This window comes from Monodelphis domestica, chromosome 2, assembly GCF_027887165.1.
Source record: "Monodelphis domestica isolate mMonDom1 chromosome 2, mMonDom1.pri, whole genome shotgun sequence".
Classification (NCBI taxonomy): Eukaryota; Metazoa; Chordata; class Mammalia; order Didelphimorphia; family Didelphidae; genus Monodelphis; species Monodelphis domestica.
Window position 1 is genome coordinate 453,290,732 of NC_077228.1, and position 72,089 is coordinate 453,362,820.

The 72,089-nt window shown below is 36.6% G+C and overlaps 1 protein-coding gene and 2 long non-coding RNA genes across 3 annotated transcripts; 1 reads left to right on the forward strand and 2 right to left on the reverse strand.

Annotated features, from left to right (window-relative positions):
- Positions 1–423: 423 nt before the first annotated feature.
- LOC130457488 (uncharacterized) lies at positions 424–26,512 on the forward strand. Its single transcript, XR_008916723.1, has 2 exons — positions 424–566; positions 26,222–26,512. It is a non-coding gene; the product is annotated as an uncharacterized LOC130457488 (long non-coding RNA).
- On the reverse strand, positions 1,872–2,887 carry LOC103095689 (uncharacterized). Its single transcript, XR_463193.2, has 2 exons — positions 2,649–2,887; positions 1,872–2,184 (listed from the first exon to the last, which is right to left on the reverse strand). It is a non-coding gene; the product is annotated as an uncharacterized LOC103095689 (long non-coding RNA).
- A 5,654-nt stretch (positions 26,513–32,166) lies between the features above and the next one.
- Positions 32,167–55,402, reverse strand: DACT2 (dishevelled binding antagonist of beta catenin 2). The gene is made up of 4 exons (XM_007484913.3): positions 54,325–55,402; positions 44,839–44,971; positions 41,753–42,043; positions 32,167–40,705 (listed from the first exon to the last, which is right to left on the reverse strand). The coding sequence occupies exons 1-4, from the start codon at positions 54,652–54,654 to the stop codon at positions 38,895–38,897; spliced, it is 2,565 nt and encodes an 854-aa protein (XP_007484975.2). The 5' UTR covers positions 54,655–55,402; the 3' UTR covers positions 32,167–38,894.
- Positions 55,403–72,089: the final 16,687 nt, after the last annotated feature.

Sequence of the window (72,089 nt, forward strand, 5' to 3'; positions counted from 1 at the left end):
CTTCATGAATTCTGCCCAGCTGTGGAAAGAGATCACAACTGGGAAAACTTTAAAGGGAAAGAAGATGAAAGATGCAATAATTGGATGAGTGGGAAAGTAGCATTAAAACGTGTACTTCATTCAGAAAGAACAGAAGCTTAATTTCTTTTCTTTTTGTAAATGAACATCTGTGTTGCCTTGTTCGTTAGCGCAGTATAAACTTTACACATCCTGTCTAGTATGAGGCTGTGTGCTCTCTGTATTTTGCCTCTGTGATTTACATAAGTTAAATACTGCACCTGAGCTTAGAAAGGGTAGGCAATCTGAAACAGAATGAGAGCAGAGAGTGTTTTCTGTGGTAAGTCACAATCGGTGACCTTTTGACCATGTTCAGTGGCTTTTAACATTGTTCTGGAATCTCAGCTGAATAAAGGGAGCTGGCTCTCTGGGAAAACAGGTGCATTTTGAACTGGGGGCAACCAAATACAGACCTGAACAAAACAGAGCCTGGAGAAGATGCCTTCCAGACCCCCTGAGGGAGACAGAATCTTTAATGAAGGACCAGAGGAAGTTATCCATTGCAGAAGGTAAAGCTCTTGGCTTTCTAGGCTCCCCATGGAGGAATGACCTGCCATCAAACATTGCCCTGGCCTTTTGTCATGTAGAGAAGTCAGTACCTCAAAAGTAGAGGCCTCACCCTATTCTTATGTACTGTAAATGCTAAGGAATCCTTTAGCATTTAGGGAAAAAAAATTTTCCCTTTTCTTTACCCAGATAAAATCCTCTTGGCCCTATATTAAAGACAAGTCTTCATACATTATTCTACAACTACCCTAAGAATGCCAGGAAAGTCTTGGCCCTTGGGTATACGATAGTATAGAAGATCTCTAACTCATTGTATCCAGCCCAGTGCAGAAGAACTGAATATTAATTTCAATCCTCCTCTCTCTCTCTCCTTGGTGTTAGAGTAGTGCTGGTGGTTATATTGAATCAGCAACTTTGGCCTAAAAAGACATTTGACTATAGACATTTATCCTGTAGGGTGTTTCCCTATGAAATACCATTCCATTTCTACCTCCCCATAAGCAGTACCAGATAAAAACAATTAGGTCTGTGATGCTAGAAAATCACAGACCTGAAAAGGACCTTGACAGGTCATCTAGGTCATCCTTTGTGTCATGCTTTTAGGATAACACAAAGCTCAAAAGAATCCAACATTTTCATTATTTTGAAAGCATGTTGGCCAAAAAGAACTTTGGAAAGTCTGTCTCTTAAGACAAACTTCTTACTTAGTGTTCCCAGTGCCTTGAATGAATTCTTTCCCTGCCCATACTCATAGAACCCTTCCTTCAAGACTCAAGTGTTATGTTCCACAAGGTACCTTTCCTAATCCCCCAAATACCACTTTTCTCTCTCCCCAAATTATATGCTTGTTGCACTTATTCAGTCATTTTTCAGTCATGTCCAACTTTTCATGACCCATTTTCATAAGATTTTCTTGGCAAATATACTGAATTGGTTTGCCATTTCCTTCTCTAGCTCATTTGACAGATAAGGAAATTGAGGGAAAAGGGTTAAGTGACTTGCCCAAGGTTACATAGCTAATAAGTTTCTGATGCCAAATTTGAACTCAAGAAAATGAATCTTCCTGACCCCAGACTCAGTGCTCTAGTCAACACTCTATTCACTATGTGACCTTACTGCCCTTAATTTGCATGTATTTCCCATGCATTCTGTATATAACTGTATATGCATATATATGTGATGCTTTCCTTGATAGATTATAAAATGAAAGAAGACAGAACTACTCCCTTTTTTGTCTTTGTATCTCCATGCCCAGCACAATGTCTAGCACCTAGCAGAAACTTAATAAATACTTACAGACTGATTGATTCATTGCTAAATTGATTTAATTCCACATTTGTAAGAGGGACAGAGTAGCTCTGTTGGCTCAGACAGTGATTCACTGGCAACTGTAGGAGAGACAAATCACGAAGAGGGACTTCTGCACGTCAGTGTCCAGAAATGCCTTGGATGTAGCTTTCAGCCAGTCATATATTCTTGCACAGTCTTCTGTATTTACTTCCATACTTCAAAGACTTGTGATTTCATTTCATGCTTCCACCCAGACAGATCTGGCTATATCTTAGTAGAAGTTTTCATTAATTCTTGGGGCTATCCTTCTGGCAATGAGACTCTCTGTACCTGGAAAGCCCAATGCAAATCCATCAGAGAACCTTAACTTTATTCTGTTTGGACATATTTTCCCCAATAGTTAGCATACTCCCAACTTTCTCCTTCTCTCGCCATTGATAGATATTGTTCTGGCTGCTAGAACATTAACATGCTTTGGCAACATTTTATTCTCTTCTCAATTGTCATCTTTTGGTAAAATAATTTAATTCTACATTATCAACTATTTTTAAAAAATCTTTATTTCTTTGTCCTATCAATGACCATGTCTCACCAAACCCAAACCCTGGATTGTTCCCACCATTCTCCTCCTTCAGTTCTACTCATGAACTGATGAATAAAATTGAAGCAAATAATGAGGTCATGGTTCTACTACCAATTTATGATAGCTAATCTCAATTGGAGCCTCACTGAAGCAAAACAATCCTACTACTTTCATGCTTCAATCAATCAACAGACATTTATTAAATACTTACTACTGACAATTATTGTGTTAAGTAAGCACTAAGAATAAGAAGAAAGATGAAATCATGTTGTTCCATGTATCCCCTGCCCTTAAGGAGCTCATCTTATAATCGTTGACCTGCTCCACTCATACTAGAGAAAGTCATTTACAAAGAGTTTACTCTTCTCTCTTTCTCTTCCTTCTGGTTCATCCTCAATTTTTATTTCCTTCACTATGTACTGTCCCTATTAATGAGTTGGCCCTTTTGGTTGCCATGGTGAACACCTACACTGATACATTTCATTCCATTCCCTCTCTTCTCTGTTAGATTGCCCCTAACCACTATCCTCAAACCTCTCTCTAATCTTAAATTCTTTAACTACTAGTTCCATCCCTCTTGCCTACAAACACACCCAAGTCTATCTCAGCCTTTAAAAACAAACAAAAATCAGTCACTAGATACTGACATTTTTGTCAGATGTTATATCTTACTTTTCCTTTTCAAAAGAACTTCTTGACAAAGCTGTTTATAATCATTACCTCCATTTCCTTTCCCCTTTTAAAGCCTCTTGCTGTCTAGCTTATGACCTTGTCATCTGGCAGAAGCTGCCCTCTCCTAAGTTATCATTGATCTCTTAACTGGCCAATCTAATAGCCTCTTTTTCATCTTCTTATTTCACCTCTCCATAGCATCTGACACTGTAGATCACCTCCTAGAGACTTTCTCTTCTCCAAGGTATCATTATACTGCTCTCTTGGTTCTTCTCTCCTCTGTTTGATCACTCCTCAAATTGCTGTTTTGTCAGTCACTATCATGTCATGACCACTCTCTCTGAGTAAGTTCCAAATTTCAATCCTGGGCTCTCTTCTCTTTTATTCACTCTTACTTGGTGATCTCATCAATTCCTATAGGTTCAATTGCTCTCTCTAGGTAGATGATCCCAGGTCTATACATCCAGTCCTGATCCTCTCTAGAATCCCAGTCCCACATCACCAACATCCTATCAGACTCTTGATTTGGATATCCTGTAAGCATCTCAAATTCAACATGTCCAAAACAGAGCTCATTCTCCTTCCTCCAGTCCAGTTCCTCTTCCAAACACCTTTATTACTATTGAGATTATCATGAATCTCCTAGTCACTTAGCTTTCTAATCTCAGTGTCATCCTTAACTCCTCACTCTCATACTCTCACTAATTTCACATATTTAATCAGTTGCCAAAACTTTTCATTTCTTTCTGAGTAAGATCTCTCCCATATTTCTCCTACTGACCATTTATATCACCATCAACCAAGTTCATGCCCTTCTCATCTCTCACTTTGTATGCAATGAAAATTAGTGTATTATTCTCAATGTATTTTTGGCTAGAAGTAGTAACAATATTAGATCAATATCCATAAAACTCAAAGAAGAGGTTAAATTTAAGTCATTAGCTGAATTTAGATACAGCTTCATTCTCCCTTTATCCTTCCCTCTCCCACTTTCTCACATAAACCTTTAATTGATACTCTTTTGCACAGTGGAGGGCATTGTATTAGTTTCCAACAAATTGGAAGTTCATCTGTAAATCTTTGGATCTCTGACTTAAGCAAAATGTCCCCATCTTTTGCATGATAAGCAATAAGGCCTCACTGGTCTGCATCTTATCCTGGCCTCTCTGATTATTTGAGTGATTAAAGAGGGAATGTATTTTGCTATATCAAGATCCCCCACAAAATAACACTCCAGACAACCTGGACTATTAGAATAGTCTTCTAATTGGACTTTCTGCCTCAAGTCTTTCCTCGTTCCATTCTGTCCTCAATAGTACTGACAAAATGATTTTCCTATAACATAGGACTATGACATTTATTTACTCAATGAACTCTTGCAGTTCCTTACTACCCTTAGAATCAAACATAAACTCCTCTGTTTGACATTCAAAACTCTGACTCCCTTCATATCACTATAGTGTTTCAATACTTTACTCTCTTCCACGAATTCTTCCATTAGACATCATTGGCTTACTGGTTATTGATCAAAATGATGGTGATTCCCCCAGGATCACACAAATAGTCAGTAAAAGAATTAAGATTTGAATCCAGGTCTTCAGACTCCAAATCGACTATATCTGCCATTATACTACATTTGCTTTCTAAGGAAAAAGTCATGATTCTGTGCTGTGTTTGGAGAATGGGTATTAATAGAGTTTGACCAGAATAGAGTTTGTATAGGGAGAATACATGAAATATGGCAGAAAATACAAGAGTAGTCTGATAGATCAGAGGAGAACCATGAGAGAACTGTGTCCCCTAAATTTAGAGAGTATCAAACAGAAGAGAATGATCAACAGTGTCAACATCTACAGAGGGGTTAAAGAGAATGAGAATTGAGACAAGGTCACTGGATTTGGCAACTAAGAAGAGCTCATTGTCAAACAGGAATTATAAAGGGTAAAGAAGCAAGTGAAAGCAGAGAAAGTTAAGGCATCTATTGTACTTAGCCTTCTCAAGGAGTTTGGCCACAAAGGAGAGAAGAATTCTAAGATGATAGTTAGGGAAGAACGATCAAGTGAGGGGGTTGGGGTTTTGTTTTGGTTTGGTTTCTTTGGATGAGTATGAGGTCTATACCTCAAAGAGTTCAAGGATTAAAATAAAGGTTTCATGTATAGCAAAATATTTATAGTAGCATAGCAACAAAGATGTTCTCTGAATAGCTAAGCAAATTGTCATATCTGAATATTGTGGAATATTACTAAGAAATGATAAATATGATGGATGCATACAAGTATAGGAAAATCAATTCACAGATATTATCTCAAATAATTATTATTCAGTGACAATAACCTATCCAAAGCTTTAGTTTCAAATCCTGAGGATTCCTGATCTGATTCAAATGTCTGTGAAGTATTTGTTTTCCAAAATCACTAACATATCATAAAAAAAAAAAACTCCATTCAAGATTTTAGAGCTTTGAGGTCAGAGAGCAGGTGTTTTCAATTTTTTTTTAATCTGGGTACACATCACAGCAATACCCTTGCAATACAGTGTGTGCTTAATAAATCTCTGTTAAATAGAATAGCTGGGATGGTGGCAGATTGGCTTTGAAGTAAACAAAATTTTAACCAAATTCTGGAGGCATTGCAGACTCTATCTGCCTCACCATCAGATTTCTGGTGCTCAATTTCCAGAGTTATTAATTCTTTGGTGATATATCCATCAATTTAATGTAACTGTTAATCCAGATAATGGTGATGATTTGATTTACACTTTTAAATTCTCTATTTTGCTCTTAAAAAAAATCAAAACCACGATCCTCTTTCATTTTCATCACTACTCCCCCCTCCACCTCTTCATCATTCTATTGTGCTCAGTTTTTTTTTTCTGTTTGTTTCAAGCTGTAACAAGCCCATGCCAAGGCACCAGAACCACTCTATAATTTGCAGGCTTGTAACTCACTACCAGTGTGTATGAGAACTACTGAATATTCATAGACTATCCTGACACAAGAAAGACCCTGAATTCTCTAGGGATATGTATGTGCTGAATCCAATCTCTGAGATAAATACCTGCAAGAGACAATCATTTATTCACTCAAGACAAATCACTATTTATGCCAGAAAACTGGAGGAAAAAAAAAGCCAAGTCTACCTCTTACCCTTCTCTTCCACACAGCAGACCCATGAGAATATGCCCTGGAATTATTAGCACTTGTTTATAAAAAGGTAGAGAAAGGGTACCTCTCCTGGCCTCCTTCTATGCTCTCTCTAGTCTCCCACTCATTCATCCCACATCTTCTACTATCTTGATGCTACAGGTATATTGGACTTTATGTGTGAGAAGAACAGACCATTGGCTTTTTAATGCAATTTGAAGGACACTGGGAAGACTTCTTTGTTGCAAAATTTCTCTGCTGAAATGATATCACGCTAGGTAGTGTGGGGTTCAATAACACACTAGTCCGGGAGTCTGATAACCATAGTTCATCCTGCCTCCTCCACTTCCCAGCTGAATGAATCAGGGCTATTCACTTGACCTCTCTGCTCCCCAATTTCTTCATCTGTTATATGAGGAAGTTATATGAAATGACATAGTTCTCAGGTCCCACCCAGCTCTTAATCCTGTATCTGGCACCCATATCTAGATATGTTTCTTTGTGTTGAGGAGACAATGCTGGGGAGAGGGTTAACTATTCAACCCATAATTCCTGAGTTATCTCTACTAAAGCTCGGCTAGGCTAAGCTAACACATTAAGGCAGAAAGGACTAGCATCTTCTTGTGAATTAGCTTCATTTGAGGTTTTCTTCTTTAACTGAATAGTATGTAATCACCTTTCAGGCAGGTTGGTTAAGGGCTTTTTCTTTGTATTTTTCAGACTTAGCATGGCATCTTACATCACAGTAATAAATTCTGAAATGAAATCAAATAAAAGGTAATGAGTCTGACAGGATAAGGATAAGAGAGATGGGAGATTACTTTATTTTGGAACATGTAGACCTAGATGGGGTGTCATGTCGTCGTGAGCACCCAGAGGGCATAATTATATTGAGTTTCTAAGGATGAGGAAAGAGAGTAGAAAGAGCTGAGAGAGAGGAGCAGAGGGTTTAGATGAGAAGATAGGGGGGAAATATTTCAACCATTTCTAAGTTTTGTTTAGGGTTGGGTTAGTTTTAGAGTCGGTCTATTAGTAAACATTAAATAAGCACCTACTATATGCTAAGTACTAAGGAAAGCACTGCAGATATGAAGAAAGGTAAAAGATAGTCCCAGTTCTTAAGGAATCCACAGTCTAATGGGGAAGACAATATGTAAATAGCTATGTAAAACCATATTATGCATAGGATAAACTGGAAATAATCACAGATGGATGGTGATGGAATTAAAGGTGATAAGGAAAGCCTTCCTATAGAAGGAAGAATGTTAGCTGGAACTTGGAGGTAGCCAGGAAAGGAGATAAGGAGGGAGGACATTCCAAACATAGGAGATAGCCAGTGAAAATATCTGGAAACAAGAAGAGTATTTTGTTAGAGGAACAGCAAGGAGGCCAATGTCCCTGGATCTTAGAATTCATTTGGAGGGGTAGAATGCAGAGGGCTGTGTTGGAGTAGGGTATAAGAAGACTAGAAAAGCTGAACAGGGTAGGTTATGAAAAATATCAATGTCTGAGAATTTTATATTTGATCTTGGGATCAAATATATATGATAGGGAGCCACTGCCATTTACTGAGTAGGGCACAGAAGGATGGGAGTTGGGTTAGACCTACACTTTAGGAATAGTACTTTGGCACCTGAGTATAGGATGAACTAGAGTAAGGAGAGATTTGAAGCTGGAAGACCAACTAGCAGACTATTGCAATGTTCTAGGTGTGAGGCAATGAGATCCTGTACCAAGATGATGTCTGTGTCAGAAGTGAATGTTGAGTCTTTGAGAAATAGCAAACTACTCTTGTGGGTTGGCAATTGTAGTATTGGGATAAGAGCACTGAATGCTGAGGGAGAAGAGTTGGGTGTGGATCCTAATGCCTATGTGCCAATGGAAAACTTTCCTCACCTCCTTGGGACTAAGCTTCATCATTTGTGGAATAAAGTGGGGGACTTGATTTTCTCTGTGGTATTTTCCAACTTTTAAAGAAAAAGAATGCTGTTATTGTTCATCCTTCTCTTTCCTTCTTTTTTCTTTTTTTTAAACCTTACCTCTATCTCAGAATCAATTCTGTATTTTGATTCCAAGGCAGAAGAGAGGTAACAACTAGTGATTGGGGACTAAGTGATCTTCCCAGGTTTATACAGTTAGGAAGTATCTGAGGCCAAATTTGAACCCAGGACCTCCTGACTCTAGCCCTGACTCTCAATTCACTGAGCCACCCAAATGCTCCCCCTTCCGTCATATTTGAAAAGGACCATTAACATCAAAGGGTGATGTCATGATTTGCACCATAAATTGGACTTAAGTGAGACAAATTTGCACAGTCTCCAGCCTCACTCTCTCTTCTAGTCACCAAAGTCCAGCGACAAGACAAGACAACAGGATGCAGGGAATGAATGACCTTTTAGTGTCTTTGGTGTCTAACCAAGCTCAGTGCTGTTTCCTCCAACAGAAGTTGCCCAGAGCAAAGGATAGGAACATTGCTAAGGAATGATGTCTGGCACGTCTTGGTTGAGTTTCAAATGATGAGTTTCAACATAGCTATGTGCTCTACAATGCCTTTTTCCTCAGGGTAGGAGAGGAACCAGGTACAAAGGGAAATTTTAGTAAAACTATTGATACGGCAAAAGTCCTGAGCAAATCAAGAGTCTTAATTTTGAATGCCAGGTCTCATTGGTCCATTATCCTAGCTATGAGGAGACAGAATCTGGTGAACCTCTTGAGCTGCGGTAGGCTATGAATACTGCCTGCTTACACTAAATTTAGCACCCATATTTTGAGCCTCTAGGCACAGGTGGGCTGCCATGTTACTTAAAGAGGGGCAAACTGACCTGGATTTGAAATGGAGCTGGACAATGTTCCCATATAGATCATATGAGCAGGCTCAGGAATAGCCCTGCATTTCTAGCCTGGGCAAGAAGGGAAGGAAGTCTTTAAAAATATCAAAACAAACCAAAACAAGAATAATGTTGAATGATGGTCATAATGGATTAGCAGCATTATTCAATGGCTCTAGTAGTTAATTCCCCTAAAGCACATAGACAAAAATTCTACTTAGCATGCTCCATTCAAGCATTTTAGAATATTAAATTTAGTCAAACTGTGTTACACATATATATCTATATAGACATAGCCTAAGTGTACTCAGCTGAGTCCTATCCAAGCTATTGTGTAGCTAGAAGCATGAAAACGTGTACATTAGTATAATGGAAATGATAATATTTGACCTTCTTCACAGGGTTATGGCTGAGTATAATCAATAAAAAGGATTGTAAAACATCTTTTATAGATGGAAGTACTAAAGAAATGCTAAATAACTATAAATTAAATTGCAGGGCTATGGGGTTTTCATATCCCCCTAATAACTTTCCAATTTCTAAATTAAATTAAATTCCTTCAGCCCTATCAAGGGAAATGGCTTTCTGCTTTTCTTCAGCAGAGTTAAAATGATAGGCGTAAAAGCCAGTCACGTTTGTATGAGTCATCCCAGCCTTGTGATTTGCTGAGGATTCTAGAGGGATTCCTTTTCTCTCATTTTGTGTATGGCTGCAATAATGCCTGCTTGTTATCTTGCTAAAAATGAGCTTCCTTTTAGACACAAATTTCATGATGATTTTAAAGCGTGTTTTTCTTTATATTTTACTGTAACTTCCCAAAAGATGCTTGCTCTATATTTTTTTTCATTTTACAGAATATTTTAGATTTAAGAGAACTGGGGCTTAGTCGAATGAAACTTTCCTACCACCAGAACTTGGAGAATGAACAAATGAACATTAGTAACAGAACATTAGTAAACAGAAACACATGAATGAAACAGCTTTGTGGTGTGTTTGTATATATATATATATATATATATGTATATATATATGTATATATATGCATATATATGCTTTCATGTATGTATACATACAAATGCAATATATATTGTACATATAGCCACATATAATTTTGCATATATATGCATAAGACAAGAATTCTGTACTATCTTTTAAGAAAATATTTTTATGAGTGTATACTGCAATGCAGTAATTTTTTTTTCAAAGCAGCCTTAAGAGGTTTGGGTTGGGGGCAACTGGGTAGTTCAGTGGATTGAGAGCAGGAAGTCCTAGGCTCAAATCTAGCCTCAGACACTTCTAGCTGTGTGACCCAGGGCAAGTCACTTAACCCCTACTGCCTAGCCCTTACCACTCTTCTGCCTTGAAACCCATACCCAGTATGGATTACAAGGTGGAAAGTAAGAGTTATTTTTAAAAAAGTTTTCATTGCTGTCTCTTGTTTTTACACAAATTTCCCAATGTATCTCTCCTCATTCATCTAACTAGTAAGTCATTCTTTATAAGAATAATAAGCCATAAGAATGGCTTTGTATTTTATAATATATAAATATGTAATATAAAAATCTATAAAATATGACTTATTAATGACATAAAAAAAGAAGGAAAAAATTCAATTCAGGAAAATTAGTCAATCTATTAATCGAGTGTGATAGTGAATGTGATTTTTTTCCACTATAGACTCCCACTGGAAAAAATAAAGGGAAATTCATTTTCTCATGTTTTATCTAGATCCAAGTTTGGTCATTATCATTACAGTCATTGTCCAATTTTTGTGTGTTTGTTTTCCATTTACATCATTGGAACTATTGTATATACATAATCATATCCCTGCTTAGTTCACTTGACATTGATTCATATAAATTCTCCATGCCTCTTTGAGTGCTTCATATTCATTTTTTCTTTTTCTATTGTTTCCTAATAATTATAATTGATATTCCATTATATTTCTAAATGCCAATCTGGGAAATAGTTTCCCAATCAGTGAGAAAATGTTTTGATTCTAGTTCTTTACTGTCCCCAAAAGTGCTACTAAAAATATTTTGATATAAAGAAGACTTTCTTTTTATTCTTTTATCTCCCTGTGGAATATGCCTAGTAATAAGATTTCTGAATTCAAAAGTGTATGATCAAATGGTAGTCACTATTTTTTTTTGCATAATTCCAAATCATTTTTTAGAATGGTTGAACTAGGCCACAGCTCTACCAACAATGTATTAGTTTACCTATCACTGCATTGTCATCTTTTGACTATTTACTCTCTGTGAAGTGAAACTTCAGAGCTGATTTTTAACCTCTATAGTCCTTAAGCCTAGTTGGCTACTTAAATGCAGAGACCTACTATATTAGCTCCCCAAAATTCTTCTAATGCTTCAATCATCACCATATAACTGACTTTTGATACCTACTTCCTTTTGTAAAACTTCTGGGACACTAGGTATAAGATTGGAATCCTCTATTTAACAATGAATTTATAATGTATCTCAGCTGATTTGCTCACAGAGGGCTTCAGATAGGCATTTGATGTAACATCATCTGATTTGTCTGGTTTTCAATTCCATGGAATATGGCACCCTTCTCTGGACAAGCACATCCCTTTTAATTTCATCACCATATTGCTAACAAATACCATGATGTGTCACTGTGTTCCAAATTTTAGCTTCTCCCTTCTTCCATTTTTTCTTACTCTCATCTGATTTTTCCTATTTGGTATACTTGAGATACATATATATATATATATATTACATATATATACATAATAAACTAATATGTTTAGTCAGAGATGGCTGAATATAGTGAGATTATTTTATTAAAATGAAGTGCCATGTATGACATGGATCTGAAGTTTTACTCAATGTCTAAAAATCAAAGAATATTATAATGTAATTTTCCCATGAAGCTTTTCTTACCTTTGGGATAGTAGCTGAGCAATGAATTGTGATCCAATATATTCAGCAAGAAGTGGTCAAAGAGTCATAAAACCTGAGAATCTAAAGGGAATTTGGCAAACATCTTATGGTGGCAAAGAACTGAAAACTAAGATATCAAATGATTAAAGAATGGCTGAATAAGTTATGTTATAGAAATGGAATGGAAGACTATTTTGTTGGAAAAAAATGAAGAAATAGATGATTACAAAAAGACATGGAAAGTTTCATATGAATTGACACAAAATGAAGTGAGAAGAACCAGAAAAACTTTTGCACTATATCAATGATATGATAAAAGGAATACTTTTGAGGACTTTATAAACTGATGAAGTTTTGTTGTGCAGTAGTTTCAATTACATCTAACTCTTTGTGACTCCATTTGGAGTTCTCTTGGCAAAGATTATGGAGTAGTTTCTTATTTCCTTCTCCAGTTCATTTTATAGACGAAGAAGCTGAAGCAAACAGGGTTAAGAAAGTAAAACAAGTCTAATTCTAATCATCATTAGAATTAGACTTGTTTTACTTTCTTCCAGAGGGCGGAAGCATTAGTAGCAGATGGAAATTGAAAATGGTTGAATTTAGGCTTGATGTAAGAAAAATTTTCTAACAATTTGAGCTCTACATTTGAATGAGTTGAATGAGTTGTCCCTGAATGCACAAGGTTAACTGAATCACAGAATTATATATTCCTCTTAACTCAAGGAACATCTTAAAGCAAAATCTGATTTCAAAGAACATAGTAGAGGAAATTGGATAGATCAGATGAATTCTGAGGTCCATTATAATATTGGAATTCTGGGATTTTATTAGTCTTAGATGATGTTAACTTATCTAAGGACACTTGACAAGCCAAATGTCAAAGCTATTACTAAGAATTCTTACGACCAGGGGAAATTCCATTGAGTGGTAGAAGGAGTGATGAAGATTGTTTATTCCAAGTGCACTCACTATGAAACAGTAGGCAATCTAATCTGCCAAAAATATAGCCTATACACCGATATTAATAGCTAATTGTCCTAACCCCACACTCCTCAACTTCTGGAAAGAATCAAAAGGGAAATGGCAGAGAGCTAGGACATGGCAAAGGGGGAAGGCATGGGCATGCCCTAGGAGAGGGGAGTCACAATGATGGGACCCTGGAAGTAGTCTCCTGGCCCCAAGTGAGGAAGTGGGGGCAGCTGAGTTGGGCTGGTGGATGCTATGAATTTCAGAGAGTGGGAGGAAAGAGTACATTGGAGAAAAATGTGATTATCCTCCAACTCTCAGTTCCTTCACCTACTGGTGCCTTCCCCCACCCCCAGATGATCTCTCTACTCAGTAAAGATATTTTATGCATTTAGTTATTGACTAACTGTCTCCCTTGTTAGACTGTGAGGTCCTTTAAGGAAGAGGCAATTTAATAAGCACTTATTGAATGAATGTTAGAAAGTGTTCATATGCCCACATCAAAGTTGCATATTGTAGCAGATGAATAGAGGACATACATCTTCACATTGTACTATTTTGGGCACCTTGCCTTATTACTAAGAACCATTTTTCAAGTTCCCTCTTCATATACATCTTCTCTAGTTCTTCACCCTCCAAAAAATGTCATTTTTGTGACTGCTTCCAGTCAGGATTGGGTCAGTTTGTTATGGTTTCTAATCAAGACAATGGTCATTGTCTCATTTCAACAAGCAGTCATTTGTTCAGGAACATAAGATCCTAAATTTAAAGCTGGAAGGAATTTCAGAGTCACTTACTCTAAGCCCCTAGTTTTACATCTGGGGAAACTGAGGCAGACAACCCACATGACCTGTCAAGGTCATAGAAGGTCAGGGATAAGATTCAAATCCAGGTCCACTGACTCCAAATCCAGTACTCGTTTTACTGCACCATACATTTTCTTGGGCTTGATTTTGGTCTCCAACAGGACTATAACCCTGATTTTAAAAGTTCTCATTTTATCAGTACCACTCAAGAATATAAAAGATGGATCCAAAGTTAAAGGACAAATGGAGGTCCTCAAATCCTGTCTTTATGGTATCACACCCTCATAATGAGGCAAATGGTTACATAATTCAATAATGAACCAAAAAAATACTGGCTGCCCAGATAACCAAGGCATGACTAATTGTGGGTGGAGAGGAGGGGACCCCCAGGAGCAATGGGGGAGACCTTGTAAAATCCCTTAAGCAGCTGTGTGTTACTAATGGTATGAAGAAGAAGAGAAGAATCTGTTGGCTGGGCATGTAAACCCATCAGTCATTCTGTGTGACCTGACCTGCCTTAAACTCTCACTCCAGCTCTCCAAACACTTGGCTTCCGATCCTTTTGTGTTTGCATTACACACAAACCTCCCTGGAAACAACACTGATGTTACTTAATTGGGGAGCTGCCTGGCGTTTGCATTTGAACTGTGGAACTTGGGGCCGATTAACCTCAAAGGGAGACTGAAGAGAAGGACTCACATTCTTCCCTTTCTAGGTTTAGAAAAAATATTCTAAACCATTATTTATACTCAAAATTGACTCCGAATATTTCTTTTGTTTTCCTTATTCTGTGGTTTCATTTTCCCCTTGCATTCTCAGTCAGGACATGATTATTCATCTGGAAATGAAAACATAAAAGTCAGACAGTCAAGATACATCCCAAGACAAAGGGTCAAATATGGAAAATAACTTAGGGAATTCATAACCCCTGAAGCTAAGGATTATTATTTCCTTCCTTTCTTTTAAATTTTTTTATTCTTCTGTACTTTTTTAGTTTTAAACTTTTCTTTTATACCTTCGATACCCAATGCTTGATCCAATGTCTTGCCCATAGAATGTTTTTTTTTTTAAAAAAATGCTTTTTTTGGCATCACCTATATTTATGAAATGGACTCTCTTTCTTCCTTGCAGAAAGCTATTTTTACAATAAATTTTTTAAAGGGGAGAAATGTTGAAACTAACCAATGCGTTGAAGAAATCTGACATTAAATACAATGTGCCACACTCATTGTACCTCATCTCTAAAAAGAATGGAATTGGGGAGATATCTTTTTATATATTTGGGGGGAAATCTAAAATTGGGCATTATAATTTCATACCACAAAAGTTTCAATTATTATGTTGTCTTTAAAAATTATATTTTGGGGGGCAGCTGGGTAGCTCAGTGGATTGAGAGCCAGGCCTAGAGAGGGGAGATCCTAGGTTCAAAATCTGGCCTCAGCCACTTCCTAGCTGTGTGACCCTGGGCAAGTCACTTGACCCCCATTGCCTAGCCCTTACTACTCTTTTGCCTTGGAGCCAATACACAGCATTGACTCCAAGACAGAAGGTAAGGGTTTAAAAAAATTATATTTTCCTGATCATGTTTATTTCCCTTTATATTAGTCATATTTTTGTATCTTGTATCTATTATACATATATGGAGATACATATATATGTACCTATTATGTATCATATATAATATATATCTATTCTTAGTATCACTTGTTTCTTAGAGTGCAGTAATATTCCATTATATTCATGTACTACATGTTTAGATATTCTCCTTTTAATGGATATCTATCTACTTTCCAGTTCTTTGCTATTACAAAAAAAGCACTGCTATAAATATTTTGGTATATCTGGGCCCTTTAGGTTAATTAATGACACATTCTTGGGCATAGAAGCCTCTCTGTATAAATGGATGTGAACATTTTAGTCTTCTTAGCAAAATTTCAAATTACTTTCCAGAAAGTTTGGACCAATTCACAATTTGCCAACAATGCATTAGTGTGACTGCCTTTCCATAATCACATTAACTATTCCTATCTTTTGCCCTATTTTACAATTTACTGACTGTGAAGTAAAGGGTAAAAATTGATTTGATTTGGATTCTCTTTTTTGTGATTTGGAGCATTTTTTCATATGATTGCTAATAATTTTCAACTGTCCTTTTGAAAAGTTGGAAGTGACCATTTATTTAATGGCCATTTATCTATCCAGTTTTTAAATCACATATTTTCTGTTAGATGATTATCTGGAATATCAGACAGATATTTTTACAAAAATATTTTTGTAGTCAGTTACTCCCTTTCTTATCCTATTTGCACTACTTTTATTTGTGCAGAATTTGTGCAGTTTTATGTAATTTATGAAATATGAAATTCAGTTTTATGTAATATGAATTTATGTAATTAAAATATTTTGATTGCCGTTTAGTGGCAATCCCTTGTTTAATTAAGAATTCCCTTCTTAGCCCTACTTATAAGACAATTAATCTCATTCTCCTCTTTTTTTTTTTTTACAAAGATGTCACCTCTAATATTTAGGTTTCAAATTCCTTTTAAATTTATTGTGGTATATAGAATAAATTGTTGTCCTAAGCCAAATTTCTACCAGACTTTCCAGTTTTTCCAGCATCTTGCCTCAGTAATTTTAGAGTTGGTTGAACATGTACATCATTACATATTAACCTAGAATACTTTTTTTCTAAATTATTTTACTGATCTATTTTTCTGGGGTTTTTTAAAGCCAGAATGAAAGAGATTTTAATGATTATGGCTTAATAATCTTATTTGAGATCCTCAAATGCTATTCCCCCTCATTTCATTTCTGCTTTCTTTTCTTTATTTCCTTCAGTATTCTGATCTTGCATTTCACCCAACGAATGTTGTTATTTTGTCTAGTGATGATGTTGTTATTTCTGAGTCTGTTTGTTTCACTGAAATTCAGTTAACTTTTCCTTTATGAATTTAGATGATAAACCATTGGGTTAAAATGTTTAATATTATTATCAATTTATTTTATTGTGTTATATTTTAAATATAATACTCATTTATCTCTACTGGTACTATGAATTTTTATTTTTGTCTTGCTAGACAACATGATTGCAACTCCTACTTTTTCATTTGCTCCCTAGTGAACTTCATTCTAGTCTCTTATTTTAATTTGGGGTATGCTTTTCCTTTTTAGATGTATTTTATTTATACAATAGATTGAAGAGTTTTAAAAAAAACTAATTTTGTCATTCTCTTTTATTTTAGCTTATTGTTTTTACACTTAAAGTATGGTATTATATTTGTTTTTATATCCATTTCTTTCATTTTTCTTTTTAAAATGTATTTTTATTATGAATCTTAAAACTAAAACCCATTTACATACATGTGGTATGACCCCAAAATATGATTCTATAGGAAATCATGAATCTTTGACTTTATAACATTTGCTAATTTTTAAAAGTGTATGATGGGAGAGCTGAGTGGCTCAGTGGATGAAAACCAGGTCTAGAGATGGGAGATCCTAGGTTCAAATCTGGCCTCAGATACTTCCCAGTTGTATGACCCTGGGCAAGTCACTTAACCCCCATTGCCTACTCCTCACCAATTTCCTGCTTTGGAACCAATATATAGTATTGATTCCAAGATAGAAGGTAAGGGTTTATATATATATATATATATATATATATATATATATATATATATATATATAATCTGATAAATTTCATTACTTTCAACATTGTCTTGTCTATCATTCCTTCAAAATTACCCTCTGTTCATTTTTATGTGTTTTAAAAAATGTGGCTACGTTTGGAAAGCTATCACTATTGCTATCTCCCTTTACCCCTAACTCCTGCCACTCCCTTAACTGAAAGAAGAAAAAGAAAAGAAAACCAAATTTTAAAAAATAAACACGGTTAAGAAAAATATATACATGTAGTGGCCATGTACAAAAATTCATGTCTCTGCAGTTTTTATCCATAACTTCTCTCTCTCTCTCTCTCTCTCTCTCTCTCTCTCTCTCTCTCTCTCTCTCTCTCTCTCTCTCTCTCTCTCTCTCAGGAGAGTGATAACATGCTTCTTATGTTTTCTGGAATAATGGATGGCCATTCCTTGATCAGGTTTGTCTTTCAAAATTGTTTTCTTCACAGGGTCTTTGTCCTTGTATAAATTGTTCTCCTGGTTTTGCCCTTATTTCTCTGGATAGTTCAGACTACCCAAGATTCTCTGAAATTGCTTTCATCATTTCTTACATCAAAATAACATTTCAATACTTTTGGGAGGTTTTTTTTTACTCTTATGAATAACTTTATTTTAGGGGCATTCCTCATGCATTAAGAAACTACATAAAATGAACTCACCACTATTGACAAAAACAATTTAATCATTTCCAGCTTAAATTTTTTTAAGTGATTTAGTTATAAAGTTTAGCTACCTCAGTAAGTATGACCATGCAGAACAAGCAGTTCCAAACTTTTCCAGTACCCCCATTCATCATCACATTTAATTCATATATCACAGTTTTATTCAGGCATTCCCCAGTTGTCTGAGAAGTAACCCAGGTAGCCCTTTGGAATCTAGTTCTTAATTTTTCATTTTCTCCCCTTTTCATCCCCTTCTTCAGGATCAGAAAGTTTTATTTGTGTGTGACTATTCTCTCCCTAGTAACATTCTCTCTATTAGGTTGCCCTTCTCTCTATTAGGTTGCTCTGAGCATTTTCACCAGCTGACCCCCATGCTTGGATTTCTCTTCTTCTCTGTCTCCTGGTATCTATGGTTTCCTTCAAGTTCCAGCTAAAATACCTCCTTCTTCAGGAAGCCTTTTTCAGATCTCTTAATACTAGTGCCTTCCTTACATTGATTTTCTCCAATTTATTCTGTATATTATTATTTTGAACATAATTTTTGCACATTGCCTCTTCCATTAGATTAGGAGCTTCTTGAAAGCAAATATTGTCTTTGACCTTTCTTTGTAGCATGAACTCTTAGCACAGTGCCTAGTATATAGTAGACATAATAAATATATGTTGACTGACTGAAACCCAAACCTAAAGATTTCCCTGTTAAATTTAATTATTTCTAAACTAAACTGGTATATGTATTCATTCCTCCTTTTCCCCCTCATCACCTAAGTCCACTACCAATCTCCATTTATTCAGGACAGGAACTGAAGTTTACTCATAGGTTTGTACAAGGATTCTCTGCTCCTACAGATTCTCTGCCAATGTGCCCCTACCTCTTCCCCTTAAGGAAGATATTAAAAAAGAAAATGCTTGAGCCTCCTTACCTTCTTCGAAACCTGTTCTATATTAGACAATGAATTGGAAATTCATTTTAACATGAGAAAGAATATATTTGGAGGTGGGAGAAGAATTGGCCAGTGAGGACCAGCTCTTGAAGCAGGTACCCATATTTCCTACCTGGTTTCAGTCCAACCATGTGGAAACTGCAGGTAGTCAATTCTGGCCTTGAAGTTTCAATAATTGGTATTACGTGAAGATAAAATCTTTCCTAATTATCTGTGGAGCTCATAGGTCTGATGACTTGGGTATTGCTGAACTAGAAGTGAATACACATATGAAAAGTATGACCTGCTCAGCTTTCACCCCCTTTTCAAGAGAAGAGGACTCTTGAACTACTGGGGGTGGAGGGTGGATGCTTGAAGGAATGGTCACCTGCCTTACATCCTATGTGGCTGATATTGTCTAAGAACACATGGATACCTCTGTCTCCCAATTCTTGAGGCACCAGATGAGTTCAAGAAACTCAGATTCTCAATGTCACACTCACAAGCAAACAGAGTCAATACTAGCATCCACCAGAGACACTAACCAATAAGAGCTGACCCCAGGAAGAGCCTGAAGATGAATATTAAAAGAGAGATGTCTAAGGATGGAGGCAGCTTCAGGGACCAATATCCTTTTTGCTAACTAGAAGTGCCCACTAGGAATTCAAGGAAAGGCACAGATATCAGCCTTGCAGAAATATACATCTAGAAGGAATTTTTTTAAACCCTTACCTTCTTCTTAGAATAGATACAAATTTTGGTTCCAAGGCAGAAAAGAGGTAAGGACTAGGCAATTGGGGTTAAGTGCCTTTCCTAAGTCACACAGTTAGGAAGTGTCTGAGACCAGATTTGAACCCAGGACATCCTGCCTCTTAGAAGGAACTAAGTGAGTATTTTACAAAAGGATAGACTTCCAGAGTCAGAAATTGGGAGGTACCTCTTTGCCACATATTTTCTCTACCCGTGTGCCTCATTACAGTTGGGTACTTGGGGATAACACCTTGTATTATCCCACTTTGGTGGGAATGCTTTATGTCAATTGTTCTTGCTACATCTTCTCCAGAAGTCCTTTTTCTAAATATTAATGGAATTCACCTGCTGGGTTGATAATGGGGAGCACACCAGTTAGGCTTGGAGGCAGCCACTGGGAATGCAACCTGCCTCAGTCAGGGTACCACACAATAATGTTACAGCTACAAGGTCATTCTATCCAATTCCCTCATTTTACAGATGAGAAAATTAAGGCTGTAAAGAAGTTTAATGACTTTCCCGAGGTTTCCCAGGCAGGAAGTCAAAGAACTGGGATTCAAACACGGGTCTTATGACTCAAAGCCCAGCATTCTATCTACTGCACCCATGATAGGTGGTACAATAGATATAGTCCTAATTGGAATTGGGAAAACTCACATTCACATCTGACCACTTATTAGCAGTTGTGATCCTGGGAAAGTCATTCAACCTCTATCTGTCTCAGTTTATAAAGAGGAGATAATAATAACATCCACCTCCAAGGGGTATTATCAGAATTAAATGAAATGATATTTGTAAAGTGCTTAGCACAGTGGGAGATAGTAGGGGCTCAGTAAAGGCTGGTTTCCTTTCCTACAATCTGCTTAGATCACATATTCCAAACTCCATTTTTCAGAAAACAAGACTAATATGCCTCACTCTTCTCACCAAATTCTTCATTCCTGACTATATCTTTTCAAAAGAAGGGCAAAACTTCTAAAAATGTTTCTCGTCCTTCCCAGACAAGAGGTTGGAAAGTGTGGAGTTAATTATAACAGCACTTATAGAACCCCACTTCTCAATGAATATGTCTAGGTAGTCAAAGGTATAAATGAATAAAGCTCTTTTAATTTACATGTCTTTGTTGGGTTTGAATCCTGGTATATTTAACCATACCAGTATAATAAAAATGATAATACTATCAAAGTTAGCCACAGTTCAGTGCTATATCAATCAAATTATCAAAGAGATACATTATAGAACTTGATAAAATGTTAGCAACATTCATTTAAGACAAAAATCTATAATATCAAATTAAAGAATGAAAAAAGATAGAGATAAAGGGGCACTAACACTTTCAGACCTCAAACAATATTATAAAACAGCAATCATAAAAACAATTCAGTGTCCATTTTTAAAAATAGAGAGAGGAATAAAACAAACTGGATTATAGAGAACCAGAAATAAGGAAATTTAATAACCCAGTGCTTCACAAGCTGGGAAATACAAATTGCTTACAAAAATATTCCCAATTTGAATAAAAAAACAAACAAACAAAAAACCTGGCAGAGCAACTGGAAAGCAAGGTGGCAAAAAATAAGTTTAGACTAACATCTTACACTATATTCCACCTATTAACTTAAAAATTAGAAGAAAAACAGATCACATACTTTTTACAGTTATAGAGATATACTTTTATTTAAATAAGTATTTAGGCAATTACAAAAAATGGATGACTTTGATTACATAAATCTGAAAGGCTTTTGTAAAACAAGAAATAAATCTTTAATATATCTTCTTAACCTAAATGTATTAATTTTATTTGTGCAGAAGCTTTTCAACTTCACATATTCAAAATTATTCACAAATATGTATATATTCATATGTATACATTTACACACATATATAACACCATTAACCAAAAGCCATCACTTAATATATAAATGGTTAAAGGATAAGAGCATACATAGTTTTCAAAAAAAGAATTATAAGCCATTAATAACCATATAAAATAATGTTCCAGAACACTAATAATGACAGAAATGAAAATCAAAACAACCCTGAGATTTCACCTCATAAACAAAAAATCCCAAGGATGACAAAAGATATCAACAGTGAATTTTGGAGAGATTGTGGGAAGATAGGTACACTAGTATATCGTTGTTAGATCAATCAGTACAATGATTTTGGAAAGCATTTTGGAATTAAACAAATTGAATAACAAAGATATTCTGATCATTTGAGCAAGAGATTCTGCAACAAGGCATGCACCACATGGACATCAATGATAAGAAGAAAGTCCTCATATATAATAAAATATTTATAACAACACTTTGTGTGGTAGCAAACTGAAAGCAAAGTAGATTCCTATGGATTGGGGAAATAGCTAACCTCATTGTGATACATGATTATAATGGGATATTAATAAATTATAAGAAATGACATGTGATTAAAAAAAGAAATATGGGAAGACTTTCATGAAATGCATGAAAAGATGCCTTTCCAAATACTTTGCAGGGATAGGGGACCCAAAGGTGTGAAACATCACATATATCATCAATTTTTTTCTTATATGTTGATTGGTTTTGCTTATTTTTTCTCTTCCTCTTTTTCTCTTAAAAATCTATGCTGTATGAGATGGTTTTCTAGGAAGGGAAGGAGAAGGAATTCAGAGGAAAATCTTGGTGACAGAAAAACAAAAGATATCAAAATTATTTTAATGAAATTTTATTTTTAACTTCATTTAAATTTTTTTAACTTAAAAATAATTCTGTTGGATAAAAAGGAGTGATATCCACATTCAGAGAAAGAATTGTGGGAGTAGAAACATAGAAGACAAACAATTACTTGATCACATGGTTCGGTGGGGATATGATTGGGGATGTAGACTCTAAATGATGACCCAGTGCAATTATCAATAATATGGAAATAGGTCTTGATTAATGACACAAGTAAAACCCAGTGGAATTCCACATCAGCTATGGAGGGGTCAGAGGAAGGAGTGGAGGGAAAGAATGTGAATCATGCAACCATGGAAAAATATTCTAAATTAATTAATTAAATAAATAAACTTAATTTAAAAATTCTGTCAGGAGCTTTAAGGCAGGGACTGAAAAGTGTAATCATAATTTTTGTATTAAAATTTATTAAGTATAAATAATTTCTTTGAAGTTTAATATTAGGTTTATAATAAATCATTTAATATTTTGTCACTAAAACCTTTCCCTGTTATGAATTATATATTCTTTTAAAAAATCCTTAGCTTCTGTCTCAGTATCATTTTTTAAGCCAGAAGATGGGCAAAGATTAGGTAACTGGGGTTGAGTGACTTGGCCAGGGTCACAAGACTAGGAAACATCTGAAGTCTGATTTGAATTCAGGTCCTCCCAACTCCAGGTCTAGTATTCTATCCACTATGCTACATACTGGCCTCAATCATATATTCCCAAAGCATTTCTTGTTAGTTGTTTCAGATATTCAAAGTAGAAGACAATAGGATTTCTCTTCTGAGCTCTTCCTCAATGTCCAGTGGTTATTGTTTAGGACTCAATATTGTTTCTAACAATGAATTTAAGTTAGTTCAATTAGTTCAATTCCAGGTCACTATTATAATCATAATATTGTATTATATTATCATAATACATAATATCATACATTCTGGTGTATATAATATGTATACAATTGTTATGTATGTAATATAAATATAATAGAATATTATAACATAATTTAAAAGCATAGCTAGAATGAGTATAGCAGTGAAAAAGGAACATAGATTTAGAGCTTTGAAAGTATAACTAAATTAAAATTCAGATGTTTATTGACATATACAATGTGCAAGGCAATGCTCTAAAGGAGGTTCTGTATTGCGTTCAGTTGTAGTCGATGGTTGCTGCGATTAGTACCAAATATGAAATTGTGTTATGTTACTATTGACATCGAAAAAGTTACTCCATGGTGGAGAACTTCTACTTAGTTCAGTGGGTGAGCATTCAACAGCCCAGGGAATACTTCTGTGGATTTCTTCATTTTCCTCTCCTTCATTCTAATGCTTAAAACCAACTCGAAAGTTAACTTTATTCTGATCCTTTTTCATATGTGTTATCTTCTACAGGGATGTCCCTAAATGATAGACTCCTACAAAGGAAACTAATTTTCTTGAATCATGAATATCTTAAAATTAGAAGGAACCTCCATTTAGCATATATGTCAACAAGAAAGTGGGAGGGAGGGAATTTTTTTCAATTATCTTTGTTTTCCATCAGTGCCCCCATTGATCAGTAATCTAGCACACAGGGTTCTTAATTGCTGGTCTTGTTTCAATTTTAGCATCTGGATGTTAGAAAAGACAGAAGGCTGAGAAACATCAGTAAATCCTTGTTATACCCCTTACTCAACAACGATAAGCACATATGGGCAATTGATTCCTTTTTTGAGAAAAATTTAAATATACTGAGTAGTTTTTTGAAAATGTTGTTTTATTGATAGCATTTCTCTAATGGTTAGTTTTCCTAAAATATTATCATAAAATGAATTTTTGTGCAATTCTGAAGGTTCACGGACAAGAAGGTTTGTGTACCATATAAGACTGAGGAGCATAGGAAGGCATGGATAAGTTATGATCTGAATGTCTGCTTTAATTAGATCTTAGATTCATTAGCATATTATAGTTTGTGGTTAAAAAAAGAGCTTATTTTGAATGATAAGAATATTAGATTTGAAAGAAGATGACCTGAGTTTAAACCCATGTGTCTTTTTCTAAGTTATTACATTTTTCTGAATCTGTTTTCTCATCTGTAAAATAGGGAAGAATTTGAAATAAGAGATCTCTAAGGTTCCTTATAACTTTAAATCTTGCAATTCTGGTATACCTTTGAAGGCAACAATAAGCAACCAATACAAGACAATGTGAAGGTGAAAGATAAGTAAACATATTAAGAATTCTTTTAAATATCTATAGATCACAAAAATAATTCATGAAGTCTACTTTGACCACCTTTCTTCTTTCATGCCCCCATATTAAAAACACTGATAAGACATTTTATAATTTCAAAGAGATTTTTAAGTATTAATGTATTTCCCCCCTCAGAATTAGACATGAATTAATAAATGAGTCCTGGAAAAATAAATCAAGTATTTTTACAATCTCAGCTTCTTGAATATGAACTCTTCCACCCTATCACACATCCACATCTCCATCAATATAGCTAAACCACACAAGGAATAGTGATACCACTGTCTGACCTTTGGGCAAATCACTTAACCTCTCTAAGCCTCAGTTTCTTCATCAAAAATGGGTCTGTTGAACTAGTTACTTTCAATATTTAACCTGCCAGCTCTATTCCTGGAATTTTCTATGTTTGGGGTGGTGCTAAGAAGGGCTTGAAAGGGTTGGAAGCATCCCCAAGGCACAGAACTGGCTCTAATGACTTCCTTCCCTCCCTCCAAACTCTTCTGATCGGCTGGATCCAAACTTTACCTGTAAAAGAGGGGCATTCACCATTTGTAGCAAGAAGGTGCCACATTTCTTTTATGTGTTTTTGGCTATCTCAAAACATCAAAGAAATTGGGATACTTTGTCTTCTTTAGAAAATCCCTATTTCCTGGAATCATAATAACTCTATCCTCTTTAGACAAAGGCTGTTTATTCACAGTGAGCCTGGCTTCAGCTCTAGTGAGGATCAGGAATGCATTCCATTCTGGCAGCACAATTTGACTACCTGGTGACTACAAGCAGTTCCAAACTCTTCCAGTCTCCATTCAAGTAATTGAGACCAAACATTTTCTGATTAAAGTTTGGGGTATCTAAGAAAATTTGATATACTTGTCTTCAATTCTTATCCCTAAGTTATTTTCCCCCAAATCTGGTAGCCAATATACATTGTTTTAGAATCTTTGCATCACCTAGTTTCTAATTAGAAGGACTACTAAATCATACTCCTAATCCCTTCACTCCATCTGTTCAACGCAAAGACCTTCTCAACCCACATGAGAAAATTCAGAATAAGACTTCAAATTAACTTATGAATGCTTTACTACCTTAATTTTAGGAGAGCTGAAAGAGTAGCACACTGACCATCTACTCCAGTTTTCTTCATTATACAGATGGAGAAACTGAGTCTAGGGACATTAAATAACTTTCCTAAAGTCATGTAAAAATACTAGCAACAACAATATTACTATCAATAACAAGAATAATTGAAAAAGTATTTTGATTCCAGAGCTCATGCTCATTTCACTTTACCAAAAAAATGTTTTTTTCAAGCAGTAGTACTTTAAGAGATTAAATATAAAAGCCTTCACATATAAATGCAGAACATCCCCAAAGTCTTGGTGCCATTTTAAGTTTTATTAATGTTAAAAACAAAAAGGCTGAAAACTTAGCAAAAAAGCGTCTGATGGTTTAATTGTTTCTATTTCTTTGAAATGTATTTATTTTTGTGAATTTTCAACATATTTAAATTTATTTTTTTCAGTTCTGATTAAAGATGAAGAAGATAAAGTCAACTGTGTTTTCTGGTAAGCTGAACTCAAGTCCACAAAAGCAGTAAGAGGAAAATTTACTTCCTATTATAAGAGGGAGACTCCCCACCGAAATTCAATTAACAACTGGATGAAAAAATTCAAGGAAACCGGCTCATTTCACAACAAACTGACATCTATGAGATGCCAAAACAGACTCTAGCTGAAGTTAGCTAGAAGTATGTGTTGCACAAGATGGTGGTGATGCTGAATTTTAATAGCATTTAAAATTTTTAAATAATTAACATTTCAAATGTTTTTGTGAGTTTTTAGCACTTTACATTTCTAATGTTGCCAAAGCTTAAAACTGAACTAAGACTTTTGGGACACTCTATTTTGGGGTCCAAATTTATAAACTACTTCTCAAAGTATTCCAAGAAGAGGTCCTTTATTTCATTTAGCTGTTTTCTTTTTGCCTTTAAGAGTCACTGGTTCATATGTTAATGTAATACATCCTAATGTCTAATTGGGCATTTGATTAAAAATAAGACAAAAGTTTCTATAAAGTGGGAAAACATAATTGAATTGAATCAGAACTTGGGTTCCTCTTAGCCCTAGAAAGAAAGTCTGAAGAGACTGAAAAGATAGACTTGGGATGGCTGGATAGGTTATTCAGTAGAAAATTTGCCAAGCCTGGAAATAGGAGATCCTGGGTTCAAATCTGACCTGGAGGCACTTTCTAGCAGTGTGACCCTGGGCAAATCACTTAACCCCAGTTGTCTAGCCCTTACCATTCTTCTAGTTTGGAAATAAGAGTATCAATTCTAAGATAGAAGGTAAGGGTTAAAAAGAAAAAGATAGACCCTTTATGGAGTATATCCAACTTCATCCACTTGGCCACACTTTGATTTAGGAATTTGAGAGAAATCATCCCTTTAGGATTATCTGTAATTTATTCCATCTATATTCATTTTGTCATTTTTTCTTCTTTTTTGGATTCCCCGCCCCCCTTCATTAGACTATGAGCTTCTGGAGAACAGGAACTGTTCTTTGTCTTGGCATCCCTAGAATTTAGCATAGTGTCTGGCATATATCTGGTATCTGAATCTTGTAATATCACTGTTGTAAGGCAGATAAGGCAAGTATTATTGTGCCCATTTTACAGATGATGAAACTGAATCTTTGAAAAGACGGTTGACTTGTCCATTAGCACCCAGTTAGTTAGTGTCAGAGCTGCAATTTGAACATAAACATTTTGAGAGTCTAGAGACCTTTTTCCCTAATTATGATTATATTGTAGCATATCATTTACAAAGTTTTCTGCATGCGTTTTTATTTGTTCCTCATAATAAATCTGTGAGTTAAGTAATGCAAATACTGTTGTCCTAGTTTTAAAATTGAGGTAATTAAGGCTCAGACAGTTTGAGTGACTTACCCAAGGTCCAATGATTTGTAAGTGGATAATAAAACTTCTGGTAGCAATTCCCAGTTCTTCCATGTTGATCCTGGGTAAGTCATGTGCCCTGTCTAGACCTCATTTTCCTCGTCAATACAAAGAAAATGAATTTCAAGGTCCTCTCCAGCCCTGAGCCTTTAACATGACTTTCTCCAGGTCACATGAATCACAAAGAGTTGGGGAGAATAAGAATTGAAAATATAATATAAAAGATAACCAACAAACCCACCTTCTTTTTAGCCTACAGAATGCACCAACAGTGAATTAATCTCAATGTGGTAACCACTGAAGAGTGTTATTAATCCATTAGGACAAAGTCCTTAAAATTCTCAAGATTCGCCCTTTCCTAAGTACTTGAAAAGATTTCCCAATTATTTGCTCCTCCTTGATGAAGAAATAAACCTGCCATTAAAGGAAGTTCCTAAATTGTTTAATCCTCTTAAAGTGATGGATGGTCTGGAGTGAGTAAAAGCAGTCTGAAAGCAACAATAGTTGTTAACTGTTGCAAAAGGGGGGTTAAATAAAGTGATTTCTACAAGGGTCATTAATACCATACACTTGCTAATTCAATGACTAGAGCATAAAACATTTTTTTCTCTTTCCCCCAGGAGCCAGAAGGCAGGATGTTGTTTTCTAGACATACTTCAGCTGGTTTATTTGGGATATTCCAGAATTGCTCTTCTAGGGAAAGTTGTCTTCAAAGAATTGTCTATTTCCTCTTTCCAAATGACTTGCTAGCCAGTGTGAGGCTTATTCAAGTCAGAAACTTGTCTGCCACTTTACTGATCATAATGAACTCTATTTTTAGGAAGAATGAAAAAAGAAAAAAAAATGGGCACACATTGAGACTAGCTGTCCTTGGCTGATTGACCCCCAGAATGAAATCTTTCATACAGTGGTAGAGTGAGAGTCTTGGCCCTAATACATATTCCAGAGACTCTTATAGTTTGCAACTGTTGAATGAATCTCACTCTATCACCCTTCAAATCTTGTCACGTTGCTCTCCATCACATAGTCCCAATATATCCTTCTTGTCTCAATCACTAGAGTGCTAGACTTGGAATTAGGAAGACCTGAGTTCAAATCTGTGTGGAGTGGGTTTTAGGGGGCTAGCACCCTAGCTGTGTGACCCTGGGTGAATCACTTCACCTCTCTTTTCTTTTAGTTTCCTCCTCTGTAAAATGGGAATAACAATGATGTCCCATTCACAGTGCTGGTCTTAGCAAAGGAGATAATGCTTTTCAAATTTTAAATTATCATATAAATATTAGTTATTATTCTGAATTGCTTATTTTTCTTCATCTCCATGAAAAACATAGCTCCAGAAGTATCTCCTTCCATTCCCTTTACATGGACACCACCATCCTAGTTCACACTCTCAATACCTCTTATTTGGGCCATTATCACTAGCTTCCTACTGAGTCTTTCCCCATCCAGATTATCTTCTCTAAATCCATCCAAAATCATATTCCTAAAGCAAAGGCAGCTAGGTTGGTGTAGTGAATAGAGCACTGGGCCTGGAGTTGAGGAAGACTTATCTTCCTGAGTTCAAATCTGGTCTCAGACACTCACTAGCTATGTGATCCTGGGCAAGTCACTTATCTCTATTTGCCTTAGTTTCCTCATCTGTAAAATTAGCTGGAGAAGGTAATATCAAACCACACCACTATCTTTGCCAAGGAAACCCCAAATGGGGTCATGAAGAGTCAGACAGGACTGAAAAATGACTGAATAACAAACAACAAAAGCAAAAGTATGTCATTCCCTTGCTTAAAAAGTTCTGGCTTTTCATTGCCTTTCTGACAAAAGACAAATTCCTCAACTTTTATTTAAAGCCCTTCACAATCAGACTGGACTTTTTACACAATCCTACTAACCTGAGACACTCCACATGCCAGGGAAGTTGGTCTGCTTTCTGTGACCTGGATACAAGATCCCATCTCTCTTCTCTGTGCTACTGAATTGGCCATTCTTCATGCCTAGAATTCACTATATCCCTCCCCACCACATCTTAGATTCCATTTTGTCCTAAACTTCTTGAGGGCAGTGATGGTTCTCTTAAAGTCTTCATATTCCTCAGCACCCAGCACAGTGCTTTCCTTGAACATATTAGGAAGACAGTTGATTGATATTCCCATAATGCACAGTATTTTCTGTCTTCCTCAACTTGGTTCACATTTGTTGTTCTCATATCTCAAGTTGCCCTCCATTAATGTCTTCATCATTTGAAGATGATTTCCTTCTCCAGGAAGCTTCCCCTGATCTCTCTTAGCCTTCAAGACATGGTTCAAGATAAATCCACTCAGCCAGCCCGGATCTCTCCTTTCCAATAAGTCACAGAGCATTTTGTTCATACCCTTTATACTCTTTCACCTCTGCTCTATTGTTATAATTAAATATATATATACATATATATATATATATATATTCCTTATTCCTTGCTCTTACACCGTAAACTCCATAAGGACAAGTACTATGCTGTGTTTATCCCTTCAATGCCTTACACATAATACATGTCAATAAATCCATGTTGAATTAATTTATTTTTAAATTTTAATTTAATTTAAATTAAATTATTTTTACAGTGTAATAGGGTGCAAATGCCCCTAGATTTGGAATACAAAGAATTAGATTGGAAACCTAATAGCTGTATGACCTTGGGCAAATCACTTGACTTTTGTTCTAGGCTTTTAATTTCATCATCTGTAAAATGAGGAGGTTAGGTTAGAATCTTCTAAGTCATCTTAAATCTTTAAGTTCTAAGTCTATAATCCTTTCCAATTCTTACACTGATTTTCCTTTTAGTAATGATCATTTTGGTATGGAGTTGAGGAAGGAAGACCTTGTTAAACTTACTGCTCAAAACAATACTTATTAAATAATGAGGAGTCCCACTAGCTGCAATAGGACAGAATTACAATAATAGAATGAGAAAGAACCAATCCCTTATCTATTAGGTGCAGAACCACTAAACAGACAACCTTAAAGGGCATATTATGGGTAATGGAGTTTTGAAGAGATTCTAGTTTAAAATTTCAAATGAGTTCTATTTGGGTTGTCAAGTACATGAAATGAAATAGTAATAGGAGGCAGCAAGGTGGCTCAGCAGGCAGAGCACCAAGTTTGGAGATATAAAGTCCTGTGTTCAAATTTGACCTCAGACACTTGCTAGCCATATGACCTGGACAAGTCACTTCCAATTACCTAACCCTTACTGCTCTTCAGTCTCAGAACAGATACTTAGCATAGATTCTAAGATAGAAGGAAAACATTTTAAAAAAATAGTAATAGACTGGGTAAGAATATACACAAGGGTTTTCTGGAGCTCAAATAAGATGATGGGTATAAATTACTTTACGAAACTTAAAATGTTATATAAATGCCAGTTATTATTGTTGTTATTACTATCCTATAGACCTCCAGATGGTTTTATTCCCTGAGCATTTCAGTATACCATTGCTAAGCCTAAGCAATATTTAGAGCACTATAAGGGTGTGCTGATAAATGTTTAACAACTAGGTTTCCTGAAAGGAAAAAAGCAGTGCAGGCCTTTTAGTTTCATCTGCATTATTAACACTTTTAAGTCAAGCCAATTAAGAAAAGAATAAATGAAGCCCTCATTTGTTGCGATTGCCAATTTTGGAGGTGTAAATGCTCACATGACTGGTTAGAGCTGGCTCTACCACACTCCTCAATAAACAAAATAAATTCAATTCAGTAAATTTTAGAATAAACATCAAATACTACCTGTGTCTATTTGAGACACCCTGGGAAGTCATTTTGATTACAAAAAAACAATATGAAACAACACAGTCCTTTGCCCTCAAGAAGCTTCCATTCTGTCACAGAGTCGAAATTAATTTGTCCTTGGAAGAATGTGTTTTTAGAAGAAAAGTAATAATTCTATTTTTTCCTCTCTCTTCCCTCTTCCCCTAATCTTTTTCTTCTCTCTCTGTCCTTGGGAAATTTTCTATAAATGGCCAGAGTTTCTACCCAAAAAGCTCCAGATTTTTTAAGGTAAGAGTGCCTTTTTCCTAACAAAAATTCTTAGAAACCCTAGAAACTGAGTTGCTTTTTTTTATAACTCTTGCCAACCTTCACACGGTTAACTTTGCCAAGAACTACCAGTTCTTTGAGACATGGAAAAGATGTGAATTCAAGAAGTCATAAAGAAACACTGTATGGAATTCTTAAAGCTTTCTTCTCCACCAGGAAGAGAACATGCCCACAAGAAAGAAAAGTGGCATATGCAGATAGGATTTCATTTCATCTTTCCTGAATAGTGCTTAATTACAAATGTTTCATTAGATCATAGATTTAGACCTATAAGGATCCTCAGAGATTATCCATCCTTTCACATGTGAGGAAATTGAAGCTCAGACCAGGTTAATGAATGTCTCAGGTTCATATAGCTGGAAAATGGCAAAATCAGGATTTGTACCTAAATTCTCTGACTCCAGATAGTTTTTATTTTTTCCTACAGTGTGCCTCCAATGAACACTATTTCTTTTTTTTTTAAACCCTTACCTTCTGTCTTGGAGTCAATACTGTGTGACTCCAAGGCAGAAGAGTGGTAAGGGCTAGGCAATGGGGGTCAAGTGACTTGCCCAGGGTCACACAGCTGGGAAGTGTCTGAGGCCAAATTTGAACCTAGGACCTCCCATCTCTAGGCCTGACTCTCAATCCACTGAGCCACCCAGCTGCCCCCATGAACACTATTTCTATATGATCTCTCACCCTGATTATTATTTAGTTGTTTCAGTAGAGTCTTTTTATGATCCTTTTTTGACATTTTCTTGGCAAAGACACAGGAGTGGTTTGCCATTTCCTTCTCCAGGAAACTGATGCACAGAGTTAAGTGATTTTCCCAAGGTCACACAGTTAATAAGCACTACAGGCCAGATTTGAATCCAGATCTTCCTGATTCCAAACTTGGCACTCTATTCACTGAGCCATCTACCTGCCTTTTCTACCCCAGATATTTGTTATTTTGGAAGGAATTCCATATAATTTGGTCCTTTATCATATATTGACTTGAATCTCTCAGTAAATATTAGCTGGATATTGCTTTTGCTATTTTACCTTAGGTTTATCTTCTTCAGACTCTAGGCTTCTTAAAGGCAAACATCTTGTTTAAGGCCAATTTTGTGCCTCCCAAAGTATCTAGCATATTAAGGATTTAGAAGTGGCTATTGGTTAGTCATTGATTATCCTGACTGGGAATTAGGCTTTGCTTAGTATAAATAGTCAACAACAGCTGAAAATGCAAGGATATAAGCCAGTTACTTGCCATCCAAATGTAAGAGCTTTTCTAAGAAACAAATTTGAATGGCTGCCCTAGTAGGACCTCCAAACCTGTTGGCCATGGAAAAGACAATAGTGCCACAGACTGTAGAGTAAAAAGAGACCTTGGAAGATAGCACTGGAAAGAGTAATACATTTGAAGCCAAAGTACATAGGTTCAAATTCTGGCTTTGGTGCTTAGAGAGAATACACATTATAATGAGAACAAGCTTTTTGTAATAGAGAGCTTACTGTATTTGCTGGCAAACAAGACTTGGGTTCAAAATCTGCCTTAGACATTTATTTGGTGCCTGTGTGACTATAGATAAGTTTCCTTCCAGGGATTGTCTGTTCCTACTAAATCTCTGGACTTACATCTCCCCATTTGTAAAATGTAGGATTGGACTAGATGATTTCTAAGACTACTTTTGGATTTAGTCATTTGAATATATACTAGTAGGGAACAGATTTCTGAAGGCCCTTACCTTGATGCTGGCAATGTATTTTTATGTCAGCTACTATCATAAAGGTAAAGAAGTTGGGAGGAAGTCAGAGGATGAAGTAACTGGAAACACATGAAGATTTCTCTTACATAGCAATAATAGTAATTCTTACAAGTAGTCAAAGGTAATAAGCTCCAAGGTAAATTTCCATTAGTCAGGACTAGATTTTAAGTTGGAAAATATTAATTCAATCTCCATCTCTACTATGAGAACTTGGAAAAGTTACTGCTTTTCTAACCTCTGTTTTCATCACCTGTAAAATCAAGGGGTTAGAGAGAGAGCATGGTACTGGAAAGAACAATGGACTTGAGGTCAGAGGACCTGAATTCAAATTCTGGCTCTGTTCATTTCTTCCTTTGTTACTTTGGGCAAGTTGTTTTACTACCAATCTCTAAGACCCCCTCAACATAGAAATGCCATAGATCTAATGTGTAGGTTGGTATTCACAGAAATCACACAGTTTCCGAGAATGCAAAATGTATGTTACCCCTCTGATTGGCATTTAAAATCTTTCACAACCTAGCTTCATCAACCTTTTCAATCTTCTTTCATATTATTCCCTTCCTCACCCTGCTCATACTCTACAGTCCCACAATATTGCCTACTTGCCACTTGTCATAATGTTCTATCTGTTAATGTCTTTGCCCTAGCAAATTTTTTAATTAAGTCACAAAAGCTTTAATACTAATCATTCAAAACATTTTAGCACCTCAAACATGTCTAAAGTCCTCTCTCTTCACCTTCACCTCTTATTTTGGAATCCTTGGCTTCTGCCAACTCAGTTTGTGCTATTGTCCACAGAAAGCTTTCCTATTCTTAATGATTTTCAGTCTCTAATGATCTTTTATCACCTTTCTAGATACATCCACTTAGTACGTATCTTGTATACACTGATATTTGTATTCATTGGATACCTATTCCTTCTACAACCTAATATAAAAACCTTTGACTTTAAAAGCCCTTCATAACCTGCCCTTTTTCTACCTTTTCATTCTTCTTAAGCCATATCTTCTCCGCATATCCTGGAGTCCAGCAACAATGATCTTGTTGTTTGTCATTCGCAACTCTCCATCTCACCACTCTGGACATTTTCACGGGTTGTCTTTCATGCCTGGAAAGCCCTCTTTCCTGATTTGTCTCTTGGCTTCCCTGGTTTCCTTCATCTCAGCTTCATCTTACCTCCTTCCAAAATCCTTTCCTTAACTTCATCTTCCTATTTATGTTGTATATGTAATTTATACAAAGGTGTTTGCATACAGTCTCCTTCATGAGCTCTCTGAGAGCTGGGCTTGGCTCACATGTGTATCCTTAGTCATTAAATCGGTCCTCATCCAGTGTAAATGATTAAGAAATCCTGACTTGACTTCTTATTCTTCACTAATATCCCCCAGGATATACATTCCTTTAGGATAGGGACAGTTTCATTTTTATCTTTGTGTCTCCAGCACTCATCATAGTGCCTCACACCTTGTAGGAGCTGAGTTAATACTACTTTCATTTGAGCAATTGATTCCAGGCATGACTTCAAAAAACTGAGTTTGATAGAATGAGAAATATTTTTTATCATAAACTATTTAATATAGGGGGGAAAGAGACAGCCAGAAGTTGAAGTGAGTTTTTTGATTAGCTTAGGATTTCATTCAGTTGGGCTATCCTTTGACCTTATTACAGAGATGTGGCTGAGTGGAATACCTGGGAAACCATTAATGGTGTTCTACCAGGCTTCTGCTCTCTGTAATGTTTGGATGAATTGTTTCATTGGCAGAGATCCATACTACATAATGATGAGCCATTCTGTAAAGAGGAAAGTTTCTTCCAGATTAAGCTGTTTGGGAAATTTCTAAATTAGAGTTGTTACAGTATCAGAATAGCCAAAGGATTTTTAAAGACCCAGGAAGTACTTTGCTTATTTTGTCAGCAAGTAATTCGTTGTTTCTTTTAAATAGTTATTTGTAATTCCTGTAGCTTAAGCTTGATAACTGTCTTAGCTTGACTTGTTTAATACTTATAGAAGGCTTTTTTCTTTCATGCCTCACTCTAATAGAGGACTAAGTTTTACCAACACTAGGTGTTGTTAGTGGTGCCCAAGATACCTACACAGGTGAGAGAACTCCAGTGTAACTTAAAGAAGAATTGAGGAGGTGGTTATTTATTGAGCTTTAAATCCACTGCAAGAGCTAGAAAAACAGATTGGATAATTATGCTAGTGAGTACAAGGTAAGGATAAGGATTGATCCTGTGATTTCATTGGTAGAGGGAGTTCCCCATGAGAAAAATTTCTCTCCCAATGAAGGGCTGGCACCTTCTCTGCAATTTATAGCCTTAGAGTAGTAGCCTAGGGCAGTGACTAGTTAACTGACTTGCTTTCTGTCAGATAGCTACTAGACTTCAGAAGTCAAATTTGAACCCATATCTTCTTGATTTTGAGTCCATTTTTTATTCACTTTGCATCTGCATATCTCTTATTTTTTTCTTTTCTTTGGAGAATAGATGTGAATATGAGGCAGGTGATATAAATGCAAACTAATCCATCACCACGAAGCTTATTAAATCTTTTAAGATGCTGACTTGTAATAGGTTGATTCGTTGAAATTTAAATGAATTACTATTTTAAAAATTGATCAGTTTTAATTCCTAATATGGTAAATATCAAAAGATTTAATCTATATAAAAAACTTTTTGGCATCTCTAATAAATTTATGAGTTTAAAAGGGTCCTGTGACTATAAAGTTTGAGAACTTTATGAGAACTAGATAATTTGATTGGAACTTGCAGCTTACATTCACATTTTTTGGTCTTGATTAGATACAAACTACATCTAGAATCTAAAATGCTAATCCTAAAAGTAAGCATCAGCCCTACAGATTTAATTAACCTATCCTTCTCATGCTGACAAATAACAATCCTATTATTGGACATCAGGAATCTCAAGAAGCACAAGAAGTTGTAGGATTGAGAAAATCATTTTTCTTACTTGTCCCAAAACTAAATTGACTGTAAATGGTAGGTCCCTGGACTAGAAGGTCTGAGCTTTAGTTCTTATTTAATACTTCAAAAGGACTACTAGTTCTTCAATGTGAAATCTCCCTCCAACACATTTAGTATCACTCCCTATTCTAGTTAGTTTTTAGTATGTACATAATTACCTTTTATCACTGTCAACTTTATAAAAGGAAGTGTTGGGGCTTCACCTTTAAAATCCCTTTCATTACCAACCATTTACTTTCCTAACTCAATTTCTTCCAAATTCTATGATACTTCCTAATTTTCTGGGCTGTTCATGTCATTGTTCCAGGTACCTGAAGTGTACTACATGCTATCAAATTGGAGGCTTATCAGGAAATCCCAGCATAGTGCTTTCTGACTACTCAGAATTGAAAACCAAACTCTGTAGTCTAAATCTAGCTTCATTCAATTCTGATTCACCATGTTCTTGGCAAGGCATTTAAAATCCAAAGGGTCCCTCTATCTGTAAGATAGATGCATGCTTTATTATCACAAGGATATAAGGAGAAGGAAGCAACTTGAAGGTATTATATGTAAAACACTTTAGAGAGAGAAAATATTACAAAATGTTATATATAATATTCAAAATAAAGAATAGCTTTGTTAAATGAGATTTTGAAGCCAGCTTCTTTAAGCACTGAATAGAGGATGCAGTAGCTAGAACTCAGAAAAGGGAAGAATACAGACTCCGTCATTCTCAGGAGTTCCACCCTACCTTAGCTGAATGACCTTGGTGGGGATGCAGGGAGGGGAATCTCTTAAGCCAAGTATACCTCAGAGCTCCAAAATGCTAAGCGAGTATAATAGTTTCATCATACCATTGTCACAAGACTGTTGTGAGGATTAGGAATTGTGTATAAAATAGGCAAAATAAGACCCTCCAAAGAGAGTTCTTTTAATACTGTCTTCCTGAAGGTTGATGCCAAAGAACTCATTAGCACAGGTAAGCCTACTTCATTAAGGAAAGGTGTGAATCCTTCAGTCTGTCAGATTGAATGTTTGAACTTCAAAGCTTACCCTAGAACCTTTAAAATGTTTATACTTTTCAGACACTTTATCCCCAAAGGAAACACCTTATTCCTAGGTATTGCCATTTGAAACATTAGCTTTCCTCTACTTGCCACAAAAATGTTTTGTTCTAAAATGTTAAGCTTCTTAAACTACATCCTGGACTATGTAATTGAAACATGACTATTTAACTTCTGAAGCAAGAGGGTATAGAGGTCATTATCAAGTAATATTTTAATGTTGTCTTCTTATCTGAATTCTTCAAATTACTCCAGTCAAGTGTACATTTGGCCTAGGGCTAAGCAGATTTCTAGTTCCATCACTTTTTGACCTGGACAAATCAGCCTTTTGCTAGAATTTTCTTTCCCCCTAACTCACAATGGGTTGCTGGGTGGCCCAAAAGATCTCCCTGGGAAAAAATTTATAAAAACAAAATGATGTGATTCTTAATGAGAAGTTTGCAATGGAAAAATCTGTACCTCCCTCTCATCCACTCCACCTCTAAAGAGAAAAAACCAACACTGAAAGACTTTTGTGAAAATAATAATACTAAAGACAGTGATGCTGTTTAAAAATATATTTTATGCCCAACTTTTGTCCACTGAAGTTAGATTCTAGATCTCCTGAGATAGATTTTCCTTTGTAAACTCAAAATGATATTGCATCAATAGGGAATTTGACCTCTTCCTCATGCCAGGGGGGAGATAAAAGAAATATTCCCTTTTTGGTGATTAAGTCAAGAAAAGGTTTGGTCAGGGCATAAGAAGGGGAATGGTTATGTATGCCTCAGGAACCCAGTTTCTAATACCTATCCTCAAAACCATTCTTCTCATTTAAAAGAACAAAGAAAAACCTTAAGAAAAATCTTTGGCTAGTGTGATCAAGTACAACTGAGAAATATGCCCTCAGCAGGGAGAGCCTGAGGCAGCCTTGCTATAACTCAAGGAAAAAGGAGGCTTGAAGAGAAATGTATGAGCCCTGACTTGATCTAAATAGTAGAAGATAGGGAAAAGAAACTGGTTTGGGTGATGAAATGGTGTGGGAATGGGTCCTGAAATTTTATACTTCAGGGCAGAGTAGGTAATGATATTCACCATTTACCTTACCACTCACCATACAGAACCTAGTTGTATCATCTGGTTTTAAGGAGATTTCCTATCTAAAGATTTCTGAAGACAGAGTCAAATGGGCGAGATGATACAAATTCATATTTGTATAATGATATCCAGTGGAAAGATAAAGAAATTACACACGTTGCTATTTACACCAATATTAGCAAAGTAAAAGGTCCTTTGGCCTTTTTTTTTTAGAGGGAAGAGGGGCTCATTTCTAGTCTATCAAAAATGTTATTTTTGTTTAAAGAACCCCAACCTATCTTGTTCTAAAGTCAATCTGGTCTCTGTTGGGACACTTTTTGTTTTTCATTTTAGTTCACACCATGGTCATAACTTTTAGAGATGCTGGCTGGAATCTCCGAATCTTCTTCTTTAGGGCCTTAGAGGCCTTGATGCGGCAAATTTTGGGTACTGGGTGATGAGAGGGCTTGGAGGCAGCCTGCCCCTTTACTGGTTGCTGGACAATGGCCTTGGGCCAGATCAGCTCACTCCCAACAGCCTCTTCATAGTCTAGCGTGAGACTGCTCTCACTGCTCCGACAGGCACCATCTGAGTCACTGTCCCCCGATTCACTATCCCCAAAGCAGTTGGCAGTGTAGTCACTGACATCATCTTCACTGGTTTCCACAATGGTGGAGTGGAAGAGGGAGGCACACTCAGCTGAGTACTCCGAGTGGTCTGACTCGCTTTTGGCATAAGTGTTGTGACTAGGAATCTTGGAGCGGGACCTGGAGCTCACAGTCCGTAAGATGCCAGCTCTCCTCCCAGGTGGTCTGGGCAGGGCTAGGCTGGGGTCAGTGGAAAAACTTGTCAGATGGGTCTTGGCTGAGATCTCCACAGTGGACTGCCACTTCCTCTGCTTCTTTCTGGCACCCCCACTGGCTACCAGATTGAGCTGAGCTGCTTCAAAGGAGTACAAAGGATGTGCTGAGGCTGGGTAAAGTTCAGGTCGGGACACAACTTTGGGGGTAAGAAATTGCACAGGGAAGAGGCTAGACTCAGAGCAGGACCGACCAGTCACCTCCCCAACAAATGTTGGTCTTCTCACCAGGTTCTTTCCCCCATGAAACCGAGGAGAAGGGTTCCACTCTGCAGGCAGTCGGGATGCTACATGCATTCCCCGCGGCCTCTCTGCTAACAGTGGTTGCTGCTTCCCGAGCCTCAGCACCTTATCACTGTTCCTTCTCTTGGCTTTCATAGCCTTTGCTTTGGGGTTGCTTCCTTTCAACCTCATCAGGTGGGCTTCTCCAGGGACAAACTGAGCATGGACAAACTCACCTGTGACGAGACTGGTCCCCTTTTTGCCCACCTTTCTGGGTGGCAGGATGACTTTGGCATTTGATCTTTGGGGTGCCATGTTGAGATGTGATTGGTACATCTGGGAGCAGGAAGCTGTGTCCTGCTTCAGACCAATGCCCCCTGGCTCTTCCTGAACAGTCGAGGCAGGGCTGACCTCCTCAGGGAAGCTGGTATTTGTAGCCATGGATTCCAAGCTTTGCTGGCTGGCTGGTTGTTCTGTATCTAAACAGGCTTCTCTAGCTTCTTGCAGTTTCATACTGTTCGCATCAGGTACTTCTCTCTGACTCCTTCCCACTTTAGCTTGCCTACTTTCTGGAGAGCTGACCTGCTTTTCTAGCTGACTGTCACTGTTCCCTCTCAGCCCACTGATACCGGAAGTAATACTGAGTCTCTGCTGGGATGGAGGCAGTGACCCTTTAACTGAACCCCTCTCACTCACACTGCCACCTGTGTATTTCCCTCGGTCTCGGGTCAGCTGGAGTAACTTGTCAATATAGCCGCCAGGAGGGGGAACCTCAACAATTGGTTTAGTCCTGATTAAGCTGGGACCTGACATATTCAGGCTGGGTTTAGAAAGGGGCAAGTGGTTATTAGTCTCTAGGGTTTCTCTAGTCAAAGAAAACAGGGGGCTCTGCAAGGCCACTGCATGCAGAGGACTTGGGTAAGGGTATATGTCATTGCCACTCTTGGAGACCAAGTCACTCTGATACTTAGGGTCTACCACATGGAACAGGATTTCTGTTCCATGACAAAGGGGTGACACAGACTTAGGATCAGTGATTGTCTTCTGAAGACCTCCATCAGCAGGCACAATTCTTTCAAGGTCACCTGGGGGTAAAAGAAACAAACAAAAACGGTAAGAGATGAAAGAAATGAATTTAGTACCTCATTCATGCCATGTAGGGTTTTCGCAAAATAATGTGAAAGAAACATTGATTCCTAGGGGGGAAATGAATTGCTATTTGAACCTTGGATATATGCTTCACCAAAATCCTACTCTTATGCTTCCTCTTGGCTTACAGGGGACACATGGGGTCTCCAAGGATATTCTAGTGAAATACAAAATGCTGGCAGGTTGGAACACAGAACTCTTCCCTGATGACCTGCCCAGCTTTGCTTGGGGGAAGGCTCATCTCAAGGCAGTTGGCCTCCAGAGACTGATATGTTTTCAATACACAAGGCACAGAATTGTTGCACCCTGAATTGGTTTAAGGAATACTGATACTAATTAAATCATAGGAGTCAAAGAATGAACCTTCTACATAAGTAGAACAGAAACTTTAAAAAATATGCACAAGGAGGGGAAGCTAAGTAGCACAGAGACTAGAGTGCCAGGGCTGGAGTCAGGAGGATCTGAGTTCAAATCTGTCCTCATACATTTCCTAGTTGTGTGTGCCTTAACCCTATTGTTTAGCTCTTGTTGCACTTCTGTTTTAGAACTGATACTAAGACAGAAAGTAAAGGTTTAAAAAAATGGATGAAATTATGTCTTGCCTAGAGTCATATGACTCAGAAGAATCAGGGCCAGAAGTAGAAAGCAGATCTTCTGACTTCTGGTCTAGTGCTCTTTCCATCAATAATACCATATAAGTATCAACAGTAATGCTTTCCACTGGTATCATGGCTACACTATAATGGTCAGAGATAGATATATTTTTTCCATTTATGAAACTAGTTAAAAAGCAGAGCAATATTTATCTAGTCACTGAATGTAAGATTAGGTCTTCATCTCCTTTTAGTGATCATCCTTATATCCAAACTAAAAGATTTACTTAGATGTAATCATCAGTATGATGATTTTTATGAACTACGTGGATGAGTTTTATGAATCAGTTTTGGATGGGGAAATCTTTCTATTTCTTGATTTTACTTTACCTGTGGAAACTGGCCTTGGCTTGAGCTTGGCCAAAGTTTCACCTTCGCTCTCTGGGCTGCCCTTGATCCAACAACCCTCACTGACAGGTATTCTCTGAGGTTGGAGGTGGGCACTGTGCACTGTGGTCTCATCAGCTGACTTGGGACGGTAGTCGAAGATACTGAGCCTGACTTTAGGGGTCTGGATGCCAGGAAGCAGGCTGCTATGAGAGGAGGAGATGGACTCACTGTAGACGGATGTGCAGGAGTTGGATAAAGAACAGGAACCACCATCACTCAGGTCATAAAAGCCTGGATAGGGTAGGATAGGGTAAACAAAATATGGAATTACCTTGGAGGTCTAGGAATACACAAGCTCTGTGCTGGCAACCAGACATACTTCTACCTGTCACATCTCTCTACTTTTTCTGTATTCTTTTTGAATTTCATGTATTAAAGTGCATAGAGTTCAATTTAATGAACATTTCTAAATTACCCTGATGTCAGGCACTGTCCTTAGGCATTAAGGAACCAGAAATGAAAAGAACAGCATAGTCTCTATTCTCAATAATCTTACAGTTTATTAAGGGAGACATAGAGCATCGAGTATATTGATGTGCTAGGAAAAATGTGATGAAGTATTAGAGAAGGTTTCATGGAAGATGTGGTATTAGACTTAAGCTTAAAAAAGTCAAGAGTTTTTAATAAATAGGGAGGTGGGAGAAGGCAGTGTTTATAATGGACATGGGGATTAGATTGTGTGAATGCACAGGGGAGTCCACAGGGCAAAATTAGGGGATAGCTCATAGTTCAATCTGATTAAAATGTAGAATACACTGTGATAGAGACATGAAGAAAACACTGATTTATTTCAACACGAAAAGGAGTAATATGAAATAAGGCTGGATGAATGGCAGGTTGGAAGTGGACTACAAAGGTTCTATGCATATTTAAATGCCAATTTAAGTAGTTTGGTTCTTAACCCACAAGCAACAAGTTGCTGATGGACTGTTTTTGAACAACAATAATGCTAACAGAGCTAGAATAGCCACTCAGGAAGATTATTTTCATAATTTTGTGAAGGGTAGGATGAACTTGGGAATGAGGCTGGATTTTGGGAAAACAGAGAACAGGCTATCCAACAGTCTTGGAGAGAACTGATAAGGGCTTAAACTTAGATTATAGCAGGATATGTAGTGAAGAAGCAACAGATGTGAGAGATTTCATAAAGTTAGCATCAATAAGATAATAATAACATATTTGAATAATATCATATGTGAGTCTATGTAGGGGTAGATAAGGGAGAGGAAAGTACCAAAAATAATGCCTACATTTTGAGCCTGGGTTTAGTGAGGAAAATGATGAGTTTAATCTAAGACATGTTGAATTTGAAGTGTTGGTAGGGCATCCAGATAAAGAAATAAGCAGTTGGGATTGAGTAGCTAGAGTTAATACAAGGAATTAGCATTATGAATATATACATTTGGTAGTCAAGCCAAGGAACCAAGGGAACAGCTGAGATCAAGGTAGAAACTTCAGAGTAAGAGGCAAGAGCCAAGGACAGAACCTTAAGTCATACTTATGTTGAAGATGCAAAAAGAAGATGAAGAAGCAAGAAAAAAATCAGAAAAGGAGTAGAATATATTGTTATTTGTATGTCAAGAGTATAGTGTTTAGAGAAAACAAGAGAAGAAAGGTTATTATTACTTCAATGAGGTAATATGGAAAGCTATAGTAGTGAAAGATAACAGTAGAAAAATTGGATTTAGCTAAAGGAATTCATTAGGGTTTAGGGAATTTTCAACAAATAATATTGAAGCAAGCTAGATTGCAAAACAATGACAAATGCAGGCATGAGAAATGATAAAGCATAAGTAACAATTATAAACTACTCTTTCTAGAAGTTTTTCAGTGAAGGTGGAAAAAAAATAGGATGATAGCTTGACAGGGTAACAGATTCAGTCCTGGAAATATTTATAGGTTAAAAGGAAAGGGTCAATAGAAAAGAAAAAACAATAAATGTATTCAAGAGAGGGGATGAAGCAAAATCCTATAGGAGATAGAGAGGAAAAAGGTAGAGGGTTTAGCCTTGTTTACAAGGAAGGAATCCTTTAAAGTTGAAAGAAAAGGAGAGAAGGTACCCTCCTAGTGGAAGAAGATAATTAAGGATATGTCAGACAGTCAACTCAATAAAATGGGAAACAAGGCCATCTGTGGGGAATAAAGAGAGAAGAGATAGAACTGCGGGCCTGAGGAAAGAAGAAAAGTCTTAGAAAATTCTTTGTGGTAAATGGAGTAGTCAGTAAAATGATAACAAAATGATTGTCCTATTGCAAGAACAGTTCTTTAAACAGATGATCACAGGATTTAAAATGAGAAAAGATCTCAAAGACCATTATGGCCCAACTCCCTTTACTTTTTTTGCTAAAAAAAAAGTCAAGAGTGCTGAAATAACTTGACAAGGATCATATAAGTAGTAAATAATATAGCCAGGATTTGAGTCCAGGGCCCCTGATTTCTAAATCCAGAGCTCTTGAATTGAAATGCATTTTACAAAGTATTTTTAAAATCCAGTTCAACACCATTCTGACTCTGAAGCATATGGCTTAATAGACAATCTGCTAATGATGAAAAGTTACTCTTTGCATTTTGAAAACATTCACCAATAGATCTCATCCTCAGACATAAAACCTATACCTCCTCTGTGCTCCCTGCCCCTCTCCCCACCCAGTGGAGAGGGTAAAGGGTAGAGAACTCCTTCAAGATTCTCCATTTAAAGAAGGTTCTCAGAACAATCATTTCCCACCAGGTTTGATTCTTCATTCCTTTGGGCTTCACAAACAATCTCCTAGCCCATCTTTTTCACCTCCTTTTTATATGCTGTCTTTCCCCATTAGATTATGAGCTCCTTGAGAGCAGGACCTATCTTTCACTTTTCTTTGTATCTATAGCACTTAGCACAAGTAGGTGACTTATTGGTCACATCATCATGGCTAATGGTAATAGTAAAGAGAAGTTTATGAAAACATTACATCTATTTTCCCTAAGAGTGGAGCTAGGATGATTTTAATGGTTCTTTCCCTAAGACTACATTCCTGGGGACTTACCTGAACTGGGCCTGCTGTCACTATCAAGGTTTTCACTGGAAGTCTTGTTTACATCCAATTTCAGTTCACTTATCTGTTGGTCCAGTTGATCCAAATGAGTTTTCAGGCCAACATCTTGTCTCCTTAAACGGGACTAAGAGATGAGGGGTAAAGAAATAAAGGAGCGTAAGAGAATTGAAATGAGAATCTGAATCCCAAAGCATTCTTTTTGTTTGGCTTTGCCCAAATCAATGATTCCAATGGAATAGGCAACTCTTAGTGAGGAAATGCAGCAAATTAGGCTTGGACAGTTGCCTGGACAACGGACAAGTTAAGAAAGTTGTCCAGGGTTACACAGACAATAAACCAAGAGATGAGATTGAATCCAGGTCTTTCTAGGCCAACTCTCTACCATGCAATGCTGATTTATGTTTATACTCAAAAACTAGTGATTTCATTGATGTTGGCACTCCTCTCACTATTATAGATAGCAAGCTTTTTATGTTTTAGAAAATGACTTTCTAAGTCCCCTGAGCTAAGCAAATTTGTCACTTCATCCCTAGCTTTCAGAAAATAAACCCCTCTGGAATTTTTCTAGGCTAATCCTTAGGTGTCCTCTGAGACTTTCATCTTGGCAGGACCTGCCAGTGTTGAGTAGTCTGATGACACTGCTTTTGAGAAGCTATTCTCAAGGTTCTTGTTTATGTCATGATGAGGTAACTAAACAGCATTTAGTTGGATCACCTTGACTTCTAAGAGTAGACTTTATCCTAGTACCTCTTCTATCTGTCTCTGTATTTCTGCCTGTCTCCATAATTTCTCCTTTAGTTAATCTATCTATTCCCAAGGGTTCACTAGTTGTCTTCATGCAAAAAACTACAGATTCTCCAATATCTAGCTTTAATTTCTTACCTGGGTCAGCTGTGAATAGGGCAATGAGTTGGGCACTGGGCTTGGAGTCAGGAAGACTAGTCTTCCTGAGTACAAATCTCAGACACTTTCTGGCTATGTGACCGAGGGCAAGTCACTTACCCTTGTTCACCTCAGTTTTCTCTTCTATAAAATAAGCTAGAGAAGGAAAAGGCAAACCACTCATGGATCTTTGCCAAGAAAACCCCAAATGGGGTCATGAATAGTTGGACACATCTGAATAACAAAATCTCTTACCAGGACTCCAGTCATATTGCCTTTAGGACATCTCCAACAGGAAATCTATTGGTATCTCAGATTCAACACATTATTATAAATTTATATAGAAGAAACCTTGGGAGTCATTTAAACCAACTTTTTTTTCATTTCATAGATGAGGAAAATAAGGCTCTGAGCTCAATGGACGAGTCCAAGGTCACACAAAGAGTAAAATGGTTGGATCAAGATTGAAAAGTAGATTCTTAATTGCAAATCCAATCACTTTTCATCTTGTTCCTTAAATGTATATTCAGCTGCTATAGAGAGAATACCACCATTCTCCTAGTTATTAAGTTTATAGTTTTAGAGTAAGCTATAGCTCTTCCCCTTTCTTCATCCTGCCCACAAGGCAATGAGTTTGCCAAGCCTTGTGGATTTCTCTTGCATGTGCTAGTTTCCTCTATTACCATGGCCACAAACATAGCTCAAGATTTTATTTCTCTCTTGAAGTACAGTCCTAATTGCTTTCATCCTCTTCTTTTCTTTAATCCATCATCCACACAGTTCTTGAATTTTTTTTTTTTTGAAGTCACACAGTTCTGTGTGGACTCCTGGATAAAATACAGACTCCTTAGTCTGGCACTTATGGCTTTTCCTAGTCAGATTCTGGCCTTCTGTTTTATCTGCATTTCATATCATTCTTTATATATACTTTTCTTCAGCCCGTCTGAACTACTTGCTGACATGTCAGCTTCGTCTTTAGCAGTGCTTTTGCAATGGACTCTCTCTTAAACTCTGCCTCTGGAATCTCTATTTTCCTTCCAGGCCTAAATGAAGTGTTAACTACTCTGAAGCCTTCCTTGATCATCTCCCCATCCTACCCCCCAATTATAGAAGAGATAAAATAAGAATTTAAATATCAAAACATTGTTGGGGGGTTGGACTAAGTATTAAATTATCTTCTTTAAATTATATTGTTTACTTTTTTACTGACATGATATATGATCTCTCAGGAGACTATATGTGTCTAGAAGGAAAGGATGGATTTTTTTTCTAGGATTTACCATTTTTTGGTCTTTGAGTCTCCAGCACCTAAAGCTTAGATCTTGCACTTTATGAGTTTCTTGAAGGCAAGGAATATCTTTTGATTCTTTTTATATCATTTAGCATAATGGCTGGTACAAAGGAGGTACTTAATATATGTTTACTGATTGAGTGATAATAGTTAATTGAATTGGAGGAAAGAATACACTCAAAATGTAAAATTTTAAATCAATATTAAAACAACTGATAGAAAACTTGAGGGGACAAATAAGCTACTAGATAGAGAGCAGGTCTTAGAATCAGGAAGACCCAGGTTCAAGGCCCATCTATGCTACAAATTGGCTGTGTGATTTGAGGGCAGATTACTTAACCTTTTAGTGCCCCAGGCAACTCTCCAGTATTATAAATGCAGAGAAATTACTTTGGGGCATTGATTGTAGAAATTCCTTACTAGGAATCTTACTAGGCTTGTTTTGAAAAAATTATAAATCATCTACAATATTTACTCCAACACAGTTTTGCTACAAATTTAAAGGGAGAAAAAATGTTTGGTTATGAACAAAGTGCATATGTATACTCTCTCTCTCTCTCTCTCTCTCTCTCTCTCTCTCTCTCTCTCTCTCTCACACACACACACACACACACACACACACACCAATGTGAAAACCCCTTTTTTTTCTTCAAATAAGATCTCACCAGATGTTTCCATTCCTTTGCCCAAATGCTAGGCTTTCTTCCAGTATGAAACACTTTTAGGGTTGTCTTTAGAGAAATTATGTCAGCAGCATTGACTACCTAATCTATAGTCACATCCTAAAGAAAACTGGAAACAATCTTTCGCCCTTGAAAGTGAGTGCTTTCTTCTTCTCTATTCTAAGCATCAAATTATATCACCCCAAAACAACCTAAATTAGTAGAGATTGCAAAGCTCCTTCTGGACTCTAAAGCATGCCTTAAAGCCACCATCCCTAGGGAGACAACAGGTGCAAGTTTCTTTGTTGCTTTTTAATGTACAAAAAGGTAGTTAAATTCAGTCAGACAAAAAGAATCTGTAAGCACTTCCCAACAAAACAGGTGATTTTTTTTCTCTTCCTGTCATAAACTGAAACCTATAGGACCAAGAAAGCCGAGTTCTTTGTTAGGCTTCCCCCCTTTAATTTTAAATTATTTACTATTTTATTTTCTCTTTCTCCTTCCAAAGCATGATTTCCTTTTTGTTTTTAGGAGAGGAGAAAAAAAAAATCTCCAAATGACTCTCCAATACTGGGTCCTTCCCCAGAAAGAAATAGGTCTCTTCCCCCTCCAAATTAATTGCTTTGTGATTAATGTTTGGCCAGCCAGTTCTTTAGACTGTGGTTTCTGATTAATGGAAGGGGGCCACAAAATCTACAACGAGGCTCTCAGGTATTCACAGATTATTTATTACATCCTCGGGTCCTGCCTGCACTTTTATAGCACTTTAACCAACATTCATGATTTACAGCATCCTCGTTAACCCTTCCCATTGTCCCTTACTATGAGGTTTTTATGTCTCTGTACTGTTCATTAACTCCTTTCTTGCAACAAGCTTTTTAAAAAAACTAATGGGTAGATGGTTCAAATGATTCATATACAGGATCCAATCATTGCAGAAAGCCCCTTCATTCTCATCTCCCACCTCCTACAACAACAAATCCTGATGTCAAGCTCACTTATGCTGTCACACAAATGGAAGGAGAATACTGTTTTACTATGTATCAGCTATCAGTATTGAAAGTACTCAATAGGGGTAGTTAGGTGGTTCAGTGGAGTCCAGAGGACCTGGGTTCATATTTAATCTCAGATACTTCCTAGCTGTGTGACTCTGGGCAAGTCACTTAACCCCAGTGGCCTAACCCTTACCTTTTTTTTCTGCCTTGGAACTGGTGAGTTTTTTTTAAAGAGAGAGAATACTCAACCAATAAACATTTATTAAGCACCTACTATGTGCCAGGAAAAAAAGTGTGCTAGAAGCTGGATAAATAACAGAAAACAAATTTTGTTACTATTGAGAGAGAACATAGATAACTCAAGTCACCTTCATTCTCTTTATGGCACCAATTATGATGATGTCTGCATTACCACATAGCTGTTATCTCAATTGCCCACTTCATTTGCCCACATAGGTGCCCAATCTACTAAAGACACATTTTTTAAATCTTTATCTTCTGTCTTAGTATCAATTCTAAGATTGAAGATTGAAGATTGGCAAGGGCTACAAAATTGGGGTTAAGTGACTTGCCCAGGGACACACATCTAGAAAATCTCTGAGGCCACTTTTGAACCCATGTCCTTCTACTCCAAGCCTGATACTCAGTCCATTGTGCTACTTAATAGTCCCTCAAAATATATTTTTTACAATATTTTGTTGGAGTGAGAAGAGAAGCCAAAGGACCTGGATTCAAATAATGTCTGTGATGCTTAATACCAGTGAGATCTAGAATGAATATTTAACCTTAACCTTTCTTGTCTTTGATTTCCTTACCTCTAGAATTAGATGACCACTAAAGAACATTTATGATTTTATGTGTATTCTTTACAATCTACTTTTCTTCCCTTAATGAGGAAGATTTAATTAGCATTTTCTTAGGTCCTTCTTGTGTATATTTATATTCTTTCCTCTCCAAGGGCCATCCTCACCTAAAATCTTAGTATCATATATTTAGGTTAGAATTGACTTTAGAGGCCATCAAGTCTAACCATTGCATTTTTTTAAGCAAAGATTGAGGTCCAGGGAATTTAAGTGACTCCCTTATCACACTGGTGGTAGGTAACACTATCAGGATTCAAATCCAGATTCTTTGACTTCAAATCCACTTCCTTTGATAGAATAATATACCATAATCCCTTCCAAATACTGCACTCCTCCTTACTAAATTTTCCCATTTTTATTCATAATACGGTAATTTCTATTCATTAGCTATCAAACTACTTCAGGCTCTCAGTTCTTTTACCTTAACAGTCTTCTTCTAACTAGTCCCCATATCTCTGATCTCATTCCTCTTCAGATCCATCCTAAACACTACTGTCAAAATTAATGCACCTCTTCTGGTCATGTCATTCCTCTATTTGAATACCTTCAGTGCCTTCCCACTGCCAATTGAACATACTTAAGTTCTCAATTCTGGAATTTAAGACCCTCCATAATAAGACTAATTCCCATACTAGACTTATATCATATTATCTCACATTTATATATCACTTTAAGGCATACAAACCATTTTACATAAATTATTTCCTTTGAGCATTACAACAATCCTGAGAAGTAGGGTTTCCATTTTGCAGATGGGGGAACTGAAGTTGACTGTGGGTAAGTGACTTGCCTAGGATCATACAGCAAGGAAGTACCTAACTCATGTATTCCTGACTCCAGTTATACTGGTCTAAACGTCTATCTTTCTCATACTACTCTTCTCTGTATATCAATTTTCTCTGAACCTTATTGACACTCTACTCTTTTTTGTGCCCATTCCTCATGACTGGAACTGTTTTCTCCAGTTTCTACCTACTGAAGTTTTTTCCCTTCTGAATTTCTGCCTCTTCCTTGAAGATTTCTATAACTTCATCAGCTGTGATCCTTCTCTCTTCCAAGTTTCTTATAGCAATTTTGCTCAAGCATTGATTTCTACTTATCTCCTATCTTATTTATGTAGACTTTTCCTCTTTACTTAACTTTATGTACTTTGATATTTTGTGCTATATTGAGCACAGTATCTTCTTGCCTATGCTAGGCACTCAATAAGTATTAGTTGTATTGAATGAAGTTGGAAACAAGGCTAACATGAATATTTTTAAAAATTCATAGCTAATAGGAGGTGACAATGGCCTTGTCTTTTTCTTTGATGGGCAAGAAAGGATGGAAATGAAGCATACTTCACATTTCATTTTCTACATATTAACTCTGAATTTTGCCTCAACCTTCCCTAGATAGAGTACTAACTGCAGCTGGGTAGGAAGGCAACCTACCCTAAAAAGTTTGAGAAAAAACAGTACAGTCTGATTGAAAATATGCTAGAGAGTGACAAGACTTACAAATGCAAACTATGGTGTCTCACTGGGTGACCTTGAGCAACTCTTTTAACTTTTCTGACCTCAGCTCCCTATCTGGGAAGCTGGATAATAAACCTGTCTCTTTGATTCAAAGATGTAGATATCATTGCCATGAAAACATTCTGTGAAATTTTGAGAAAAGACAGTAAATATTCAAACAAATGTATCATCAGTGACACTCACAGAAAAGTAACTGTGACCACAGACTAAAGCATAAAAGCACTACAGGGATTAGAATAAGAGCATTCCTAGCACCAAGTTTTTAGTTACAAAATCAGGCTGTTAGCTTGCTGCAGCAAAAAGTAGAAGTTTGAGCCTGTCTATGAAACTGAGCTATTGTATTTGCTACCAGCAACAAGACAAGACATGCAAAGTCAATTTCAGTAAAATCCACAAGGGCAGCAAAGACCCTATAACCTTTTATGAAGCTTTGGACCATGCAGCATTGACTCCAGCAGCACCTACTGGTGAAAGAAATAATTTCCTAACTATACACTTCAATACATTTCAAGGTTTCCTGCTTTATTCCAAGTGTATTTAAAGTTTGTTAAAAACAAAAACAGAGATAGAAAGGGAATACTATCCAGTTTACAAGGCCGGTTGAATCATTTTATAAGATATCGACTACATATTCCTAGATGGCTTTGATTTAAGGGTCAGAGGCATTTCCATTAGACTGGAAACCTCAAGAAGACCATGGACATTTGAACCTTCTCTTGCCTCCCTGTGTCATATTTGCATTGATAAAAATGGATGTCTTGATTTAAAATTGCTAATGATAAGAAAGAGAAAAGATAAAGCAATAATTTAGGGGGTAAAGCATATTTTTTAAAATGTTAATTAACATGTTACTACTGTTTACCAAATTGTGTTTAAAGTGTTCTGGAATAGTAAAGCTAATTTTCACTTGGAAGCCTCTATGGAATAAAGCTGCCACTAGTTAAAGAAATATTCCTTTGCCTTCACACCTGATTGAAAACTGATGACCAAGCTTAACACCAGTGTGGAGGTGGGGGAGAAACTCTGAATTAACTTTAAATTACTGAAGTGTATAATTGCCAGTGTTCTCAAGAGAGGAGGGGAAAGATTTTTGAGGAATCTTCTTTCTGAAACTAATATCAATCCTCATTTTCCCCTTGTATGAAAATATAGAAGTGTAAATGCTGGGCTGATGTTACACAAATTCAATTATTCTTCTCTTTTGATCACATAATCCATTCCAAGAACAAAGTTGCAAGACAGAAGCCTACGTGTTTCTTCTGGTCCCCATATTAAAAAAATAAAAATAATAATAAAAAAAACTTGTTTGATCTGTTCCAAAAGGCTACTTGTAATTAGAGGCTGAGTACTTGCAAGTTTGATTTGTATATTATTTAAACCAAGTTAATCATCAGCTGTATTTCTTACCTCCTTGACAGAACAATTCAGGTTACCATCTCAACAGCTCCTTCCTATTATAGATACAATATTTATATTCAGGCTTCTGTATACCTGACCAAAATTTATATTCAGGCTACTGTATACCTGGCCAGAAACTAAACATAAATTAAAATCGACTTCCAGGCTACCCCCCACCAAAACTCACTCCAATAAATGCCATACTCAGAATAGGCTATGTCAACAATGACAAGGGCTACAGAAATAAGAGCCCGACATGTCGGTTATGCAACACACTATATAGCCTATTACCCAGCAGCACCAGCTGCTAACTTAATGGTAGAACAATGAACCAAAGAGTTAGATGTCTAGTTTCTGTTTCTAAGTTCCTCTCAAAGCTATGACCCTAGGCCAAATAACAAAAACCTCTTATTGCCTCAATTATTTATAATAGCTTCCACAGCCATAGGAAGATGCAGTGAGATTGGATTTAGTGCTAATTCCTCAAGTGAGCAAGTCAACCAAGTTACTGCATTGATAATGATATTGTTGCAGCCTCATTCTTGTTACAGTAGAATATTCCTTTAACTACATATAGAAACAATTTTTGACACTTATTTTGACATTTTGCAATTCAGATTCTCTTACCCAAACTTTCTCCCCTCCCTGAGGCAGAAAATAGTCTCCTATAGGTTATATCAGTGCTGTCATGCAAATAAATGTCTCCATATTCCTTATATTATGACCAATAGAATATTCCTTAAAAAAACAAAACCCAAACTACCTAGCAGCCTCTAAATAGGATTTCTTAAGAGCTAACAAACAGAATAAAGGGCTTTTTAGAAAAGAGTATAAGATGTAAGATTTCTTTTAATCCACATGAAGAACAAAGAATTACACTAATTGATTAAAAGAACAGGTGCACTATTGATGACATTTAAAACTCCTCAGTTCCTAACTCGTATCTTAAGGAGCTACACAAAGCTAAATGTAAGGAATGCATTAACTAAAGTATCTCAGAATACAAAATCACCACAGCACGATGAGAAAGCCAAATATATTGAACACAAAAGCAGTTTCAAAAAGAACATGAAATGCTCTCATAATTATAAACTCTTCTAAATACTGGATTTTACAATCTCTCCCCAAATTGACGTTTTCACAGTTAAGATAATGCAGTGGTCATGTTTAATTATGGACCCCCATTCAAAATATGCACGCAGTTTTGACTTCACAATATTCAACCCAAAGCTAGCTTTAGTACTTTGCAGTCAGGCGCTGTCTGTCGAGCTTCAATGCACCAGCGTGATATACCAGTTGCATCCAGTGCATGTCATTTGACAAGCAAAACGGGGCATCAAAAGTATTCTCCCATCACAGGGACATTAAAAACGCTCCTGTTGTCTAAACAACAGCAACAATACATAGCAAGAATCGCGTATGTGTGTCCACGCAAATTGTTTGCGTATCTATAAATACATAAATTATAAAAGTACCATATATTGAGCCAATTTTGTAATATATACATGGTGTTATTTATTGTTATTTATTATTTATACTGATATTACTTATTGCACTTATAAATGCTACAAACTAACCTCAGTTTGGAGAGACTGTGCACATTGCTTTTCTATTTCTATAGCGATGGCAATACTAAGGTGCAGTCTGTTAATAAATAAACTCTACCCCACTTTTCTTCCCCCCACCGAAAAAAATAATCTCCACCACCTAGCAACTCCAACCGAGGATGTTGTATCAATCAATCAATATTTGTTGCTGAATGTTACAAGATAGAAATAAATTTAAACCCGGCACAGCCAACAAATTGATTTTAAAGGCGAGATGTGCAGGGTTTTTCGTCCGTCTTCCTCTTTTCCTTGCTCTCCTTACCAGTTGTTCCTTAAGAGCAGTGAGTGTGGCTTCGAGCCTATGCTCCTTGCTGTGCGAGTCGCCGGCAGGGAGAACTGAGGGCAGCAGATGTGGGAGCCAAGGCGGGCGAGGAACCGGCGGCTGCGGCTCCGACTGCGGCGGCGGTGGTGGCGGCGGCGGCGCGGCAGGCTGCATGGCTAGAGCCCCGCTCACCAGCGCCTGCTGCTTGTCCCGCAGCACCTGGAGCTCCTGGAGGCCGGCCAGAGCTGCATGCAATCTCTCGCGAACCCGGCTGCGGTCCCAGCCCTCTGCCGGCCGCTTCATTCCGGCCTGACCGCTTCCCACCAGCATGTCCGAAAAGCTAGCACTGCCCGCAGGTCATAGCGGGTGGGAGGGGAGAGAAGAAGTGTTTGCAGGGGTGAGGATGAGGCAGCGGAGAGGAAGGGGTCCTGCACCTCGCCCCCCGATCCGCACTCGGGAGGAGGGAGCAAAGAGGGACTGGCAGGGATTTCGAAGTCTGGGGAAGACGGCGGGGTGCAGGCTGTAAGGGCGAAATGAACTGGGAGGGGGCCGGAGGGAGGCGAGACTAGAGCAAAGGGGGTGGTGCGAAGGTCCGTGGCAGGGCGTTTCGTGCTGCACCAGGCAGCCCCTGGGCCAGCCAGTTACCTGGCTGGATGCTGATAGAGAGATTGAGCTTGTGCTCTGGAGCCCTCCCCCGTTGTCTCCTTCCCCTCCCTCCCGCGGATGCCCCTTCTCCCTCTGTGGCTTGGGACAGTCTGGTAGGGTGCAGATTACTAAAGGCTAGATTCTGTTTCCACACACCCTGAGGTCACCGTCCTTTCTAGGTTTTCCAACCCCTTCAAGTAACCCACCCGCCACTAGCGACAGTTCTCTGCCCTTTTCCTCCCCACCATCTCTTTTCTGTCATTTAGAACCTTCCTCTTGTTCAGGAGTTTATTGTTTCTCCCTCATCTCTCTCCCTTCTCCCCTCTACCTCATTTCCCTCTCTACTCTCCTTTCCCTCCTCTCCACTCCCGTTCCCCCTCTCCTCTCTTCTCTCCTGTCTCCTCTCCTGTCTTTCTCTCTCCCCTCCCCCTTCCTCTGCTTGCCTCTGCTTTCTCCTCTTCTCTCCTCTCCCTCCTTCCTCCTCCCTCTCTCTCTCCCCCTCCCTCTCCTCCTTCCCCCCTCTCTCCCTCCTCTTTCTCTGTCTGTCAATGTGTGACTGTCTCTGTCTTGTCTCTCTGTCATAGTCTCTCTTCCTGTCTCGGGCCCCCCTCCACTCCCTCCCCTTTTCTGAGTCAGTCAGGTATAGTTAGAAAAATCAGGACTTCCGTCTCTGAAGTATCGATTCTCAACTTTTCCCTCTCCTTTCAGTGACTGGAATAGGGATTTTTAGCAGTAACCTAATGCCATTGCAAGAGATTAGGAGAGAGAAGATAATATTTAGATAGGAAGCTGCCTTTAATGATTTTTCAATTCAGTTCAATTCAACCAAATTCCAGGAGCGTTTCTTAAGTGCCCTCCATGTAAAAGGCACAGTGCCATAGAACAGAAAAGACATAAACTGCCTCTCTCCTAGACGCTTAAATGGGGGTGGTGGTGAGGGGGAAGGGAGAGGGAAACTGCTTTTGTGTATTGGAAGTGGCCGGAAGTGGGGTGAAAGTCTGATGGAGATTCTAATTCTGATTGTGATTTCTGAATGTGTATGCTAGCCACCTCCAACCTTCTTCCAGCAATTGTCATTAGAACTTTCCACCTAACTAGGAATATTATATCCTGTCTGGGCTAAATCAGTCCAGTACAATCAAATAGTTTCAGTTTAAATGGCAGTAATTTCTGGAATGCTAAGGAGTTGGAATGAGGGGAGAAAGTGAGAAAGAGAAGAGAGCTAGGGAGAAGAAAGAGAAACCTAGGGACTAAAAGTGGAAGAGTTCCTGTTAAGGTCTATTACCTTATGAAAATGTTGAATTCATAAGAAAATATGTCAACTACATAGGAATTCTTGAAGCAGAGACAGAACAACATACATCCAAAATATGATTTAAAAAAAAATTTTGAGTCCTCTTTCTTCATTACCTGTTTCCAATCACTAGTGAAGTTTGTAATAGATCAAACATTGAGTTCTAGTCTTGGTTTTTACTACCTTGAGAAAAGGGATGGTTCAATTTTCAATTTAACAGACTTTTTTAAAGCACCTACTATGTACAAAGGCACTATGAGGTGCAGGAGATGTGAAGATGCAAAAATACATTATGGTAGCAGTTTCATCTAATTTTTTATCCCTAGAAAAACTCATGCTACAAACCCTAGATTCCTTATCCAGTAATGAAGGAATCTGTTCATATATATGAAGAACCCAATAATATATTTTAAAAATTGATGAATTTTTGTTTTTATATAAGTTATTTTAGTATCTTTGTGTAGGAAGTTTATCCCCTCTTCCCAAATAGAATCTGAGTTATTTCACTTGTAGAATTAAAGGGGAAGGGGAAGCAGTAGTTACAGTACCTCTTAAAAAAAATATTTAAGTATTTTTCTATGGTTACATGGTTTATGTTCTTTCCTTCCCCTTATCCCCTCCCCTTCCCAGAACCAACAAGCAATTCCACTGGGTTATACATGTGTGACTCAATATCTATTTCAATATTAATGATTTTATAATAATCTTTTAAAAACCAAAACCCCACATCCAGTACCCAGATAAACAAGTGATAAATGAAATGTTTTCCTTCTGCATTTCTATTCTCACATTTCTTTCTCTAGATGTGGATAGCATTCCTTCCTATAAGTCCCTCAGGATTGTCCTGAATCATTGCATTGCTATTAATATCAAAGTAAATTACATATGATAGTCCTATGTTTCAGTCTCTGCTGCTCATTTCACTCCACATAAGTTCCTGGAGGTTCTTCCAGTTCACATGGAATTCCTCCAGTTCATCATTCCTTACAGCACAGTAGAAATCAATCACCATCAGATACCACAATTTGTTCAGCCATTCCCCATTTGAGGGACACCCCCTCATTTTCCAACTTTTTTCCACCACAAAGAGCACAACTATGAATATTTTTGTACAAACATTTTTCATTATTATCTCTTTGGGATACAAGCCTAGTAGTGGTATTACTGGTTCAAAGGGTATGCATTCTTTCTTTCTTTTTTTTTTTTTCAAAAACCCTTACCTTCCATCTTGAAGTCAATACTATGTATTGGCTCCAAGGCAGAAGGGTGATAAGGGCTAGGCAATGGGGATCAAGGGTCACTCAACTGGGAAGTGTCTGAGGATAGATTTGAACCTAGGACTCAAGTCTCTAGGCCTGGCTCTCAATCCACTGAGCTATCTAACTGCCCCCAAAGGGTATGCATTCTTTTTTTTTTTTAATTTTTATTTGGTCATTTCCAAACATTATTCATTGGAAACAAAGATAATTTTCTTTTCTTCCCTCCCCACCCTCCCACCACCTCTCCCATAACCCAAGCTCAATTCCACTGGGTATCACATGTGTTCTTGATTCAAACCCATTTCCATGTTGTTGGTATTTGCATTAGAGTGTTCATTCAGAGTCTCTCCTCAGTCCTATCACCTCCACCCCTGTAGTCAAGCAGTTGCTTTTCATCCGTGTTTTTACTCCCACAGTTTATCTTCTGCTTGTGGATAGTGCTTTTTAGATCCCTGCAGATTGTTCAGGGACACTGCATTGACACTAATGGAGAAGTCCATCACCTTCAATTGTACCACAGTGTATCAGTCTCTGTGTACAATGTTTTCCTGGTTCTGCTCCTTTCGCTCTGCATCACTTCCTGGAGGTTGTTCCAGTCTCCGTGGAATTCCTCCACTTTTTTATTCCTTTTAGCACAATAGTATTCCATCACCAACATACATATACCACAATTTGTTCAGCCATTCCCCAATTGACGGGCATCCCCTCATTTTCCAATTTTTGGCTACCACAAAGAGTGCAGCTATGAATATTCTTGCACAAGTCTTTTTCCTTATTATCTCTTTGGGGTACAAGCCCAGCAGTGCTATGGCTGGATCAAAGGGCAGACAGTCTTTTATCGCCCTTTGGGCATAGTTCCAAATTGCCCTCCAGAATGGTTGGATCAATTCACAACTCCACCAGCAGTGCATTAGTGTCCCAATTTTGCCACATTCCCTCTAACTGGTATTATTTTTCTTTACTTTCATTTTGGCCAATCTGCTAGGTGTGAGGTGGTACCTTGGAGTTGTTTTGATTTGCATTTCTCTAATTAGGAGGGATTTAGAACACTTTTTCATGTGATTATTAATAGTTTTGATTTTTTTATCTGAAAACTGCCTATTCATGTCCTTTGCCCATTTGGTAATTGGGGCGTGGCTTGATTTTTTTGTACATTTGACTTAGTTCCTTATATATTTGGGAAATTAGACCTTTGTCAGAGAGTTTTGTTATAAAAATTGTTTCCCAGTTTGTTGTTTATCTTCTAATTTTCATTGCATTGGTTTTGTTTGTACAACCCCTTTTTAATTTAGTATAATCAAAATTATTTATTTTACATTTTATAATGTTCTCTATCTCTTGCTTTGTCTTAAATTTCTTCCTTTCTCATAGATCTGACAGGTATACTATTCTATGTTCAGCTAATTTATTTATGATTTCATTCTTTATATTTAGGTCATTTACCCAATTTGAATTTATCTTGATATAGGGTATTAGATGTTAATTACAGTACCTCTTAATAAGGCCTTGAAAAAATAACCCAGTGCTATTCTCCTGACATTTGCAGATAAATCTACATGCTTCTTAATTGTCTCTTGGTTCTTTGCTTTTGCCTCTAAAGTGAGCTGAGAAAGCCTCTCCCTCTTTGGCCAACAATAACTTCATAAAGTGCCTACCTCAGATAAGACAGCTTTATAACATTATAAATAAGATCATAGCATCAAAGATTTTAGAGCTTGAAGGGTACTTATAGGTCATAGACCTAATATTCTCATTTTACTGATATGGAAACTTAGTCACATAAATGTGCCATATTCCCTTCGATAAACTCTGGACTTGGGTAAATCAGGGAGCATTTTGGTCCCATACTCTCATTTCCTCAGTTAGTTACTGTGTTCAAAGAACCTGAAACCTAGATGTTCCCTATAGTTTCCATTTTGGGGCCCCTGAACAGGAGAGGGAACATCTTTAACACATTGGGCTTCCTCATAAGAAAGGGAAACTAGGAAACCATCTTTGAAACTTTCACACCACTATGATCAGACTATGGCCCAGAATTGTTTCAATATAGAAGTAGATTTGAAAGCCTACATATAGCATTCTACTTCTCTCCTAGCACACTGTAAAGAATATCCTTTAGTAAATATTCTGTGGACACATAAGCCTTGTAAATGAATTTCCAAATTTCTTTTTCCTCTTAGTGCTGATGCCTGAGTTATTCCATAATCATTCATTTGGAGACCCATTGAAATGGGTAGGATAAATTGACTAAATCTCCTCATTTTAAAATTCCTCAAATTCATGAAGCCTCATTCTCAGCTGATGCAGTGAGTGATTGTAATTTTGGCAAGAACTACAGCTATGATATTCCTTATCTTGTATCACTCAAAGACTAAATAAACAGTTTCTGATGAAATCTGCTTCCATATTATCCCCCCAGCTCAAGCAGTTTCAAAAGATTTACACTTAAAGACCAGGAAAGAAAACTTAAAGGTCATCTGATCTTATATATTCGCTTTACATGTGAGAAAACTCAAACACAGAGAACTTATATTATTTGATTGAAGTCATACAGGTGAGTTAATGTAAGGACTGTCAGGACTACAAATTTGGTCATAGAAGCATAGAATTTTATAGATGGAAAGGATAGGTAGCATAATCAATCAATCAAATCAGCAAGTGTTGATTAAATACCTATTACATGCCAAGCACTGTGCAAGGTCATGAGCATATAAGAAGGTGTTTATATATATATATATACATATATGTTTCCAGAGAAATATAGATATAACTATATACATATATAGATATACACACATATATTTTTGTGATATATACATGTACACATATATAGGTGTAGAGCTTCATATATATATATATTATATATATATATACATATATATATATATACATACATAAAGTAGTTAAATACAAATAGTTTGGCAGAAAGGGCCCTGAAATTTCAAAGATCAGGAAAGGGTTCTTGAAGAAGATGGTATTTGAGTTTCATTTAAAAGAAATCTTTGAGCCACATAAAAAAGTAGTACTTTAAAATTAAAAAAAAAAAGAGGAGTATTTTCTAGGTACATCATTTTTTAACTAAAGAAAACTCAGGGAGGTGAGGTTGATTTCCTCAAAATGACTCAGTCTAGCACTTACTCCATTGGCAACTTAGCTGGAGACCCTGATGGATGCACAGTAGCCAGTAGTGGCAAATCAAGTCCCAGCAGCACATGCTTCATATTATACATATACAACAACCAATTGCCAACCAGGAGCTATGGTTGAGGCTGCTAGCATTTTCTGAAATGAGCAAACAGCAGCTTTGACAAAAGAGGGCAAACGTACAAGAGGAAAAATTGATTTTATTATTCATTTTATCTATTAGAAGAAAAAGCTAGTATACCTTGCTAGAATCAATTGATTAGATCAGAGTCAGAGCTCTGTTTTAATTAAATTTTATTAAATGTATTAAATTGGTGGAGCCACAATGGCAGTATAAATACAGGGACTCCCTGGAACTCTCCAAAATTCTTCTCCAAATAATTTTTAAAATAACACCTCAAAACAAAATCTGGAGTAATAGAACCATCAAAAAGACAGGGTGAAACAATTTTCCTTCCCAAGAAAACTCAAAAGGTTAATGGGAAAGGTCTGCCTTATCAGAGTGAGTGTTGAGTACAGTCCAGCATAGGCAGTGCTATGCCAAACCAGCAGCAGACTGAGCTCCAGCAAGCCAGTGGCAACAACTCCTGGAGCTCCCAGGCCACAGATGGAAAGAGTCCAGAAAACTGGTCAGAATGAGAATACAAGGGACACTTTGCTAGCACTGAGTATAGGGCTCTATTACATTGCTCATATGGGATCAAGGTCACAAGCCAAGGTCACATTCTCAGGTTAGAGCACTAACACATTAGAGCATGTGACTGCAGGGGAATAGAGACTCTGGCCACAGTTCCAGTGTAGAAAAGAGTGCTATGGTGACTCATGTTCCAGAGCACAGGATAGGAGATAGTAAACATGTTTCTTCTACACCAAACTACCTTGGAAGAACTGAAAACTTATAAGTTCCCAGAATTAGCTCTGAAAATAATAGCATGAAAAACCTGAAGCCTAGGATGATGCCTCTTGCACCCAAGGAGCAGAGTCCAACTTTGATATAAAGTTAAAAGTTAAGAAATAATCTGAAAAAATGAGCAAAAACAAAAGGAAAAGAAAAGAAAAGAAATAACAACAAAAAAAGAACTTGATTCATAGAAAATTATTATGTGACAGGAAAAAACAATACATAAATTCAGAAAAGGACAATAATATTAAAATGACTGCAGGTGAAGGCTCAAAGAAAAATGTGAATTAGTGAAATAACTCAAATAAGATCTTAAAAGTCAAATAAGAGATGTAGAAAAAATAAGGAAAAGAAATTAGAGTGATGTAAGAGAATCATGAAAAAAAAAGAGTTAACAGATTGTTAAAGTAAGACCTTCCAAGTCAAAATAGAAAAAAAAAGTTATACAAAAATTCACTGAAAAAAATTCCTTCAAAAGTAGAATTGCCTAGATGGAAAAGGAGGTACCAAAGCTCAGTGAAGAAAAGAAATTCTTAAATAATTAAGAGTTAGACAAGGGGAAGTTAATGACTCCATGAAACTGCAAGAAACAAAATAAAGTGAAAAGAATGAAAAATAGAAGAAAATGTAAAATACCAAAAAAAAAACTGACCTGGAAAATAAATTGAGGAAAGATAATTTAGAATTTATTGGGCTACCTAAAAGCCATAATAATAAAAAAGAGCCATAGCATCGTATATAAAGAAATTATCAAGGAAAACTTCTCTGATGTCCTAGACCCAGAGGGTAAAATAGAAGTTGAAAGAATCCACCAATCACTTCCTGAAAGAGATCCCAAAGTGAAAATTCTCAGGAATATTTTAGCCAAATACCAGAGTTCCCAGGTCAAGGAGAAATACAACAAGCAACCATAAAGAAGCAGTTTAAATATTGTGGAGCCATTGTCAGAATAACATAGGATTTAAAAGCTTCTACATTAAAGTATCAGAAGACTTAGAATATGATATGATATTCTGGAAGGCAAAAGAGGAGGTAGACTTGCAACCAAGAATCATCTACTGAAGAAAACTGAGTATTATCCTTCAAGATAAAATATGTGTATATTTAACAAAATAGAGGACTTCAAAGCATTCCTGATTAAAAGAACTAAGCTAAACAGAAAATCTGATTTCAAATAAAATACTCAAGAGAAGCATAAAAATGTAACCAGAAAAGAGACATCAGAAAGAATGCAATAATGTTAAAATAAAATTATCCTACATGAGAAAATGATATTTGCAACTCCTAAGAACTTTATCATTATTAGGGAAGTTAGAAGGAATATACATAGACTGAAGGTGTGGGTGTGAGTTAACTATAACAGGATGATATTAAAAAAACAAAACAACATTAAGGGGTAAGAAATATGGGTGCAGGGGGCAGCTGGGTGGCTCAATGGATTGAGAGCCAGGCCTAGACATGGGAGGTCCTAGGTTCAAATTTGGCCTCAGACACTTCCTAGCTGTGTGATCCTGGGCAAGTCACTTAATCCCCATTGCCTAGCCCTTACTGCTCTTCTGCCTTGGAACCAATACACAGTGCTCATTCTATGATGGAAGGTAAGGGTTTAAAAAAAGGATATGAACAGATGAAGAAATCAAAACTATCTATAATCATGTGAAAAACTAACTCTAAAACACTCTTATTACTAAAGCACTATTAATTAGAGAAATGAAAATTAAAACAATTCTGAGGTACCATCACAGATCTACCAAATTAGCTATTATGAAAGAAAAGGAAAATTACAAATCTTGGAAGGGATGTGGGAAAATTGGGGCACTAATGCTCTGTTGGTGGAGTTGTGAACTGATCCAACCATTCTGGAGTGCATTTTGGAACTATATCCAAAAACTATAAAACTAAATATACCCTTTGACCCAGCAATAACACAATTAGGTCTGTATTGCAATGCCACCAAAAAATAAGGATCTATATGTACAAAAATATTTATAATAGCTATTTTTGTGGTGGCAAAGAATTGGAAATTGAGAGTATGCCCATTAATTGAGGACTGGCTGAACACATTTTGGTATAGGATTGTGATGGAATACTATGTGTATAAGAAACAATGAGCAGGATGTTTTCAGAAAAACTGGAAACATGAACTGATACAATTTAAAGTGGGATGAACCTGGAATAAATTATACACAGTAACAGCAATATTGCAAGATGATCAATTGCTTTTGTCAGCTATTTTCAGCAATACAAAGATCTAAGACTAAAAAATGCTATTTACCTCCAGAGAAAGAAATGAGAATTTGAAGTAAGATAAATGAATACTATTTTTATCTTCTCACTATTGTCACCATCATTATTGTTATTGGTCTATGCTTTCTTTTACAACACAACTAAAATGGAAATATGTCTTCCATGTCTGTATATATGTAACATATTAAATTTCTTGTTCTCAGTGAGGGAGGAGGATATGGAGGGAGAGAGAATATAGATCTTAACTTTTTTTAAAATGAATGTTAAAAATAATTTTTTTACATGTAATTTGAAAAACTATAATACTTTTTGTTTTATCCTGGTGAAATAAGCACATTTATTTGTTTTCCAATTTTCCTGGCTATAGTGATAACAAATAAAATTTGCTTCTTCATTAATATTTCTTCAAAATTTCAAAGATCTATGATCTCATGAGGAAAGAATTCCTACTCTCAAGGCTTACTTAGCAGATAGACTAATGAGTTACTGAGACCAAAAAAATTCATCACACAGTGACCAGCCTTCTGCTCAAAAGACTATTTCTAATCTATGAAGATTGTCTCATAAACCTAGAGTTGGCTAAGGAATCAATCTCACTTCCTCAAAGCACCCCCCCCCCAGCCCTGAGTCCTATTGGGATCCAATCTGTTTCTGCAATGATGGTAGCAGGATGATAATCACTAAAAGACCTAGAAAAACGTATATGAAGTGATCCAAAGTGAAGTGGACAGAACCAGGAGGCTATCATGCACAGTAACAGCAATGAAGTACAGTGATTAACTGAATGTCAACTGTTATCAACAAGGCAAGTATCCAGGACAACTCCAAGAGACTCATGATGGAAAATGTTACCCATTGCTATAGAAGAAACCAATGTAGCCTAAATATAGAGTGCAGCACTTAATTAATCCTCCATGAATTTTTTCCTAGTATAAGTGATATGTATCTTCTTTCACAACATGACAAACATGAAAATATGTATTGTATAATAACACATGTTCAATCTATATCATATTACCTGTTATCTTGGGAAATGGGGTGGGATAGAAAAGAAGGAACATGGATACAAAATGTCAAAAAGTTATTATTAAGAATTGTATCAGCGTGTAACCTGGAAAAGATGATCGTGGCAGGGAACAAAAAAGGGCAGAAGGTATAAAGAATCATGAAGCCTTTGAAATTATTATAAATACTAACAACCGACTCTCTGGACTTTATTATATCCCCTTTACAGTTACTTTCATCTTCTTCCACTTCCTTTTCAGTTCTTTTTTTAATGTATGATCTCTTCCCTTATTTGTAACTTAGCTCCTTTAGGACAAGGACTGGCTTTCTGTCATCTTGTATTTGAATTTTCATCATTAGTAAGTGATTAGTAAAATCTAGCTGATTTTTGACTTTGGCTTTAGTGCTATAAATATAAGATGCTTGTTCTGCTACTGCAAATGAACATACTGCTAGAGGCACTTGGTCATAGTTGTCTTGATACTCTCAAAAGAAATGAAGCTGGAGACAAAAGTTAGTTGTAGCCAAACTAAAGAATGACTCACCAGTCCTTGTTGGAGCGACAAATAAAGAAATGGTTTTTATGTTGGATTTGAAGACAAAAAGAAAATCACTTTGTGTAACATTTAGTCCTCTCATATTGCAAAGCTCATAATAAGTACTCTCTGAAGGAATGCTGTGAAAATCATGGCAGCTTATGCACAAACATATGCTGGAGGGGATGAAGAGGCAGAGAAATTCTAGAAAAAGCCTTGATGAGACCCTGTAGATTAAATAAATATAGACTTGGATACTCAGTGTAATGCAAGGGTATGTACCAGCAAAGATGGTGAAAAATAAGTTGGAAACTATAGCTTATTTGTTGCGCAAATGCCTAGATAGCACGAACATTTTTAGAAAGGAATTGAGAAATTCTGGACATGGCAAGCACAAAATAACAATAAATATTAAAAGATTATATTTGTAAAGATAAAAAATAACTCATTTCTATGTAAGAGTTATTTTTGAACCAAATGTCAGTGTGCCATCAGCCCACTGATTTATTGATTTGGATTTCTCAGTTTTAGAACTGAAAGGGCTATTAATAATATCCCAAGGGATGTTAAAGATCATTAGTTACACTGCCCTCATTTTATTGTAGAGGAAACTCAAGACTAACAAGATTGCTACTTGCAGTTAGAAAAACAGAATCTGAACCCAGCACCTTTATCTCTAATTAGTTTTCTTACCTCTACTTTCCTTTTCATACATATGTTAAAGCAAATATTAAAATTAATATGACTTGAAGAAAGAATAAAAACAAGGAATAGACATCAATGATAAGCATAACAATTTTATATAAAAGTTTAACTGACATAAATTACCCATCATCAGTCAGCAAACATTTGATTTCTTTGTCAGAGATAATCACAGTCATATTGAATGGTTTAAAACTCTTTTGTAAAATCTTTGTGTAAAGAAAAAAGTGACAAAAGATTATGAGTAGCCTTACATTATTAAAAAACAAAAAGTAAGAAGCAGTATTTTGGAAAAACAAGTTTAAAAAATTTTGGTGACTAGATAAAACTATCTAAAGGACATTTAAAGACAAAGGAGGCTATTCATAGCTGCACTCTTTGTGGTGGCCAAAATTTGGAAAACGAGGGGATGCCCTTCAATTGGGGAATGGCTGAACAAATTGTGGTATATGTTGGTGATGGAATACTATTGTGCTAAAAGGAATAATAAAGTGGAGGAATTCCATGGAGACTGGAACAACCTCCATGAAGTGATGCAGAGCGAAAGGAGCAGAACCAAAAAAACATTGTACACAGAGACTGATACATTGTGGTACAATTGAAGGTGATGGACTTCTCCATTAGAGTCAATACAATGTCCCTGAACAATCTGCAGGGATCTAAAAAATACTATCCACAAGCAGAGGATAAACTGTGGGAGTAAAAACACGGATGAAAAGCAACTGCTTGACTACAGGGTTGGAGGGGATATGACTGAGGAGGGACTCTAAATGAACACTCTAATGCAAATTCCAACAACAGGGAAATGGGTTTGAGTCAAGAACACATGTGATAACCAGTGGAATCGTGCGTCGGCTATGGGAGAGGGAAAGGCGGGGGGGGGGGGGGGGGTGGAAGGGGAGGAAAAGAAAATTATCTTTGTTTCCAGTGAATAATGTATGGAAATGACCAAATAAAATAATGTTTAAAATTTAAAAAAAAATAATAAAAATAAAAATAAAAAGATCAAGGAGGCAACAAAAAGACACAAATGAAAAAAATCTGTAGCAATACTTACAACAAATTATTTTAATCACCATGGATACTGAAACCACCATATTTAAACTTTGATATTACGATTGGGATATACTACATGAAGAATTAGAAATATCATTGAAGAAAAAAAAGATGAGAGAAATAGATAGACAAATTCCAGCATACACAGATGGTGCTATGTTCAAAGTGATAGTTTTTTGAGGGCATTAAGAGATTTATTCTCAAGGTAACCTAAAATATGGGAAAATATCAGACTGGAAAAATTTTAGACCTTATTACTTAAAAAAAAAAAACTTACCTTCCATCTTGGAATCAATACTGTGTATTGGTTCCAAGGCAGAAGAGTGTTGCCCAGGGTCACACAGCTGGGAAGTGTTGACCTTATTACTTTAAAAAAAAAACCCTGAAATAATGTACCTGAAAGAATGTTAAAAACTATTGACTCAATATGTTTACATTCTCATCTCTACACATATTTTTTTAAACATTATCTACCCAGGCATGAAGGACATCCTTGATGAATGTTTAAAAAGAGAGTGGGAACTTCTCACAAATTATATTCCATAGTAAACTTCATCTTTATAGTCACACAAATTACTAGAAAGTATAAAGAAGATAAGAACTGAGACTAGTGTTTGATGAAATGCTTTGCTGAAAAAAATATTTAATGTGGTAGAACAAAATACCAACTTAAAGGCTTTAGACATAATACCCATTAATATGTCAAAATATGAAAAAATCCTTTAAAGATGCAAGTGAAATAACTTTGCTAAACTACCTCCTGAATATGAATTATTTTTAAGTATAAATTATACATTTACCAAAGGTGTTTGCTATTGTCATGGAGCATACTCTATGACAGGTCAGAATCCAATTCAAGACTGTTTCCAGATGTGGGGATGTTGTACACATCATTTGTAGATGATATAGCACTAAGTACATCAAGACCCAAAACACTGCTGAACTTCCTAAATTAAGTCAATAATCACTCCAAAGTTTGGATCAGTTAATAAAGACTTTAAAAGTATGCTGTGTGAGAATAAAAAAGGTAGAGTCCAATGGTGGGGGGTGGGGTGGGGAAGGGAGTGGGGAAAGAGAATATACAAAAGGAGTTGAGAGGAGGAAAGGGGAAGTACCTGGCACTCAGGCATGTTGGCGAGGTCCAGAGGAGTACAGCAGGATGGGAAATGCAGAGTTTGGCCTATCTACATAGGGAAAATAAGTGAATGAAGAACACCTATTGTTCAGACTATAAAATGCAATTGGTTGGACAACCCACAGAAAGGGACCCGTCAGTACTTTTATCTTTCCCTCATGGTGTAATTGGATGATAAACTGGAACCAGGACTGAACAGAAGCAAGAGAGTAAGGTAGTTTGCTTTTGGCAAACCATAAGATTATTTTAATGACTCCATGTTTCCTTTGAAATAAAAGTTCATCTTTTAGACAAAAATATTCTTCTGGCTTTGTATAGAAGATCTTTTCTATAAGTCTTGAACTTGTATAGTCTTTTGAAGAAGTCAAATTGTGAATCACCCAAAAGGTAATAAGGAAATGGTGGACATATGATGCCTGCAATGCATTACAAATCAGGAATATCATAGAAGAAGTTGTATAAAGTATGTTATTAGGAAATGTATGACCAGAAAAAAATGTAGTAGTCATTTAGCAAAAGGAAGGGATAACCGAAGTAGAACCTAAGTGCTCCATTGGCAAGCATGGTATTTCTTTTCCTGATGCAGTTTCAAGAAAATGAAAGGGAGGCTCTCAACAAATTTGGTGCTCCCTTTATAACAGATTTAGGGAAAGAAATAGACAAAAGTCAATACAGGATGGGCGAGTATGGCTGGGTTTTGAGCTGCATCATTAATAGAAATACCTGCTTTGATGAGAGCATAAGCCTAGAGAAATATATATATATATATATTTTTTTTCTTTTCTGGAAGTGTTCTTATAATGCTTTTCATTTAGTAAAACTGTTGAGAGTCCCTTTGATAGCAAGGAGAGTAACCACATATGTCAATTCTTAAATAAATTAATTCAGACTATTTACTGGAAAGTTAAATTTTGATGGTGAAGATTAAATACTTTGGCCAAATAATGAGAAGACAGGGGTCATTTGAAAGGCCCCAGTATTGGGAGAGATTGAAGACAAAGAGAAAAGGAGATGGCAGAAGATGACCTGGATAGATAGTGTCATGGAAACAATAAACAAAAGCTTGGACAGACTCCAGGAAGTAGTAAAGGATAGAAGACCTAATATGAATATGGTCCATGGTGTCACAAAGAGTTGGAATGATTGAATGACTAAATAAAAAAAAAGATTGTTGAATGAATGAATCAATCAATCACTGAATGACCTTTTAGGCAATTTGTAATTTATTTTTCCAAATAAATATTTTTAGTAAAAAAAATAGTATGTTTTCTTTTCACATGTTTTAAGCTATTAGAATCGTTATTACTATGTAGGTACACTGTATATAATTTATTAAAAAGGAAATTATCTCTAATAACTAGACATAATAGATAAGAGGTGCTGGCTTCTTAATCTTTTGAAATTAGAATGTTCAAATCCTCAATGGGCAACTCAGACAAAAATTTCTTCTTAGTCCAAAAGGAGATTTCTTTCAGTTATATAATATCTCTTGTGGCATATGATAAAATTAAATTCAGTGGATATGAATGCTAAAATGTATTATCATTATCTGTATACCTTATTCTCCTACTGAAATATAAACTCTGTAAGACCAGGGACTCTGTCTAAAAAGATTAAATCTTTTTAATGGCCTACTAAAATGTTCTGCATATCTTTTTAAAAAGAATGTTTTTATTTTATTTTGCTCCTTTACATGTAAAAATAATTAGCATTATTTTTTAAAATAATTTTTGAGTTTCCTTCCCTTTCCCTCTCCTTGAGAAAGCAAGCACTTCAACATAGATTATACATTTGCAGTTCTGCAAAACATGTTTTAATATTATTCTGTACTTTTTAAAAATTTCTGAATAAAATTAATAAATGTTTATTGAATGAATGAAATTAAATCGGTAATATTTAACAATGTTCAGTCATGACTGACTCTTTATGGCTCCATTTGAGGTTTTCTTGGCAAAGATACTAGAGGGATTTGCCATTTCCTTCTCCAGCTTATTTTATAGATGAGAAAACTTAGGTAAATAGGGTGAAGTGACTTGCCCAGGGTCACACAGCTAGTATATACCTCAAGCTAGACTTGAACTCAGATTTTCCTGACTCCAACTCTGATGCTCTATCTACTGTACCACCTAGCTGCCTAGAACATTGTGAGGTGTAGACAAAGAAAAATGATACATCCTGTCCCAAAGAATTTGAAATGCAGTGCGAGTACAAAGATGTAAATCCCTGAAAATTTTAATAGTTATTTAAGGCTAAAGCACAGCTCAAGATAGTTCCTAAGGCGGAACAGAATTAATCATGGCCTCTTCAACGTACTTCTAATATTGCCTCTCTTTAGCATTTGTTTTGTTGATTACTCTCTATCAAGATTCTATGTCTTCTTGCCCATTCAAGAATGAAAAGAAGGATTCCTGAAATTTGGCCAGCCTTCTAGTGTAATCCATTTTACACACTGCTCTCAGATTGATCTTCATCACCATCTTCAGATCCCTACTTCTACTCATCAATCTATTTTATTCAAGGCTGTTAGATTGATCTTTCTAAACTACAATGTTGGTCTCATCACTCCCTGCTTAATAATCATTTTTGCCATTAATGACTGCCAGAGTGCTTATTGAATACAATCCAATCTCCTGAGCATAGCATTCAATACACTCTTTGCTCTGGCTAGAAAACATCTTTTCATCAGTTTGTCATACCCCTCCCTTTAACGTGCCCTAGGAACTAGGCATTCTAAGTGTTTATTCTACTTTCCTAAACATACTCAGAATTTTCCTTTTATCATATGTCAGTTTACACCGATTTCTTTGTCTAGAGCCTTTATCCCTTTTTTTCCCAACTGTCAAATCCCCAACATCTGAGAAGAATTGTTCTCTGTAGCTCTCTCCTTTCCAGTTTGAGAGCTATGGATTCACTCTTCTTTAGCTGATTGATCCTAGGCAGGCTACTTAAACTCTATGATCCTGGTTTCATGGTCTGTAAAATGGGCAGAAGAATACTGGCATTCTTTACTTCACAGGTTTGTGAAGAAATCATCAGATAAACCTCAAAGCAATATGTGATTTATTATTAGTAGTATTTAATATATCTTCCCTTCTTTAAAAAAAGACCTCTTCTTCTATAGCAATTTCACTTTTCTCCAATGGCATTTTATGTTTTATCATCAAGGGGAAAAATCACTGGAGTAGGAGTCACAGTGGGCAGTTAGGTGGTGCAGTGGATAGAGTGACAGGCCTGGAGTCAGGAAGACCTGAGTTCAAATGTGACTACAGACACCTACTCGCTGTGTGATCCTGGGCAAGTCACTTAACCTTATTTGCCTTGATTTCCTTATCTGTAAAATGAACTGGAGAGTCAAATAGCAAGCCACTCTGGTATCTTTGCCAAAAAACCTCAAATGGCACCATAAAGAGTTAGTCACAACTGAAATAAGAATGTCTAGTTTCCAGTTTTGGCTAGTTACTTCCTAATACTTTCTAGTCATTGGTCCTAAACAATTAATTTAGCCTTGTTAAGCCTCAGTTTCTTCACATGTGAAATAGTTCTAAGGAAACCTACTTATAAATTCTGAAATTTATAGTCATGAAAAAATTGGCTGATGGATGGATGTGAAAACACTTTGAAAACTGCATTGTATTATGTAAGTTATATTACTCTGATATCTGCTTCCTTCTACATAGTAAACTTGAGAATGGGGATGGGGTCTTATTCTTCTTTATATTCCCTATAGTGCCTAGCATAATAATATGTACTCAATAAGTGTATCAAAGACAGTTAGAGGGCACAGTGGATAGAATGCTGGAACTGGAAACAGGAAGACCTCAGTTCCAATCCAGCCTTAGAC

Coding starts and splice junctions, on each gene's coding strand:
- DACT2 (XM_007484913.3), bottom strand. CDS start 54,654: ATGCTGGTGGGAAGCGGTCAGGCCGGAATGAAGCGGCCGGCAGAGGGC. Junction 44,972..54,324: donor CTGCTCTTAAGGAACAACTG/GTAAGGAGAGCA, acceptor CTCATCTCTTAG/TCCCGTTTAAGGAGACAAGA. Junction 40,706..41,752: donor GCCAAGGCCAGTTTCCACAG/GTAAAGTAAAAT, acceptor TTTTACCCCCAG/GTGACCTTGAAAGAATTGTG.